At 40.7% G+C, this 72,089-nt stretch overlaps 1 protein-coding gene across 2 annotated transcripts; it reads right to left on the bottom strand.

Annotated features, from left to right (window-relative positions):
- Window positions 1-23,401: 23,401 nt before the first annotated feature.
- znf598 (zinc finger protein 598) lies at window positions 23,402-53,449 on the bottom strand. Of its 2 annotated transcripts, XM_063058862.1 has the most exons (12): window positions 53,184-53,449; window positions 49,377-49,489; window positions 48,689-48,818; window positions 45,123-45,334; window positions 44,235-44,452; window positions 40,073-40,169; window positions 37,565-37,749; window positions 36,134-36,203; window positions 34,952-35,685; window positions 32,107-32,257; window positions 30,126-30,270; window positions 23,402-28,049 (listed from the first exon to the last, which is right to left on the bottom strand). In XM_063058862.1, the coding sequence occupies exons 1-12, from the start codon at window positions 53,394-53,396 to the stop codon at window positions 27,702-27,704; spliced, it is 2,616 nt and encodes an 871-aa protein (XP_062914932.1). In that variant the 5' UTR covers window positions 53,397-53,449; the 3' UTR covers window positions 23,402-27,701. The 2 variants fall into 2 exon arrangements, 1 of the variants encoding a protein (XP_062914932.1); XR_010019293.1 differs by lacking the exon at window positions 32,107-32,257 and having other exon boundaries at window positions 27,913-28,049.
- Window positions 53,450-72,089: the final 18,640 nt, after the last annotated feature.

The following is a 72,089-nucleotide window of genomic DNA, read 5'->3' on the forward strand; positions in this document are numbered from 1 at the left end:
ACAATATTCTAAGTGTGGTCTAACCAGAGTTTTATAGAGTGACGTTACTCCTTGGCTCTTGAATTTAATCCCCTGACGAATGAAGGCCAACACACTATATGTCATCTTAACTAACCTATCAACTTGCATGGCAACTTTCTATGGACATGAACCATGAGATCTCTCTGTTCCTCCACAGTGTTAAGAATCCTACCATTAACCCTGTATTCTGCCTTCAAATTTGACCTTACAAAGTGAAGCTCTTCTTAATTTTCCAGGTTGAACTGCATCTGCCTCTTCTCAGCCCAACTCTGATTCCTTTCAATGTCCCATTGTAACCCTCAACAACCCTCTACACTATCCATAATTTCATGCAAGTACAAAGTTCAATATAATAGCAAAGCATTGTCAGAAGTGGGACCGATGTGCTTCATCACAATGGGTAGATCACGTACATAATTTAGTTCAGGAGAATCAAAATATAAACGTAAGTGTATATTTGATACGTCAATCATATTTGAGTAATCTTGTATATATATCATTTGATTAAGCACTCTTGTCCACTTAAATAATTAATTACAGGTTACATATAAAAATACATTATCTACATACGTCTCCATTCTGCTATTTGATACATGTGCATCTTACTTGAAATAAACTCAAACTACACCCGTGCTTTGGACTCACATGAATTTCTTTGTATTAGTTTAATGTTTAATGTTTAATGTTTTGAATTTACAAAACATAACAAAACAAGACTCTATTTTCTGTGTTAAATGGGTCCAACCACTTGGATAGCCCGGAGATGGGGTAGGAGGAACATTGCCCGTGGTGATATTAGTCATGCCAGTGATCACTGGCCACCAGGTGTAAAGACTGAAAACTCAGTCTTGCCTTGTCCAAACTTCCTTCCCGAACTAAATTGGTTTGTCTTTCAGTTCAGTGCTACACATTGAGACGACTGATGAAAAAAATGAGGGCCTATTTAATGGCAGACATTGCATTCTATTTTTTATGAACTACACTTATGTGTTTGTAAACAGCATTTTGAGGAAGTATTAGTGTGTGTATCAATTTTGGAATCATATATGCAAGCACATGCAGCTGCTGATTTATTGCAACAGGCTCTGAAAATAGCAATAACTTTATGACTAAATTATCTATTTCAATGATGTTAGTTTAAAAAGAATCATGGTTGAGAGTTCTCTTGTTAGATCTCGCACCAATCTTATGTGCTCAATTGTGATTCCACGGTTTATATTGGCTTTTGCCATTGGAGTATACAAAAACAAGAATGAAATATATGTGTTTTAACTTATTTCTATCGCCAGATCAAAGATGATTGAGATGAATTTGCCATGGCTACCAGAAGTCGACTAGTTGTGATATATGCTTGAGACTCTGACTTCAGTTCTTTGTGGGAATGGGACTCACTCTCGGGGCCTTACGACCGGCGCTTTTTGATATCCCAAGGAGACGGACTGGAAGACTAGCACGCCTTCAGGGTGCCGGTTTCTCGTGGCTCTGGAGACAGGCTGATTCGAAGCCGATGCCCTTGAACACGGAACATCGGGAGCAGTGAGCTAGTTGCCGGCTCTATGTCCAGAGACCTGAGCATTTCTAGGGCTGATTCTCTGGGTGCCGAGCTTGGAAAAAGCGATGCAACAGACTTCTAACATCATAAATCAGCGAGTCATTTGTTATGTCTCCCCTCTCACTGTGAAATGGGGACACCACTTTCCCCCTTATTAGGGAGAGGTTGATCCTGTGGTATGTCGAATTACTGGGTGAACGAGTAGCCTTTGGGGTACTGAAAGAGTCTTTATTGATGCTTTGCTGCACGCTTGAGTGCTCGGTGGAGGGTGCTAATGCTTTTTTGCTGGTGGGGGAGGCAGGGGGGTCATTGCTTTGCTGCTGCTTGTGTGTTGGAGGGGGAGCTGGGGGGGCTTTGGGGTTCTAAAGTTTAACTGTCATTCATTTTTTGGGGCAATCCTCTGTTTTCATGGATGTTTGCAAAGAAAAAGAATTTCAGGATGTATATTGTATACATTTCTCTGACATTAAATGTACCTATTGAACTTATTGAAATTAATATACTGTAACAATCATGATCCCATATAAACTACTGCATTTAATAAATAATTGGATTTTAATTCTTATCGATGCGCTTCGATAGAGAATCGTGATCACTTTAAAATACACTGTTACAAAATATCAATTAGCAGAAACCAAATGACAGCAACTATAATCAAAGTGCAGCCTCTATGGCAGAAACATTCACCACTCTTCAGCTGGAAAATGAATCTGTCAACGGAGCCATCAGGGAGCAATCAATGCTGGCTAGAGTGTTTCTCCCTGCAAAATCTCTAAACAATGTGGTATGGAATAATGGGAGAAGAGAAAATCAGCTTTAATTGAATAAAATGTTAGAAGAGTTCAAATGTTTTTCAAAAAGAGGAATCTTCTTATTTCATTATCCTACTCTAAAGAAGATTTTAAAAGTATAAAGCCAAGACAGGTAGCACTGTGTTTCCTAACTAGCTCTGGTTCTTAAGTATACAATGAGATCATATTCAAAAGTCGTTAGAGCTAGAATAAAAAAAATGGGATTTAATTTAGTTTATCTCTGTCCTTTCTACCATTTATAATTGGTTTCTTTCAGACTTCTCTAATGTTATGCGGAGATAGTGGAGCATTCTTCCACAAAACAGTTGTGTAAATTTTGTTTCATTTATGATACTCTACTGAACAAGTGTGAATTGACAAACCACTCAGCAGAAAATATGAATCGAAGTTGAGCAGAAATGTCATTGACTATTGTAACACCATGGTGTCAAGGTTGAATCCTGTGATTCACATTCTGAGTTTTTTCTTTTGCAGTAGTTTCTCTGCATTGCTGTAATTACTTCTTTGTTATCTTTATATTAATTCACAAAATAATTCACATTTTGTTCTACAAAGCAACTTAATACATCTTAATGCACAAAACAAAATAGAGCACAATGAGCGGCATTAATAAGTGTTACTCCACATCAGTGGTCTAGTCATGGCTGAAACTGTCTTATGAAAACATTGACTGGCAGAATGGTAGCCAATGAACAGGGTGACCATCTTGTGCTCTTTATGCAAGAAGAATATAGTCTTTAATACCTACTTGAACTCTAAGAATCATAGCTCAATATCTTATCTACAAAACACCACCTGTTGCAATAGTTATTAATATACAGGCAAAGACAAAAAGTGTTTTTACTCGGGCATTACCTCTTTAGGATTTGGATTGTTTAGTATGTTTTGGATCCAAAACACACAGTACACTAATCAAATCCCAATGAGGTAATGTTCAGGAAATTTCATCACCACAACAGCTTTTTGGAGAACAGAGTTAATAATTTGAAACAAAAACTTCCTAGCTTCCGCTTCTAAATATCCCATTTCTAATTCTGGGAGTCTTGATTGTCCCACCAGAGGAAATAATATCTCCACATACTCCCTTTTTTTTATTGCCAATAGTTCATCTACTGTACATCCCACCCAGATGCAAGGGATACAAGAAAGTTTAAGCAACCATTTCCCTTAAGACTGGCAATCATTGCAATTATTCCATGACTAGTGGCTCAGATTTACAATTCTCAGCATCAGTGACGTCATCTTCTTTTAAAATGAAAATTGTCATTCTTTGAAAAGTAACCTTTTTGATCATTAGCAAAGCTGGCCTTTCAAATGTCATACCCAATCACCATAATTTTCCAAGATAGTTAGACAAAGAGAAAAATACCATTAAAAGTACACATCCGATTGCTCAGTCTGTCTGCCTTCTGCTCCACCTTTAGGGAGGGGATTCTTTAATGGAGCTTTTGAGTCTTATATTTTGTTTAGGCTTGTGAGCAGGTATGACCTGAGGCACCTCAGAGCACCTTCAATGACTTGATGGTTCAACCATCCAGACGAATGATATGATTTTCTGCCAAGCTGCTGACGAATATAAGCTGGCATTGCTAATGGGAAACTTTCAATCAAAGATTCAGGCGGTGAAAAAGGCGAATGGTATGCTGGCATTTATAGCGAGAGGATTCGAGTACAGGAGCAGGGAGGTACTACTGCAGTTGTACAAGGCCTTGGTGAGACCACACCTGGAGTATTGTGTGCAGTTTTGGTCCCCTAATCTGAGGAAAGACATCCTTGCCATAGAGGGAGTACAAAGAAGGTTCACCAGATTGATTCCTGGGATGGCAGGACTTTCATATGAAGAAAGACTGGATGAACTGGGCTTGTACTCGTTGGAATTTAGGAGATTGAGGGGGGATCTGATTGAAACGTATAAGACCCTAAAGGGATTGGACAGGCTAGACGCAGGAAGATTGTTCCCGATGTTGGGGAAGTCCAGGACAAGGGGCCACAGTTTGAAGATAGAGGGGAAGCCTTTTAGGACCGAGATTAGGAAAAACTTCTTCACACAGAGAATGGTGAATCTGTGGAATACTCTGCCACAGGAAACAGTTGAGGCCAGTTCATTGGCTATATTTAAGAGGGAGTTAGATATGGCCCTTGTGGCTACGGGGGTCAGGGGGTATGGAGGGAAGGCTGGGGCGGAGTTCTGAGTTGGATGATCAGCCATGATCATAATAAATGGCAGTGCAGGCTCGAAGGGTCGAATGGCCTACTCCTGCACCTATTTTCTATGTTTCTATGTTTCTATATCAGCTATTTGGTTATGAAATTACCTCTTACATCACACAGCATATGTACTGTAGGTACAGAGTGTTCTCAAAGCTGTTTTCATCCATGTCCTGGTTACTTGTAGCTTCCAGCTTTCATTCCAAGCTGCTGCCACAGAGCACACAAACACAATCTTTACCACTCCCAGAGTGCCTTACATCAAGTAGTTTGAAGTGTAGGTAATGTTATAGAGGAACACTTAAAAATGCAGAATTCGTTCATTTGTGATCTATTATTTATGGGAAATCATTTTCATCAAATGAATACACAATCAAGTAACCAAGCCCACCACCTGTCTGGTATTTTGCAGCACCTTTACAATCTGAGTCTGAGTCAGGAAGAGATAGCGGTGCTATGGAAGACTTCCTGCTTGGTTCCTGTACCCAAGAAGGCGACTCCGTCTGAACTTAATGACTACAGACCAATTGCCCTCAGTCTCATGTGATGAAGGTGCCGGAGAGGCTGGTCCTCACATCTTCTTTGGACCCTCTACAATTTGCCTACCAACCTCATGTGTGACGTGGAGGATGCCATCATCTACCTGTTGCAGAGAGCTCTCTCTCACCTGGATGATGCTGGTGCCATCGTGAGAATCACATTTTTTGATTTCTCTAGTGCCTTCAATATAATCCAGTCACTTCTTCCGAGTGAGAGTCTGCAAAGGATGACCATAGACAAATCCACTATCTCCTGGATTACTGACTACCTGACAGATAGACCCCAGTTTGTACGGCTGGGTAGTCCTCAGTCTGAGATGGTGGTGAGTGACACTGGAGCCCCACAAGGGACTGCCCTGTCTCCGTTTCTGTTCACACTGTACACCTCAGACCTTCAGTACAACCCTGAGTCTAGCCACTTGCAGAAGTTCTCTGATGACTCTGTGGTGGTTGGGTGTATCAGAGGAGAAGGACAGAGGACTGGTGGACAAGTTTGTGGAGTGGTGCGGGAGGAATCACCTGACCTGAATGTGGCCAAAACCAGGGAGATGGTGATTGATTTTAGGAGGAAGAAGACTGTGACGAGTCCTGTGTACATTCTGGGAGAAGAAGTGGTGGAGGAGCGCAAATACTTGGGTTTTCACCTCGACAGCATACTTGAGTGGAAAACCAACACCAAGGCTGTTTACAAGAATGGGAAGAGCAGACTCTATTTCTGAGGAAGCTGAGACCTTTCAATATGAGCAGCAGGTTGCTGCAGATCTTTCACCAGTCTGTTATAGCGAGTGCGGTCTTCTTTGCTGCTTTATGTTGGGGGAGCAGCATCTGTGCTGGTGATGCAAAAAGACTAAATAAATTCAACAAAAAGGCTGGATCCATCCTTGGCTACAACCCAGACCCTCTTGAGTTAGTGGTGAAGAGAAGGGGTCACTAAACAAACTGTTATCTATTATGGACAATCAGGCACATCCTCTCCATGACCTACTGAATAAACAGCAGAGCATCCTTTCGAACAGACTCGCTCATCTCCACTGTCACAAGGATCGTTACAGAAAATTTTTCCTAGCAAATGCAATTAGCATATACAACAGTTCATCTCCGTGTGACAAATATACTGAAATATATTGTTACTTGCTGCATTTAATAACCACTTACATGTTTGATTTAGTTTGAAGAATTCATAATTGAAATACATCTTAATTTTAAAATAATGAGCTTATTGTAGTGAGTGATAATGCAGTAATGTAGAAAAAAATTGCATTAACATTACAGCATTCCTGACTGCAGGAATTCACAGCTTGTATTACAACTGATGAGGTAATTTTCTATTTAGATATTGCTGTAAACCAGGTAAGCATTTGTTTCTTAATTTAACATGGGAAGATTACAGAACATAGGACAGCACAGCACAGAAGCAAGTCCTTTAGCCACAATATCTGTGCAAAACATGATGATGAATTAAACTAAACTAATTCCCTTCTGCCTGTACACGATCCATATCCTTCCATTCCCTACGTTTATTCATATATCTAGTTAATTAATAACAGCCTCTTAAACACCACAATTATATCTGCTTCCACCCTCAGCTGCCCATTCAAAGCTCCTACAACTCTATGTGTGAAAAGAACTTACTCCACACGTCTCCTTTAAGCTTTCTCCCCTCACCTTCAGTGCGTCTCCTCCAGTGCATGACATTTCAGAAAAAAGGTTCTTTCACCATTTTATAATCTTCTGTCAGATCTTCCCTCAGACTTCAAAACTGCAGGGAAAACAACTCAAGTTTATCAAACCTTGCCTTATAGCTCGTACCCTCTAATCCATGCAGCATCTTGTAAAGCTCTTCTACATCTTTCGCTAAGTCTTCACATGCTTCCTGTAATGAACCAACTAGAACTGGATACAACAAAACAGAGGACATAGAACAGTACAGCACCGGACAGGTGATTCAGCCCATGGTGTGCTGATCTTGATGCCAATTTAAATTAAATATCCCCCTCCTGTATATAATCCATATCGTTCCATTCCCTTCATATTCATGTATCTATCTAAAAGCCTCTTAAACTCCAACAAACTGTCTGTTTCCACCATTAGCCTTGGTAACTCATTCCAGGCACCTACCATTGTCAGCGTTAAAAACTTGCTCGTCATGTTGTCTTTAAGTTTCCTCCCTGTAACATTAAAAGCATGCCCTCTGCATGTCCAGTTCATGGTCCTCATCATTTAAAAAAAAACCATCAGCATCTGACACTCTGTCATGAACAATTCAAGTCTGTCCAACCTTTCCTCAGAGCTCACACACTCAAATCAAAGCAGCATTCGGGTAAACCCCTCTGGACCCTCTCCACATCCTTCCTATAATTGGGTGCCCAGGACTGCACACAATGCTCCAAGAGTGGCGTAACTGAAGTTTTATATAAATGGAGCATGACTTCCTTACTCTTATTTTCATCATCCCTACCAATGAAGGCAAGCATGCCATTTGTGTCCTGACGAAGGGTCTCGGCCTGAAACGTCGACTGCACCTCTTCCTAGAGATGCTGCCTGGCCTGCTGCGTTCACCAGCAACTTTTATGTGTGAAGCATGCCATTTGCCTCTGTTTCCACCTTATCCACTTGCGAAGCAACTTCCAGTGAATTATGGACCTGGACTCCAAGATCCCTTTGAACCTCAATGCTGTTAGGGGCTAGCTATTAACTGCATCCTTCTCCTTTCGTTTGACCTCCTAATGTGCAACATCTCATACTTGAAGGGATTAGACTCCATCTACCACTTCTCTGCCTATATCCTGCTTTATTGTTTGAAAGTCCTTTACACAGTACACAACTCCACAATTTCAGTGTTACCCACCCGTCTACATTTTCATCAAAATCATTGATATATATCAATCAACAGGGGTCCCAGTGCCAAGCTTTGTGGAACACTTCTAGTGGCAGACCTCCAGCCAGAATAATAGCCTTTCATCCCTAATTCCCTGCCTTCTCTGGACAAGCCAGTTCTGAATCCAGACTTGCTATTCACCCTGGATCCCATGAATCTTCATTTTCTGAATTAACCTTCCATGAGTGACGTTATCAAATGCTTTACCAAAGGAAGTCCATGTAGATAATGTCCTGCCTTGCCCTCATCTAGTTCCTTTGTCGCCTCCTCAGCTAAGTTTGAAAGGCATGACCTGCCCTGCAGAAAACCATGCTGACTGTCTGTATGCTGCCTATGCCTTTCAAAATGGACATTAATCCTATCCTCTACAATAGCTTTCCTACCACTGGCCTTTTTCACATGTATTATTCCAATTTCCTTTCCTGAACAAAGGCAAAACATTTGCTACTCTCCAATCCTCTAGGATCTTGTCTGCTTCTAGTGAGGACACAAAGATCTTTGTCAAAGCCCTAGCTATCTCCTCACTTGCTTCTTTTAATATTGGGACATATGCCATCAGTACCTGAGGAATTATTCACCTAAATGCTTTCCAGAAGGTCCAGCACTACCTCCCCTTTCACCTCAAACCTGCACCACATTAGCATGCCCCGTTCCTCCTTCACTATACTCTAAATCCTTCTCCTTGGTAAATACCAACACATCTTCGTCCAAGTACCAAGAAATCTTCGAGGGAGCGGTGCCTCAGGAAGGCAGGGTCCATTATTAAGGACGCCCGTCACCCAGGCCATACCTTCTTCTCATTGTTACCGTCAGGAAAGAGGTACAGAAACCTGAAGGCACACACTCGGCGATTTAGGAACAGCTGCTTTCCCCTCTGCCGTCCAGTCTCGAAATGGACATTGAACCTATGAGTACTACCTCACAGTTTTTAAATTTATTTCTGTTTTTGCACTACTTTTAATCTGAGTATTTAATATACATACATATATATTTACTGTAATTGATTTGCTTATTCTTTCTATGTTATCATGTATTGCCTTTGACGGCTGCTGCTGAGTTAACAAATGTCATGACACATGCCAGTGTTAATAAACCTGAATCTGAAAGTACCCATTTAGTACCTCAGCCACTTGGTCTGCCTTCAAGCATGGCTTCCCTCTATCTTTGAGTGGACCTACCTTATCCCTAGTCCTCTTTTTCTTAATATAATTATAAAACGTCTTTGGATTCTCCAAAGACAATTCATGATCCCTTTTTCACCTTCCTGATCATTTTACTAATATCTTTATATTCAACAAGGGTTAAACCTTACATATGTTTCCTTTCTCTTCCTGACCAAACTTAGGGCCTATCACGTCACCCAAGGTTCCCTTTCCATCTGTGTTCTTACCTGTTAATGGAACATGCTGGTCCTGAACTCTGATCAGCTAGTCTTCAAAGAACTCCCACCTGTCAGACATGGACTTGTCTGACAGCAACTAGTCCCAATCAACACCCCTTAGCTCTTGTCTTATCCTGTCATAATTTTCTTTCCCTCAATTTAGTACCTTCCCACAAGATCCAATTTTATCCATACTCAATTATCTTAAAACATGAGCTGTGATCACTATTCCCGAAATGTTTACCCACTAACATGTCTGTAACCTAGCCTGGCTCATTTCCCAAAACCAGGTCCAATATGTTTTCTCCTCTAGGTGGACTCCCCATATAATGTTTTAAGAACACCCCTTAGATGCACTGAAGAAATTCTGCACCATCTAAGCCTCTTGCTTTAAGGAAGTTCCAATCAATACCGAGGAAATTAAAGTCCCCCACTATGACAACTCTGTTATTTCTGCACCTTTCCATAATCTGTCTACCTATCTTTTCCTCCACCTTTCAGTGGCTATTATGGGGGAGGGGGCTATAGTATAATCCCCTTAGTGTAATTGCAGCCTTTTATTTCAGAGTTCCACCCAAATTGCTTCTGTAGACGAGCCCTCCTGTGTGCCCTTCCTGAGTACCGCTGTAACTTTCTCCCTTATCAGTTGTGCAATCCCTCCACTTCCTTTTCCTCCCTCTTTATCACATTGAACATAATGGAACCCAGGAATGTTGAGCTGCCAGTCCTGTAGATGTACAACCAGGTCTCTGTAATAGCGACAACATAATTCCATGTACTGATCCTCCTTACCCATAATTATCCTAGCATAGAAATGAACACATTTCAGCCTATCAGTCTCACTATGTTTGTGACTCATAGTTTTTATAAAAAAGAAATTAGCACATCAAATCATTAACGGAAGATTTGCATTATATCACAAACTCAAGCTATTCAAAGTCCTTCAAAGCTAATTTTGAAAGCTGCCACCATTGTAAGAAATATGGAAGCTTACCTGTAACAGAAACTTGATAACAACCAGCTCCTTTTGCAAAATCGGCCAAGAGATAAATGTTGGAAAGGAGACCCGTATTTCGTTGAAAAGCACCATGACAATCTGTTGCTCCCAAGTAAAACAGAAGACAGGGTCTCAGTTTAACAGTCTGAGACTTTGGAGACAAAATTGCTGTTTGCTGAATCACAAATGAAACATGAAAGGAAGAAAAGTGATTTCAAGTCATAAAAATCTTTGAAAGAATTATAAAGTCTATGATCATATAAAATCAAATGCTGAATAAGAATCAAAATCACTACTAAATGTTTATTAAATGCTTTTGGTTATGAATCTCCAAGCTCATTGTATACAAAAAACATTTCAATTTTAACAAAATATATAATTTATAAGAACCGTCTATTGCCAGATCAATGGTAGAATTTAAACGGTTAATATTTTAAAATTTAAAAAAGTGGAAATAAGCTATCACCTCCCTGTGATGACATTCCAGTTTGTGCACTATTGAGACCTGAAACATTTAAGTTAGATTCCCCTTGTTTCTGTTCAAAATTAATAGAACTATTTAATTTTTTTTGCAGAACCATTGTTGGGATAAAATGTTGGCATTTTCACCAGCAACAGGAATCAGACCCAGTTTTTAACTATTGCTAAAATGCTGCCAAAGCTGATTAGCGCCATCTGATGGTCAGAAACGTAGTTACAGAAACCTTGAGGGCTGGAATGCGCTGAACTTACGGGGCCGGATTTAAAATGGCTACTGCAATAAAGGCAGTTTCAGACATTTTGGAGATCATTTTCTTAAAGGGGAATGCCAACATCAGTTACAGACTAGATCTCGCTGAAAAGTCCACTTGTTTTTTTTAATATGTTTTTTCCGGGATTAAATGACTTCCATATCCTAAATATGTTACATGCATCAAAGTTGCTGGTGAACGCAGCAGGCCAAGCAGCATCTATAGGAAGAGGCGCAGTCGACGTTTCAGGCCGAGACCCTTCGTCAGGACTAACTGAAGGAAGAGTGAGTAAGGGATTTGAAAGCTGGAGGGGGAGGGGGAGATGCAAAATGATAGGAGAAGACAGGAGGGGGAGGGATAGAGCCGAGAGCTGGACAGGTGATAGGCAAAAGGGGATACGAGAGGATCATGGGACAGGAGGTCCAGGAAGAAAGACGGGGGGGGGGTGTGACCCAGAGGATGGGCAAGAGGTATATTCAGAGGGACAGAGGGAGAAAAAGGAGAGTGAGAGAAAGAATGTGTGCATAAAAATGAGTAACAGATGGGGTACTAGGGGGAGGTGGGGCCTTAGCAGAAGTTAGAGAAGTCGATGTTCATGCCATCAGGTTGGAGGAACAACACCTTATATTCCGTCTGGGTAGCCTCCAACCTGATGGCATGAACATCGACTTCTCTAACTTCCGCTAAGGCCCCACCTTACTCAATCTGTTACTCATTTTTATGCACACATTCTTTCTCTCACTCTCCTTTTTCTCCCTCTGTCCCTCTGAATATACAGCTCTCGGCTCTATCCCTCCCCCTCCTGTCTTCTCCTATCATTTTGCATCTCCCCCTCCCCCTCCAGCTTTCAAATCCCTTACTCACTCTTCCTTCAGTTAGTCCTGACGAAGGTCTCGGCCTGAAATGTCGACTGCGCCTCTTCCTGTAGATGCTGCTTGGCCTGCTGCGTTCACCAGCAACTTTGATGTACGTTGCTTGAATTTCCAGCATCTGCAGAATTCCTGTTGTTTGCTCCTAAATATGCAAGGGTGTCCCACCTTAAAATTATTAATGCACAGGCTTTTCCCGCTCCTGAAATGAAATTAAGTCACCCACCACCACCAGGGTCTGCTTAAGAAGAAGAAGAAGCCCTTGCAACCCTTTGCAATTCGTTTATCACCACAATAGGTCAACGGCAGACACAATCTCAATGGCTCTCCACATGGCTTTAGACCACCTGGACAACACAAACACCTATGCCAGGATGCTGTTCATCGACTATAGCTCACCACTTAATACCATCATTCCCACTATCCTGATTGAGAAGTTGCAGAACCTGGGCCTCTGTACCTCCCTCTGCAGTTGGATACTCGACTACCGGAAGACCGCAATCTGTGCGGATTGGTGATAACATATCTTCCTCGCTGATGATCAACACTGGCGCACCTCAGGGGTGTGTGCTTAGCCCACTGCTCTACTCTCTATATACAGATGACTGTGTGGCTAGGCATAGCTCAAATACCATCTATAAATTTGCTGACGATACAGCCCATTGTTGGTAGAATCTCAGATGGTGATGAGATGTCATACAGGAGTGACATATGCAAACCAGAGGAGTGGTGTCGCAGCAACAACCTGGCACTCAACATCAGTAAGACAAAAGAGCTGATTAGAACTTCAGGAGGGTAAGACAAAGGAACACATACCTATCCTCATAGTGGGATCAGAAGTAGAGAGAGTGAGCAGTTTCATGTTCCTGGGTGTCAAGATCTCTGAGGATCTAACCTGGTCCCAACATATTGATGCAGTTATAAAGAAGGCAAGACAGAGGCTATACTTCATTAGGAGTTTGAAGAGATTTGGCACGTTAACAAATACACTCAAAAACTTCTACAGATATACTGTGGAGAGCATTCTGACAGTCTGCATCACTGTCTGGTATGGGGAGGGAGGGTGCTACTGCACAGGGCCAAAAGAAGCTGTAGAGGGTTGTAAATCTAGTCAGCTCCATCTTGGGTATTAGGTACGGAAGTCTGAAGGCACACACTCAGCGATTCAGGAACAGCTTCTTCCCCTCTGCCATCTGATTCCTAAATGAACATTGAAGCCTTGGACACTACCTCACTTTTTTAAATATACAGTATTTCTGTTTATTGCACATTTTAAAATCTATTCAATATATGTATACTGTAATTGATTTACTTATTTATTATTATTTCTATTTTATTTATTTTTTTCCTTCTATATTACGTATTGCATTGAACTGCTGCTGTTAAGTCAACAAATTTCACGTCACATGCCGGTGATAATAAACCTGATTCTGATTCTAATTCCTTTGTCTCTGGTACCAGTCTCCTTGGTATTTAAGCCAGCCATCAGCCTGGCCCTAAACCCTGCAAATCACTTTCTAAATATGCCTGCTCTCTTTCTACTCTTAAATCTGTTTCAAACTTACCTAACATCCTTAAATCTCTTTATGTTGCCCAATGTCAATTATTGTATGATGACTGTCCTTTGAATCATATTGAGATTTTTTTTATCAGGCTAAAAGCCTTTTATTAAATGCACTTCTCTTGCAACAGAAAAATATTATATTGTGATAACAGGGATGATGGATATGTTTCCTTCTCTTTATCTCTGAGAAAGCTGAAGATAAATTAAGTCTGGAGGTTCTGCTGATGTCACGTATATACAATAGCTTCATGATTTAGAATCATTGAATGGTTCAGACAAACTAAAAATGCTTAGCCTCACTAATTTCTAATCTCCTCCTCCAGCAAACTGCTTCTCCAAACCCTGTCCACTTCCACTTTCTACTCACGACTTGGATGTGCAGCTCACAGCATGCCTCTGTAAGCTGTAGAACTCTCCTTACATTACATTAATGGGAAAATTCACCCATGCACTCTCAATTCCAGGATGTTACAGGTGTAGAAGCTTGAAATTTACTATATGTTCTGCTTCCTTGTGGGTCTATCATTTCCTTCGCCCTACATTGACTCCCATGTGATATTATTTACTATTGAAAATTTGAAGAATGATGATGTCTCTGGATTATAATTGTCAAACAATAAATTTCTCTATACTGTAAGGTATATAACTTTGTATTATAATGTGGATTTCAGAAGCAAGGTCATAGCTTACTGCCTATCCCTTATCAGCCTTGAAATGGTTATGGCAGTCACCTAACTACCTATAATAGTCCTGGGAGTAAAGATACTTCCACAATGCTGTTAGTTTGGGAGTTCCAGGAATTTCCTTCAGTAACGATAATAGGACAGACATACATTTCTGTAACAGAACTAGTGTGGGCTTTGGAAGGAAAATTGGATTGTTAAAATTCTAGCATTCCTGCGTACCTGTGTCTATCAGTCCTCTGAGTTTAGAGGTGTTGTTGCCGAAGACCTGGCACTCCGTCTTCTGTAAAAGACACACAATCTATTTACGGTGGATAAAGTGCCAGTTAAGCAGGTAATTTTACCCTGGATTCCTAGATGGTGTCTAATTCTTGACCATTGCTGAAGCTGTGCTCAAGCACAATCTATTCTTTCACGCTCCTGACTCACTAATCAGGAGCGTGTCAATTAATGGAGAATACTCAGACTCTCAATGTTATTTTCAGCACTGCACAACTAAAGATCTGATTACTAGATTGTGGATAAATCAATGAAGAACAATTCACTGAAAGTCAAGGAGAGGTAGCAGGATTCTCATCACCATTTGTCACTGGTCACATTTCAAAAAAACCTTGTTCTGGACAGGTTCAGACTGCTTAGACTGAACAGTGTGCAATGATCGACATTCTCATTTCAGGCATTATGGTGGAGGGTTGTTGGTAAAGCTACCGAAAACGACCAGGCTTAGAACAATACTCCGCAACTGGGAACAATCCTTATTTAAAGTACGTCCAATCATGAGTGTTTTCACTTTGATGCTTGTTGGTGTTTTATCAGGGCTTCTTGATATCAACTGGTTTAGGTGGATTTTGATGGCAAAGGCAGTTGCTTAGCATTTTGCCTCTGGAATTTTGGTCTGTATTTTGTGCAGGGCAGAAATATCAGTTGCCTATGGTGTTGACAAAATTGAAACTGAGCTTTGGCAAATATGTAATTGATGAATGAGTAAATGACCCTGATAGCACTGCAGACTACTTTATGATGATTGAGAGTTGACTGATGTGGTAACATTCAAACAGGACTGGATTTGTAGTGCAGGTACAGTGCAAGATCATGAGTCTCTCTTATTGTCCTAGGAAAACTGTTCAATAGTCTTATAACAGTGGGATAGAAACAGTAATGAACTTGATGGTATGTGCTGTCAGGTTTTACTATCTTCCGCTTGGTTGTCGGGGCAAGCAAGAATGCCCGGATTGGGTGGGGTCTTTGCTTATGCCAGATGCTTTAGGCAGTGACAAGTGTTGACAGGGTGCACAGAGGGGAGGCTAGTTTCCATGACGTACTGAGTTGTATCCACAGCTCTCCGCAGTTTCTTGCAGTCAGTGGTAAAGCAATTTCCATACAAGCATTGGTGCATCCAGATAGGATGCTTTCTACTGTACATCTATAATTGGTGAGGGTCAAGGGGGGGGGTGGGGCAACACACCAGATTTCATTAGCTTCCTGAGTTTTCTTGACCGTGGTATCAACATGGTTGGGCAAAGATATTGGTGATGTTCTTACCTGGGAACTTGATTCTCAGTCCTCCCAACCTCAACACCATTAGGTAAACAGGAACATATGCATCACCATCCTCCTATCCCCACCTTCCAAAGTCAACAACCAGCTTTTGTTTTGCTAACATTGAGGGAGGATCGTTGACATGGCATCATGTCACTGGACTCTCTATCTCCTTGGTGTATTCCAACTCATTGTTACTTGAGGTACAACCCACTAACATGGCTTCATCTGCAAAATCTGTACATGGAGTTAGAGCAGAATCTGGCCACAGTCACAAATGTAAAAGGAGCTGCAGACACAGCATTGTAGGCACCAGTTTTGTGTTAATTGTGGCAGAGGTGGTGCTGCCTATCCTTACTGATTACAGTCTTACGGTGAAGTAAAGGATCCAGTTGCAATGGGAAATCTAGAGTCCCAGGTCTAGGAGCTTGGAGACAAGTTTGCTTAGAATTATAGTAACAAAAGCAGAGTATAGCAAATAAACAATTGTCTGATGCAGGTAGCTTTACTGTCTAGATGCTTGTAGAGCAATGGAGATGGAGTCTGTTAGAACCATAGAACACTACAGCACAGAAAACAGGCCATTCAGCCCTTCCAGTCTGTGCCAAAACTTTATTCCGCTAGTCCCATTGACCTGCACCCAGTCCATAACCCTCCAGACCTCTCCCATCCATGTATCTATCCAACTTATTCTTAAAACTTAAGAGTGAGCCCGCGTTTACCACGTCAGATGGCAGCTCATTACACACTCCCACCACTCTCCGAGTGAAGAAGATCCCCCTAATCCTTTTCCCTTTCACCCTAAAGCCATGTCCTCTATTTATTAACAACCTGGATGTGGGGTTAGAAGGGTGCGTTGGCAAGTTTGCAGACGACACAAAGGTTGGTGGTGTTGTAGAAAGTGTAGAGGATCGTCAAAGATTGCAGAGAGACATTGATAGGATGCAGAAGTGGGCTGAGAAGTGGCAGATGGAGTTCAACCCGGAGAAGTGTGAGCTGGTACACTTTGGAAGGACAAACTCCAAGGCAGAGCACAAAGTAAATGGCAGGATACTTGGTGGTGTAGAGGAGCAGAGGGATCTAGGGGTACATGTCCACAGATGCCTGAAAGTTGCCTCACAGGTGGATAGGGTAGTTAAGAAAGTTTATGGGGTGTGTTAGCTTTCATAAGTCAAGGGATAGAGTTTAAGGGTCATGAGGTAATGATGCAGCTCTATAAAACACTGGTTAGGCCACACTTGGAGTACTGTGTCCAGTTCTGGTCGCCTCACTATAGGAAGGATGTGGAAGCATTGGAAAGGGTACAGAGGAGATTTACCAGGATGCTGCCTGGTTTAGAGAGTATGCATTATGATCAGAGATTAAGGGAGCTAGGGCTTTACTCTTTGGAGAGAAGGAGGATGAAAGGAGACATGACGAAGGTATACAAGATATTAAGAGGAATAGATAGAGTGGATAGCCAGCACCTCTTCTCCAGGGCACCACTGCTCAATACAAGGGGACATGGTTTTAAGTAAGGGGTGGGAAGTTCAAGGGGGATATTAGAGGAAGGTTTTTTCACTCAGAGTGGCTGGTGCGTGGAAAACACAGAAACATAGAAAATAGGTGTATGAGTAGGTCATTTGGCCCTTCAAGCCTGCACCGCCATTCAGTACGATCATGGCTGATCATCCAACTCAGAACCCTATACCTGCCTTCTCTCCATACCCCCTGATCCCTTTAGCCACAAGGGCCTTATCTAACTCCCTCTTAAATATAGCCAATGTACTGGCCTCAACTGTTTCCTGTGGCAGAGAATTCCACAGATTCACCACTCTCTGTGTGAAGAAGTTTTTCCTCATCTTGGTCCTAAAAGGCTTCCCCTTTATCCTCAAACTGTGACCCCTCGATCTGGACTTCCCCAACATCGGGAACAATCTTCCTGCATCTAGCCTGTCCAATCCCTTTAGAATTTTATACGTTTCAATAAGATCCCCCCTCAATCTTCTAAATTGCAGAGAGTATAAGCCTAGTCGATCCAGTCTTTCATCATATGAAAGTCCTGCCATCCCAGGAATCAATCTGGTGAACCTTCTTTGTACCCCCGCTATGGCAAGAGTGTCTTTCCTCAGATTAGGGGACCAAAACTGCACACAATACTCTAGGTGTGGTCTCACCAAGGCCTTGTACAACTGCAGTAGTACCTCCCTGCTCCTGTACTCAAATCCTCTTGCTATGAATGCCAGCATACCATTCGCCTTTTTCACCGCCTGCTGTACCTGCATGCCCACTTTCAATGACTGGTGTATAATGACACCCAGGTCTCATTGCACCTCCCCTTTTCCTAATTGGCCACCATTCAGATAATAAACTGTTTTCCTGTTCTTGCCGCCAAAGTGGATGACCTCACATTTATCCACATTAAATTGCATCTGCCATGAATTTGCCCACTCACCCAACCTATCCAAGTCACCCTGCATCCTCTTAGCATCCTCCTCACAGCTAACACTGCCGCCCAGCTTTGTGTCATCCGCAAACTTGGAGATGCTGCATTTAATTCCCTCGTCTAAGTCATTAATATATATTGTAAACAACTGGGGTCCCAGCACTGAGCCTTGCAGTACCCCGCTAGTCACTGCCTGCCATTCTGAAAAGGTCCTGTTTATTCCCTGAGTCAGTGGTGGAGGCAGATACACTAGTGAAACTTAAGAGACTACTAGACAGGTATATGGAGGAATTTAAGGTGGGGAGTTATATGGGAGACAGGGTTTGAGGGTTGGCACAATGTGGGCCGAAGGGCCTGTACTGTGCTGTACTATTCTATGTTCTCTCATATTTATCCCTCCTAATCTAAGTGGAAAGAGCCTTTTCACATATACTCTGTCTATACCCCTCATAATTTTGTAAACCTCTTATCAAATCTCCCCTCATTCTTCTACACTCCAAGGAGTAAAGTCCTAACCTGTCAATCTTTCCCTGTAACTCAACTCCCAAAGACCCAGTAACATCCCAGTAATTCTTCTCTGCACTCTTTCAATCTTACTGCTATCCTTCCTATAGTTAGGTGACCAGAACTGCACACAATACGCCAAATTTGGCCTCACCAACGTCTTATACAGCCTCACCATAACATCCCAACTCCTATACTCAGTGCATTGATTTATGAATGCCAGGATGCCAAAAGCCTTCTTTACAACCCTATCTACCTGTGATGTCACTTTCAGGGAATTATGTATCTGAACTCCCAGATCCCTTTGTTCCTCCGCACTCCTCAGTGCCCTACCATTTACTGTGTATGTCCTATCTTGATTTGTCCTTCCAAAATGCAACACCTCACACTTGTCTGCATTAAGTTCCATCTGCCATTTTCTGGCCCATTTTTCCAGTTGGTCCAGATCCCTCTGCAAGCTTTGAAAGCCTTCCTCGCTGTCCACAATGCCTCCAATCTTAGTGTCATCAGCAAACTTGCTGATCCAATTTACCACATTATCATCCAGATCATTGATATAGACAACAAACAACAATGGTCCCAGCACAGATCCCTGAGGCACACCACTAGTCACAGGTCTCCAGTCTGATAGGCAATTATCCACTACCACTCTCTGTCTTCTCCCACACAGCCAATTTCGAACTCAGTTTACAACCTCTCCATGGATACCTAGTGTCTGAACCTTCTGAACTAACTTCCCATGTGGGACCTTGTCAAAGGCCCTACTAAAGTTCCATGTAGACAACATCCACATCCTTTCCTTCATCTACTTTCTTGGTAACCTCCTCGAAAAACTCTACAAGTTTCGTTAAACATGATCTACCACACACAAGGCTATGCTGACTATCCTTAATCAGCCCTTGGCTGTCCAAATACTCGTATATCCAATCCCTCAGAACACCTTCCAATAATTTATCTACTACTGATATCAGGCTCACCAGCCTGTAATTACCTGGTTTACTTTTGGAGCCTTTTTTAATCAATGGAACAACATGAGCTACCCTGCAATCCTCCGGCACTGCACCCGTGGCTAAGGACATTTTAAATATTTCTGCCAGGGCCCCTGCAATTTCTGCACTAGTCTCTCTCAAAGTCCGAGGAAATATCATGTCAGGCCTGGGGGATTTATCTACCTTTATTTGCTGTAAGGCAGCAAGCACCTCCTCCTCTTTAATCTCTATATGTTCCATAACACTACTGCTTGCTTCCCTTCCCTCCATATATGCTATGCCAGTTTGCTGAGTAAATACTGATGCAAAAAAAACTGTTTAAGATCTCCCCCATCTCATGATGAGGCTCCACACATAGACGACCACTCTGATCTTCTAAGGGACCAATTTTGTCTCTTACTATCCTTTTACTCTTAATATACTTGTAGAAACCCTTCGGGTTTACCTTCACATTACCTGCCAAAGCAATCTCGTGTCTTCTTTTTGCCTTCCTGATTTCCTCCTTTAGTATTTTCTTACATTTTCTATACTCTTCAAGTACCTCATTTGTCCCTTGTTGCCTATACCTGCTATACACCTCTCTTTTCTTAACCAGATCGCCAATATCCCTTGAAAACCAAGGTTCCCTATGGCTGTTAACCCTGGCAGGAACATGCAAACTCTGCACTCTCAAAATTTTGCCTTTGAAGGCCTTCCAGTTACTGAACACATCCTTGCCAGAAAACAACTTATCCCAATCCACTCTTCCTAGATCCTTTCTCATTTCCACAAAATTGGCCTTTCTCCAATTTAGAACCTCAACTCGAGGACAAGACCTATCCTTATCCATAATTAACTTGAAACTAATGACATTATGGTCACTGGACCCAAAATGTTGACCTACACATACTTCTGTCACCTGACCTGTCTGGATCCCTAATAGGAAATCAAGTATTGCATCCTCTCTTGTTGGTACCTCTATATATTGATTTAGAAAACTTTCCTGAACACATTTGACAAACTCCAAGCCATCTAGCCCTTTCACAGTGTAGGAGTCCCAGTTAAAATCCCCTACAACTTTGTTTCTTACATCGGTCTGCTATCTCTACAGATTTGCTCCTCCAATTCTCTCAGACTATTGGGTGGCCTATAATACAACCCTATTAGTGTGGTCACACCTTTCCCGTTCCTCAGCTCCACCCATATGGCCTCTGTAGACAAACCCTCCGGGCTGTCCTGTCTACGCACAGTTGTGATATTTTCCCTGACTAGTAATGCCACTCCTCCCACTTTCATCCCTTCCCCTCTGTCACATCTGAAACAGAACCCCAGAACATTAAGCTGCCAGTCCTGCCCCTCCTGCAACCAAGTCTCCCTAACAGCAATAATGTTGTAATCCCACGTGCCAATCCACACCCTATACTCATCTGCCTTACCTACAATACTCCTTACATTGAAATAGATGCACCTGAGAACATTTCTATCATGTACAAACCTTTGATTTTTGTCTATACATGCAGTTCTCGCATGACCTTTATCCTCCTCCACCTCACTATCTGCTCTAACATCCTGCTTCCCCTCCCCCTGCAAATCTAGTTTAAACCCCCGAGCAGAACCAGCAAACCTACCCATAAGGATGTTGGTCACCCTCCAGTTCAGGTGCAAACCGTCCCATTGGAACAGGTCCCACCTTCCCTGGAACAAAGCCCAATTGTCCAGAAACATGAAGCCCTCCCTCCTGCACCATCTCCTTAACCACGTATTTAGCTGCATTATCTTCCTATTTCTAGCCTCACTAGCACGTGGCATGGGTGGCAATCCTGAGATTGCAACCCTGGAGGTCCTGTCCTTCAACTTTGCACCCAACCCCCTAAACTCTCTTTGCAGGACCTCCTCCTCCTTCCTATCCACGTCATTGGTCCCTACACGGGCCACGACATCTGGCTGCTCATCCTCCCTCTTGAGAATATCAAGAACTCAATCCGAGATATCACGGACCCTGGCACCAGGGAGGCAAAAGACCATCCGGGATTCTCGATCTCTCCCATGGAACCTCTTATCTGTCCCCCTAATTATCAAATCCCCTATCACCATTGCTCTCCTCTTTTCCCTCTTCCTTTCTGAGCTAAGGGGCCAGTCTTGGTGCCAGAGACATGACCACTCCAACTTGTCCCTGGTAGGTCATCCCCACCAACAGTATCCACAACGGTATACTTATTGTTGATGGGAGCAGCCACAAGGGTGCTCTGCTCATTCTGTCTACTCCCCTTCCCTCTCCTGACAGTCACCCAGCTACCTGCCTCCTGACTTTCAGGGGTGACTATCTCCCTGAAACTCCTGTCTATTTCTGCCTCTGCCTCACGAATGATCCTAAGTTCATCCAGCTCCAGCTCCCTAACTCGGTTTGTCAGGAGCTGCAGCTGGATGCACCTTTTACAGGTGCAGTCATCAGGGACAATTGTGCTGTCCCTGACTTCCCACATACTGCATACAGAGCACTCGGCTGCCCTAACTGCTGCCTCCATTACCTACTCCTAAGTTAATTTAATTAAAGGAACATACCCGGCCTTTCCTCACTGGGAGCAAGCTCATCCTCAGCCTCTCAAGCCAAAGCCTCAAAGCTCCACTCCTACCCTGAGCTACTCACATGCTGGCCGCCCTTCAGTTTCCCCTCCTTTTACTTGTCCCTGACAGTAAGCGGGAAGAGAAGGTGGCAGCGCGACACAGCTCTCCGGTGAAATGATATCGTATTTGTTAAATAGAGGCCGTGGACAATTCTGATTTAATGGAGACAGACGTGAGAAGCACAGAGGAACATCTGGAGAAATTTCTGAAATACCTAGTTCGCTGCCGCTGCTACTGTGCAATCGAGAATCTCCGGAGGGAAGGCCCCAAAATCCCCCGCTTTGCCTACTGCTGGTGACCGAGGCGGAGGTCGAAGTGTTCAGATAGAGATGGTGCTCGGTACTCGGAGGGCTGATCAGAGCTCGAAGTTTTCGGACGATTCAGAGTCGGACTGTGGTTGGGCATGGCAGGGAGAATTTTCTTCCTTCTCCCGTCTGCGTGAGATGTGGGACTTTCGAGACTTTGAATTTTTTTTAACTGTGCCCATGGCCTGTTCTTCATCAAGTTATGGTATTGTTGCACTGTTGTAACTATATGTTATAATTATGTGGTTTTTGTTAGTTTTTCAGTCTTGGTCTGTCCTGTGTTTCTGTGATATCACATCGGAGGAATATTGTATCATTTCTTAATGGATGTATTACTAAATGACAATAAAAGAGGACTGCATGTCCTCATAATCTAATCTAATCTCAAGTACTCTCTAATCAATACTCTGTTTAACCCTTCAGTTGCCCTCCACGCTCCTTTTACAGCACACTCTCCTCAGCTGCTTCCCAGCACTCAGTTTCTCCTGAGCCCCTCGCTCCCCCTCCTGCCCTCCTGCCCTCCTGCTGCGACTGTCCCTCGATCACACTGCGGAAATGTTTTTGCAGTAAGCAAATTGCAGTGGGTCAAAATTATCCAAAGGGCTGAAGTTAGCTTGTGACATGACCAGTCTCTCGAAGCACTTCATGATGTTGGATCTTAGGATCACCAGGAGGTAGTCATCAACTTATGTTACCTTGTTTCTCTTAGGTACCAGAATGATAGATGGAAGCTTCAGAGTGAAACAGGAAGAGGTTAAAAATTCCATCATTTTATATTATTTAGAGATACAGCACAGTAACAAGCCCTTCCAGACTGCCCAATTACATCCATATAACCAATTATCCTACTAACCCCTAATGCAAGGAAATTAGAGCAGCTGGAGGAAACCCACACAGAGAACGTACAAATTCTTTGCAGATAGTGGCGAAATTAAACCCAGCTCACTGTTATTGTAATAGCATTTGGGTAACCGTTACACTTAAGAATGATCTCAAATCTTGTAAAGGATTTGGAATGACTCTTGATATCCCCAATAACTGCATGAAAATCTCAATATCTTGAGAAGGGCAGGGTCAGCCAATCTGAATGATGCAGTGCTAGACTTCTTGAGAGTGGATCTCCAGATTCATCCATTATTTCTGGCTTGGGAACGCCAGGATTGTCCTGAACCAGAATATGTTCCACTCAGAAATTAAAATAAATGAAGGAATAAACTCCCCACAGTCCAGTATCAGTGAATATTACAGATTATCCAAAAACCTTGTTTTGATACAAAAATGATTCATTGCTGCCAAAAAAATGTTTCCATTTATTACATGAGATTTGGACATAAAATACCTCATTAGGTGTACCATGCATTGAAAGATCTGTAGGCAAAGTGCAATGAATTATTCACTACTATACTGCAAGCCTAGCTGATCTTGCCTGGATGTTAACAAACTGAAATGCCAGTAAATATCCAAAGCATAAAATGTAGAGATTAAGAGAGGTCCTGTCCCAGCAAGATTCAATGGAATTCTTAAGCAACTAATTTGTTGCAAATTTGAGATTTTGAAAACCGATATATGCACCTTTAGCTCAATGCTCTGCCTATTACAATTCTTAATGCTCATGTTTCAGCATTATTCACACTCCTAAAGTTTGCGAAATAGCTATTTTTCTTCTGCATCATGACTTGCATACTTGATGCAAACATTTAAATAGAAATTTAAAAGGCAAATGGAAAACAAATACTTTGGCAATCACTTTCATTTCCAGAAGCAGATGTTAGAGGGAAGTGGAAAAATAATCAGGAGACATTTAATTTGTCAGAACTTTTTGTTCAAGCCACTTGGAATTAAGGAATGGAGACTAAAGATTGCCACCCATGGACTTGAATAATTAAGATTGTTCTCCTGATTGCTATCAGAACATGTTCTTTCTTGAAAATTTCTGGAGTTTAGGCTATGCCACCATGACTCATTTCTGTGGTCCTGATACATCTTCAAAAAAATCAAGAGTTCATCATATTATACACCCACGTTACATTTTCATGCCCCTTTATCTGTGCTACTCACCTCCCTCAGATGTTAAAATGCTCTGCTGCTGTGATTCTCTTTTTACATATTGCTCTCCAACTGTGCCACAATCATTCCTGAACACCAGTTACTACAGCAATTCTGAAATTGTTTTCAAATAGCTATTTATGGCAAGTACTGACAGGCCATTTCATTTCCCCAGTTTCTACACTTTGTGAATGAAGCATGTCCTCCCATGATAAGACCACACATCCAATGTAATTTTTAATTCACCATAAGCAACCCTTAACAACACTGCAGGTAACATCTCTATAAGTATGTGGTATACCCTTTGTAATTAAAAGTAGAACTAACACATGTCCATTCTTTGTAAAATGCAACACCAAGCAAATGGCATTAATATTGCATAAACAATCTTTATTGGCACCCTTCAGAAATTCCAGGATATATCGTTTATATCTTTTGAGCCAAACAGCCTTCAATCAAGAAACATTAATTAAATGCAGGAATTGCATGGATATATTTTCCATTCTGTTTCATGTCCAGATGTCTCACAATCTAATAACCGAAGCATAGTTTAGTTTCAAAGTTTACTAATGTTCAGGAATACATTTCCACACTATTGATCATTTACAGCACATTGTACATAACATGGTAGATGAATTCAAATATTGAAAGTTTTACAAACATTAGAACTTATGCCAAAATGTCTGTCAATGTATTAAACTATTAGTTGTCTAGAAGCAAACATTTACCAGAAATCTCAGCTTCAAGATGGTACAAATGCAAAAGTTCAAAAAGGAGAAAAGCAGCTAACTGCATCAATTTACTGCACTTCTATCTTCTCTTGCCACCTTCATATCTAAATTCCCAACTGTGTTTTTAAAATATTTATAACTTTCTTCTGTCAGTTTTAGAGTGTTGAGAATAAGATTCAAATTGAGTCTCGTCTTGTTCAGGAGACTGATGATTTCTTATCAAAAGCCACATATCATCAATATTGAACATTCACCCATTACTACTACTCTTCAATAGTACTCATTGCAGACACACTGATAATGACCAGTTCAGCAGAAACTATTATGGTGGCTGGTTCAGAGTTAGTTCACTAGACTTAGTGGTAGAGTTTCAGTGCTATGGGGCATCATCCTGGTAATTCACTGCATATGCAATAGCTAGTCACTGCAAGTTTCTACTCAAATACCTACTTAAAACTGCCAAATGCACTTAAGGACTACTAATAAAAGTACTTAAATCTGTTCCCATTCAGATTGTTGCAAATACTTCACTTGCATTGATCACTTTGTATTAATTTCTTTTAAATTACAGGTTAATCAAATTTATTAGAATAAAACTTATTTACTGCAGTTTATTATTTAGTTTTTGTTACTAAAACTTGGTACATCTTCCAAGGGAAATTACAAAACAATTCAACATAACTGGAGCACATTGCACCACCAACTGATATCAATGGTAAGACCGGGTGGCAGATTGTGGCCCACTGTACCAGTAAGAAAAAAAAAGGATCTATGCCCCAAAACATCAACCCATCTTTGATCCTTGGAGATTAAACAATAATCAATAAATATTCATCTACAATGAAAATAGGTGTGAGCAAGCTCTTTCAAAATTCAAAAATCAATTTTCCGTGTTACAAGGCCAGGAATTTCAGTGGGAGATCAACTGAAAATGCAGCAATAGATGAAAGTGAAACTCAGAAGAGTTGCTTTTAAAGAGTGTAGTAAATGAGATCAAACATATAGTAGTGGCACATAGTTAAATTATTTTCCATCAACTTTAATCTGTTAAAATAGCAGAATTAATTTTAAATGGAAGCACAGGTCAAAATTTTCAGGACAGTGGTACTGTATAATGAAATAGTAATAAAACTGACAATAAAGTGACTCCTGACAATAAGGTGTATACTACCTCGAGCTTTAATTTAGATTGCAGATGCATGCTATTTTAAAGCTTTAACTCAAAAAAGGCACTACAATATAGTTAATTGTGATACATAATGAATACAAGTACTGATCAAAGTACTTCCATAGCAATACAGACATGAACCACTACTAGCCAAAATATATTACAAGCAAAAAGCAAAGCCAATCCACCACCATGGATACCATGAATATACTAATCACCATAGATCAGGATGCTATTGCCTCTGTCAGTTATTCAAGGATAAACTGTCTTCAGCTATTGAAGTCTCAGCTTTTCAGCTGTTGATCATTACTTCCATTGTTCAGTTCACAGGACTCCACAATTTACTGAACAGTGATGAAATTTAATACCTGTGAGCCTGTTTCTATTGCAGTATGCAGTTTATGGAAATGCAATCAAAATTTAATTCATTGCACTGACAGCAAGGAGTGCTGCTTAAATACAGAATATAAAGTCTTAACTGTAGGACTGGCTTCTGAGCTACAAATTGATGCACTCAGAAGAAAAAAAAGATGCAGCAATGCAATATCCTGCATTTGATCCTAGTTTCAAAACCATTATATTATATCCTGAAATTTCAGTTGTCAAATGGGAAACTCAATGGAACAAATTTAGTGCATTAATATCTACAAACGATACAAAAAGATGCTGCACTAAGCTGCATGCAAACCCAATTCCAAAACATTGTTTTACATTAATAGACCGAATTCAAATGTTTTAGTACACTTTTGATCTGTCAAGAGTACATCAGTGAATGTTTATGCAAAGTATTCAGATTACCTGCTTTTAAACCAGCCAATTTCAACTCAATACCTTTGCACCAAAGTGACACTTTGTTATATTTCTTACTTCACTACTGCATTTTGCAATTGTATGAAGTAGTTTCCAACAACATTTAAGTGTATAATGATGCACCATTGCGTACTTTCTATGATAGTATAGCAACAGGTTTTGGTATTTTATCAAGGCTTCTAGAATGCAGAGATACTATTTCCTTCCTTTCACCCAGATACCATACTATCACATTCCCCAGGTTTTCCCTTAAAGCCCATAATTGTATCCAAATACCATCTATGTGCATCATTACAGGTCCATTAGGGTTTTCCTCCTGGGTCTTCAATACAAGAACTGATTTTTTTAACTGATGATTTTGCTCACGGATTGTAAGGTGGGAAATTCATCATCCTCAAAATGCGAAGTTTTATGGGTAACAAAGTCTTTCTGGGTCAGCACCTGATGACATGTTGGACACACCTGGCAGTCGAGCTCAAAAGTAACGGACGCTTGCCATCCATTTTTCTTGTTCTTTTTTGATTTGTTTGATATTGGTTTTTCCTGCATTCTCAAGTCCTTATGAGCAGATAGAAGCTCCTGCTGTTTGGCTGTATCTGGCAGCAAAACCAGCAGTTCATTAAATATTTTCAGGAAATTTTCTCCTAAAATTTCTCGGCAGCTCTTATAGTACTCTGTGGCAGAAATCAGACCCTTTGAAGCAAGAACAGGATAGTGTAAAAATGAAAGTTAACCAATTATCAGCATAATATACAGATTAATATTTCAAGATAAAACCCAGTAAATATAGCAATGTAGGCAGCAAACATTTAAACTATTTTTGCTGGAGGAACTGCAAGATACCACCATAATTCAAGACAACAACTTTAATTAGAGCTTAAAGAAAGCAAAGTTACACTAGTACAAATAAATAGGTTCTGAGATGGCATCCCTCCAAAGATTCTATACTCTGCAATGGCAGCTTCATGTTAGGAAGATGGTAACTCCACCCTTTAACATAAACAAACTGAACTACATGCCACTTAGCCCAAATGACTATAAAGAAAATGTAGCTCACTACAAAATGATTTGATAAAACTCAAAACACAACAGAAATCGATCAAATGAACATTGCAGTTTTGCAAGGGAGATCTAAGCCTATTGGATTTTTTTTTAAGGAAACTAGCAGAAAAAGGAAGAACAAATAATCTCACAGACAAGAGCATAATTAAAACATAGTTTGGTAATAATATGCTGCATATATTAAAGATTAGTTGAAACGAAACTTCAGGAATATTTCTGGCAGGCAGTAATAGCAAGAGTCCAAAGGCATCAGTGCTTGGTCTTCAACTATTAACAGTATGTATTTAATCTAAGTTTGCCAACAACAAAACTTAGCTGGAGGGTGGGGGTGACGGGGTGAAGAAGAAAGATTTGTTTGGTGGGGTTAGGATGAATTGAGAAGTTAAGGGCAGTGCAAAAAAGGGTTTCAAAATGAATTAGGCATGTAGAGCAAGCAGATAAAAGCATGGCAGATTCATTATAATCCAGATAAATAAAGTTATCTGCTTTTTTAAAGATAGCATATTATTAAAATATTGGCAGATTGGGAAACACTGATGTAATAAGGCTTCTGTGTTTCCATGTGCAGCAATCACAAAGCAAACCTGCAGATGAAGCTAGCAAGAAAGGCAGCAAATGGTATGTTGGCCTTCAATCCAATAAGTTGTACAGCTAAGTTCAAAAATGTTTAGTTACAGTTTTAAAAAATATAAACACAGGGGCTTGGCAAAGCCAAGTCGTGGAATACTGTATGCAATTTTGAGTATATATCATAAAACTCAGGTTCACTTGGACTTCCGAGCCACTGTACTACCATGTTTTTAATTAGCACTCAAAGGCTTTTCGTTCACTTCCTATTTTATTCAAAATTCCACATTAACATTCCAGTGAGAATTTCAGGAGTGTTGGGTAGGGTGGGTAGAAAGAATTAGAGCCCCACTGAGTGAATGAGGAGCTCAGGAACCAAACGCCAAACCACCAGGGGTTTGAATGGTCAGATAGCAGATTATCTGTGTTTTTCTGTACTTGCTATATGGAAGAAATGTCTTCACTCATGAAGATGAAATTTTCTACCTTAGAAGACCAAATCACTGAACATACTCAATAAGATTTCTAGATATAGAAAACATTAAGCAATACGGGGATAATGCAAGAATATGGTGTTGAGATAGATGATTACAGTGAGTGATAAAACTGGCTTTAACTTGCTCCTATCTGCCCTATTTTACTGTCCTGTCTTCATTTATGATAAAATCAGCATAATTCACAGCAGTAAATTTAAAGATTCACTAGGTCTAGATATCCATCTTAATGCTTTTTTAAAAATCAAAGTTATATCCAAAAAACAGAACTTTGAATTTGCCTTGTGAACACAAAGCTGATTGCTGATTTGATGCCATTTATAAAAATCTGCCCAATTTTTAACCTCCATTAAGTCCCATTACATGCTTTCCAATCTTACAGTCTTTTGTGCTTCCCACACCCATGCTTCCTACTCTACCCCAGTAAAATAAACAAATTAATAAATTAAATAAAAATCTTCTTTGGCCTGAAGAATTAACTGTTTCCCTTTTCACATACGCTGACTGGCCTGCTGAGCAATTTCAGCATCTTGTTTTTAATTGTAGTTTAGTTACTGATGGAAAAAATTATATGCTGTGTCTTCTTCTAAAGAACAGTATGAAGCCAAGGGATGTTCTGCCATTTCAACATTTTTCTGCAGCTTACCTGTCTGAACTGCCCAGACTGAGTCCTAAACTTGTTGAATTTTGTTTCATCATTGTGCAAAAATGTATTTATGGACTGGATTAACTCAACGTTCCTCTGCTGAAAGTTCTCCGGAATGAGGTAATTATTTGATGAAGGTGAAGACCTACATTAAAAAAAGTGGTTACTTTAAAAATCTGCTAAGAGTTAAGAAAAAGAAATCAGAGATCATTGCTTCTCTTATCAACCCATCTTCATTTCTTACTATTATCCCACCAGCACATTATATGCATTCCCGCCACCATAGGAACATCTCTGGACATTTATCGCATCACTGATAAGCAAGCAGTTACCTAGAATGTCCCAAAATTTTTAAACTGGAAATGGTGTTTTCTGTTGTTTCCTTTATGCTTAATGTAAACACCACTGAATATGAACTACACATCAAACCAGCCTACATGTCATAGAAATAGTCAATAAGGATGGTAAAACTACCTACATTTAATTTTACTCTAATAAAAACTAGAAATTAAATAGGCAATATTTCACAAATTTAGAAAAATGAAAAATTCTTGACAAGCTGCACTAAAATAATGCAAAAAAGAAATATTTTCATATACTTCAATGTATCCAAGCTGCATGTTTTCTCACATGGGCACAAAGCATTTATGAAATGCTCTAGCAATTTTAATTAAATATTTCCAGTTTGTATTTCAGTGAGCAGGGGGATTAACTTTTATACACCAAAGCTTCAGAATCTCCCATGCTTACCATTAAGTGGATGTGTTTTATTAAAATGCTTGCTAAGAGTTAATGAATTATAGAAATTTAAAGTTTATCCGATAGAACTTTAATTCAGAATTTCTGATGTCAGGTCAATTATTTTCTTCCTAGTTATTTCTCAAGGTCCTCGATCTGTTATTTTCCTAACAATTGCCCACAGTCCAGAAGCCACCATCAGCAGACGTTTTATTTTAAATTAAGTAGTGGATAGCAACATGTCCAACAGATCTCATCCCTCAAATGTGATTCCCTATTGCCTGGTAATCTGGGGCTAAATAGCAAAAATCTTAAATCCATTAGCATAGCAGAAATGAAATGGAAGAAAAAGCCTTTTATTTGACAAAAGGAACAAAAGTTGCACACACACACAGTACATCAACTGTATGTTAAATTTCACAGCTGAACTTTTGCTTTCATTATGGCACTGGACTCAGGATATAAAACTTGCTTCTCTATACCAAATGGTTGGAGAGCAGAGCACTGGTATGTGTACCAATTACAAATGGGCCAATCTATGTCTTCTTCAAGCAATGCATTCTGCTTCCACTCCGTTACTCCAAGCAACAAAGATTAAGAATGAAATCAGCAGTTAGAAAATTCATAGTGCAACAACCTGGACTACAAAATGTGAAGTGATGGTCAAAATGCAAATATTCACAAACTGCTGCTCTTTGTAAGACATGATCATTTCTTACTTAAGCTTAAATAATAGCAGAAAATTCTACTGCCCAAGCATTCTGCAAGTAATTGGTCACCTCAATTTGCCATTTCTAACTCACACTGTCTTCAATAGAATCAGAAGCAAATCACTTATTGAGGTCAAAGCAGTATTTTCAAAACATCACTGAGACAGAACATCGCAAAGCGACTACTTTCCACACAAATGCAGGCGTGTCAGCAAAATCTTCCCACAGTGGTAGTAGACTAGCTTTTATTGCAGAACAGCTCAGCACATGCAACAGGACTTTACTATTCAGGAGTTTTCAAAAAAAAAAATTACCAATCCTTTACTTTGTAACAAATGATTAATGTTCATACACTGCAAATACATTATTTGCAGTAGGGATTAGTTGTAAATTAAATTTAAACAAGTTAAAGCACCTCCAGAAATGAAAAGATTTGTGCTATTTTGGCAGGGAGATCCACCAGTACTGAACCCCTGATTTTTGTTTTGCAGTGATAACAAAAGAACTGCCTCAGTGGAAAGTATTTTACATACTGTTTTGGTGCTGGAATCATAGGCTCGCTGATGTTTGAATTCAGAGGGACACCAGTAAAGCCAGGAGGGGGTTTACTAACAGGGGCAGACAATCCTGGTGGAGGAGGAAGATTGGATGGTGGGCTCTTCACTGGTAATAACTTGTTAAAACCTGGATAAAAAATAAATTCAGAATTAAATGTCTGAAATTAGCTAAAGCTTTATTTTTGAAATCCTAATGTAAAAAGAAAATATTGTTGTTAGATATTTGTCATTACAGTAGTTTGGTACCAAAGCAAAGCATCATTGCATACTACACTGACCCACTAACATATTTACCTAGAGTTCAACTCCAGCTGCCTTTTCAGAAACTCACCCTATCCACATATACTGACTGCCAAATATCAATACAAGCACTTACCCTTCCTCCAGTATACAATCTTTAGAACATCTGCTTGATAAAGAGATGGCTCTAATTCTGACTAGGAGCATTTAGTTTTTACAAATAAAATTGTAGTGATCATGTTTTTAAAATGGCTGCAGTTTACATACAGCTTCAGGAATATCCACTTCAAACCTGAAACACATTTAAAACAATGCAGCACATTGTTCAAATGATGGCAGATTTGAGGCTTGGAGAACTTTCACGATAACATATCTGCACATTAACTATCAACAACAGCAAGGAGGACAGTAAACAACTTTTCCAATCATTTACAGTTAAATGATTTTTTAAAGTTCTTTAGCATCGCTGTGCAGTATCTGGATATTTTAAGCTCTATATTGATAAATGGTGATTTTCATTACCTGTTGAACATATGATGACCAAGTTTCATTTTAACTAGGTTACCCTTTCTCAATCTTATTTATTTAATGAATTACTCTGAAGCAGCAGCAGAAAAGTCCCTACAGCTATGAAATTAATGGTTCCCTAGCACTTCTGACTGGAACTACCAATATTCAACATTCTTAAACAGCTACAAGAACCACTGACTTGAACTATGTGCTGTGAATCCAGAAAGCCCAGGATTTGGTCACAAATATGCAGCATTAGCTCCAAGTTCACTCCAATGCTGGATAATGTGGAAATGAAACTTGTAGGGATTCTACAGCATCTACTGCGAGAGATGGGAATGGGTGTGAAAATTAATAGGGTCCAATTGGGATTCCTAACTTATGGATTAGGAGGCAAGGGGGAAAATATTAATTTAGCTACATTTTCAAAAATTATGTGTTTTAAATTGTCCTAATTATTTCTATTTCAATAACTTAAAATATGCATGAAATGTCAAAGGCATTAAAGCTTTTAAAATAAATTACAAGTTTCACATTCGGCTTTGCTGAAACTATCAAAGGCATTCCAGTGGCAAGACCTTCACATTCAGCCACCCAAAGCCTGGTCATTTTTCTAAAACATGTTCCTGAATCCTGCGATGTGGAGGGCCAATGAGATAGTCCCTTGCACATCCAGCCCAGATAACAGGCATGAGTAGACAGAAGGCAACAATTCCAAGCTGCATACCCGATCCAGCAATTTTCAAATGTTTCATTTGGTGCCAAGCAGGGGGGGAGATATAAAATGGCCCGTACTTAAATATTCCCAGTTTGGCTTGCTTAGTTACTTCAAAAAAAAAACACTTCTAGTACTTTCTTAATACTTCCACAGATTGGCAGTCTCTGCTATGAAAATCTTCCATGGAGCTTAAATACAACAGTCCAACTCAAGGCAAATTATTCAACTCAGCCAAACTGTTATCCAGTTAGCCCATCATGCCATTATATGATACATTAACTTTTTAAAAAGCAGTGTCTATAGTAGCAGAAAACCCCACGTTCAAAGGCTGGGTTGTGATCTTCAATCACTCATCCACAAAAAGCAATTACCAAAGTTCACTGAAATTCATCACAAAAAGCCATTCTTTAAAAAAAGGGAGCAAATCAATCAACTGATTTAAAGAAAAAAAAAGGGCGAGTTTCATCTGAATGAATAACGTATTTTATGAATGTAAAGACACTTTCTTGTACGAACTATATATGACTATGCAGCAATATGGTTGATTCAACCATGGTCGTCTTACTGGAATAATCTAACAAAACTTGATACAGATTAATCACAAATGAGCAATGATTTATTTTCTGTACCAACAATACTCACAAGAATGCATTTAGGAATCTAAAAAACTATGACAATAATGATCAAAAAAAAACTTAAGGACAATTGTTTAAGGTGTTCATATAAAGAACAGGTCTTATCAAGCAAGTTATCCCAAACCAAAGCTTGCAATGTCAGATTTTAAATATTTTGCTAGATTTATCTGCATAGAAACCCAATAGCAAGATACTTCATAGTTATGAATGAAGTAGAATAATGTTCAAGTTCCTAGACCATAGATCCTAAAGCCATGTATCTGACTTATAAATCTCCAGAAATGCTTCCCAATCTTGGCAGTGACTGATGATATTGATAAATGAAACAGCAAGTTCAAGAATGCTAGATTTTTTACACCAATTTACTCAAATTAAATAAGTGACTTTCCATACCCAGAATCAAAGATGTTTTCAACTCCAACACAAAATTTGCTTGCAACACACAAGAAGCTGGTTGAATTGGTGGGACAAGCAACATCAATGGAAGTAAATGGCAACTCAACATTTTGGGTGAGGCCTTTCATCTACACTATTCCAGTCCAGACAAAGGGACTTCAACCAAAATGTCGACTGATCATTTACCACCATGGCCTATTGAGCTCCTCCAGCTTTTTGTGTGTTGCTCCTGATTTCAGAATTTGCAGTCTCGCACTTACATAAACATACTTAGTGGGCAAAATATAATCTACTATACCATGATCACTCCTAAAATAGTTACCTGGAGGTGGATTCTTCGGTAAAACTGGGTTTCCCAGCACTGGAAAATCTTCTTCAGGTAAAGAACTTAAACTATCTTCAGGCTTCTTAAACCCTGGTGGTTCCTTTATTGTGCATGTGCTTGCATTTACAGTACATAGTTTGTCAGTGTGACCATTCAATACATGGGTGACTGGCAAGGTCTTCTGTTTAATTTCTGGAACATTCTCCTTTTGAACATTAGCTACATTTGGTTCAGTAATTGGAGCTGGTGATGAATTTTGCTTTTCTCCCCCAATCTTTTTCTTTTTACCAACTTTAGAGACAGTTTGTGTTGAATGAGTTAATAGAGAGGAAATATCTAACATTGTGGGTGCACTTCTGAACTCTTGGGCTGTCAAGCCAGTACCATCTTCCTCATCCTCCCCATCGGATTTTAAAGCAGCTTTATTTTTTGTTTTGGTACTGTGATTCGTTGAAGATTTTTTGACAGCTTGATTAGAATTGTTGCTACTGGAATGCACTGTTTTCAAAACACTTTTACTAGAAGCATTAGTCCACGCAGTTGCTGATGCTGTGGGTTTTTGCTGTTTAATTTTTGACACAAGAGCAGGAAAGTCCTCTTCCTGAAAAGTAGTATTTTTCTTAGCTGCAGATGTGTAAGTTGGAGTAAGACCTGTGCTACTAGCGCGTGTTGAGACAGACAAACTAGGAAACTCTTCTTCATTTAGGCGGACAGGAATCACATGATTAGAACTGCCAAAAGATAAAATGCCAATTAATCCTACTAGTTAAAAAATCCTGTAATTATTTAAAAACCATTAGACATTCCAAACTTCAGAGCCAATGAAGTATTTTTCTAAACATAATTGTTACTCTATAGAGGAATAAAAAGTGACTAATTTGTACAACACGGCCAGTTGTCTTAAACATTGTGATTATGCCCCAACACCCTTTCTCTAATCTATTAAATAAAAATTTATTCCCCCCTCCCCCAGGATTATGCCATATTCCAATGCTGCCCAACAAATCATTTCTTATTTCTTTCCTTCACCCTACCTTGTATCTTTTCATTTCAAATATGAAACAAATAGTACCACTAAAACATGCATTTGAATATTGCTGAAGAACATATGGAATTACCTAGAAATAATTTTAATTACACAACACGACTAGAAGAGAATTTTGAGCAGGTTGAATATACCTTGGATTAGGTGCAGCAGTCACTTGGAAATTCTCTTGCTTTGACAGACCTTTAGCAGACTCTTTAACACCTTTAAATAAAGGCAAATTGAAATTTATTCGTGGCTTCACAACTGTACAACAATCTTTGTTTTAAGTAACATACTTATGAATGACTTGGGCTTAATTAAGTGTTAGCTTAAATTTTAGGCAGTTTCACAGGTCATTCATTATCTGTTCCAAGGATATTTAGATTAATTAAATTGTTGAGTTTCTTTACTGCAATTTTAGATTGAACTTTATAATATTCTGCAAAACAGGCATGGTGTACATCAGAAACGCAGCAAACTTTCTTCCACAATACTACTAGTTACAGTACCTTTGTTGTGGTTGTAATCAGTTATGCTGGAGTACATGAGCAACCAGTTTAATATTGACCCAATACATTAACAGTAAGATTTAGACTTATAAACAACTCAAAACCTGCACCTAAGTATATGGCAAAGGAAAATGCTTTAATTTATATCAATGTCATGCAAGATGAGAATATTAGGCCACTTAGCCACAATAACACCAGTTTATCTAATTCGATATACTGCCTGGGATGCACCTTGCTTAAGACTAGGTTAGGGCGCTTGGTAGCATAGTGGTTAGCATAATACTGTACAACATCAGCAATTAGGGTTAATTCCTGCCACTGCCTACAAGGACCTTGTACGTTCTCCTTATGACTGCATGGGTTTCCTCCAGGTGCTCCAGTTGCCTTTCCCATTCTAAAGGTGTATTGATTAGTAAATTGTGGGCATGCTATGTTGGTACTGGAAGCATAGCAACACTTGACTCACTAGCAAAACCTTGGTTTGTGTTGGTTGCTGATGCAAACAACACACTGACTGTATGTTTTGATGTACATGTTACAAATAAAGCTAATCTCCAACTTTGAGTTTGTACCTTATACTCCCACACACCCTGATGTTCTGCAACAAAAGTAGAAAATGTTGTGAACACTCAGGCGAGGTATCAACTGTGGCATGGGAGATAGTGACATTTCAGGATGATGACTTTAATCTTGGTGACACCACAAGTTATGATGAAAAGTCATAAACTTGAAAACGTTAACTGTTTCTATAGCTATTTAGGTCGCTTGGCCTGTTGAGTATTTGTAGCCATTTAAAAAAAAAGATTGTATTGTTTATTCCTTTTCCTAGTTGAGATAAGTCTTTTAAACATTCCTTTGCTTAATTCATTATTTGTGCATGTCTGCTTTTATCTCTCATTGGTTTTAGAACCATAACTATTCATTTACCCTTTCATCTAACCCAATACCATACTGATTAGTTTGAAATCCCTGAGTATCTACTTATTCCTGCTATAGTCATCTGCAAGATATTCAAACAGCAGCAAGGCCTGTCAATTACCGAAAACCAGAAGTATATGCGGAGCTGAAACAAACCTGTAGTCTCACTAGTTGACTTAACTACACTTTTAGCATTACATGCGTCATCCTTTTCCTTTTCACCATGATTATTTTTGCCATTATCAGCTGCTTCCTTTGAAGCAGCTTGCTTCTTTTCCTCTTGCCTTCGTGCTGCTATAGATGCTCGAACAGCTGCAGCAACCTCACGATCTTCTTCCTCCCTGGAAAACCAAGGATTAATTAGTTACAAATTATGTCAATGGAGAACTAAACAGAAACTAGCGTTACAACATCCAAGCAACATACATCAAAGTTGCTGGTGAACGCAGCAGGCCAAGCAGCATCTATAGGAAGAGGCGCAGTCGACATTTCAGGCCGAGACCCTTCGTCAGTCCTGACGAAGGGTCTCGGCCTGAAACGTCGACTGTGCCTCTTCCTATAGATGCTGCTTGGCCTGCTGCGTTCACCAGCAACTTTGATGTATGTTGCTTGAATTTCCAGCATCTGCAGAATTCCTGTTGTTTACGTTATAACATCCAGTTCCTTTATTAGATGTTTTATTCAGATCAACTGCATACCATTTTATTTATCATCACTCTTGCCATTCTTCAATTTTTCCAATGCTGATATACTGTTTTGCCCTATTTTGTCACTTTTAGAACCTCCAGAATGTAATCTTCATAAGCAGAAATAAAAGCTCAAATAGATTTTCTACCACTGTATTTTCGATATCAATAGAACCCACCCCCACCAATGTCTCAGCAATGTGCACCTCAGAGTATTCACCCTTCAGAAAAAAAAAATTGCTACTGCTTGGGCCTTGGAAGATTGAACTCATGCCCCAATAAATGTACATTGATGAGGACGATGTAGAAAATAAATAATTTCTAATTAGCAAAGAATATTTCAAAACAAAAACAAAGGCAGAGCTGGACATTACTCTCCCTAATGTTTAATTAGTATGTGCTGATCATAATGAGTTTTTTGGTTGTACAAGTGGTGGCAGATCTTACCAAATGGGTATTTAAACATAGGACTATCCCAATAATCACACCAATAATTTATACTCTCAACATATGCAGCAAAAACAGAGTGCAGGCCCTTCTGCCTAGTCATTAGGATTTTAGTGCTGGTCTAGGGCAGCACAGGTATTTTAATTGGAGACAGAAAAAGTGTCAATGAAAGTGAAATAAAAGGAGAAAAATTTAGGTAAATGAATAGCATAGTTACAGAAAACCAGAAACTGAAGTAGTAATAGACGTAGCATTTAATAAGATTTTGTCTGATACCAATTCTTTACTGCATTAACTAAATATCCCCGGGTTCACTTAGTATCCAACTATCTATCAATCGGCTACAAAGCTTCCACAACCCTCTCAGACCACAAGATGTAGGAACAGAATTAGGCTATTTTGGCCATCGAGTCTGCTCTGCCATTCAATCATAGCTGATCCTTTTTCCCCTCCTCAGCCCTATTCCCTAGCCTTCTCCTTGTAACCTTTGATGCCATGTCCAATCAAGAAGCTGTCAAGCTCTGTCTTGAATACACTCAATAACCTGGCCTCCACAGCTGCCTGTGGTAATAAATTCCACAAATTCACCACCCTCTGACTTAAGAAATTTGTCCACATCTCTTTTTTTGAAATGGACGCCCCTCTATCCTGAGGTTGTGCTCTCATCCTACACTCCCCCACTCCCACATCCTTTCCACGTCTAAAATTCCAAAATTCACTGCCCTCTGAATGAAACCATGTCATGGTTATTAGGCAGATGCTGGATTTTTGGCATTTTCTCCAGCCACCATCTGTTCTTTAAAACACACTTTTTTTTGGTTGTCTAGAGAGAATTCAATCCAATATTATGTTGCAGTTTGGGTAACTGGTTCCTAGATCTGAACATTCTCAACAAAACCAATCCCTGCTGGTCACTGGTAGTTGATCCAAAAACCTTCACACAAGTACAAATTATGGTGGATTTACGTGTAATCCAGGCATTGAGGCTCAGGGAGTTAGGAGTCCCTAGAATGACTGAAGAAGAATTTGTTTGCAAGGCCAACAAGATCTTAACTTTTTTTTGCAGTAGCATTTCAGTTGTCAATGCTGTTTTGAGGCTGAGGAAAATGACAGAGTGAATTAAGCAGCAGTCAGCCCAGCAGTCATCTGTACTTGTTATAACAAAGAGAACACCATGTTTAAAATTGCTCAGTTGGACAATGACAAATTTAATAGGTGCCAATTCAGGACTGAGGGTTTTGCCAAGGGGTCTTCTACCTAAATCATGATGAGATAGTGTTGATAACATAAAAGGCCTTTTATCAGGAGGAAGATGCCAACAGAGTCTTGCTACCAAGTATTGCAGCCAGTTTTTTTGTTTTTTAACTCATAGCTTCAATAATGAAACACAGAAGGAAAAATAAACAGTGATGTAAAAGATTGTGAAGGTACACAGAGCAATACCAAGCAGATCCCAATATATTATATGGTTACAAAGATCTTCAGAAGGGACAAGATTTGAAATTACAAAACCTTGTTAATCACACATTACCTGTTATATTTCCATCTGCCTCGCCGGTTTTGTCCTCTATTTTGGCCTCTTCTATTAAATCGATCCACTTCTTCATAATCCTCTCCACCCAAAATACCTACAGAAAGTAACATTAGCTGTGAATGAGCACTGACCAAAACAAGAAAAAAATATTTATTATTTCAAAAAGACATCATTCTATTTCCTGAGCACAAAAAGTGACCTTGGGTTTACATAAATTGTTAAAGTCCATTATTAGAGTTGAGCATCCTTTGCCTTAGGTATCAGCTATCCATGCAAAAATCACTAGGAAATTTGCTGGAAATGCAGATTGACAGTGGCCCAAAACCCCAAAGTAAACTGCCAGCTTTCTACAATATGTGGTATGGTTTTAGACTTCCATGCTTCTGTGGTTACATGCAGTGAACCAAGACAAGCCAGATCAGGTGCCTCTGCATCTAACATCCTATTTTGACACTAACTTAAACACTGAATTGAACTATCGATGTTATGAAGACAATAAAGCCAATGTTTTAAATTACATGTTCTTTTAAAGCATTTTTTTTTGAAATTGCAAACATTTATATTTAAGTTGTTCAAATAAATGAACATCTTACTCCTAGATATTTAAAATGGCAAAGGCCTTTGACTGTGCTGAGATGAGAACTTTCAGCCCTGCTGGCTTTCTGCATCTGGCATATGTAGCACAGGCAATTGTGTCACTGCTATCAAGCTGAATCCAGGATGATTCAGGCAATATGCCTCATTTTTAACCTGTTTATGAGCATCAAATTCAAGGGACTTCTTTAATCAATTACATTTTTAGCAGTAATGGATGAAGTAGTAAAATAAAATACAACAATCATACCAATGAATAAAGACAATAAAAAGTAGCAAAAGAAAAATATGATCCCATTTCTAAAACCCTAAGGTGAAATTTAATGTAAAAGAGGTAAATGATGAGTCTACACAAGATACTATTTAATCAACAGATGGAGTACTTTTAGACAAACTAACTACATGCAGGAATAAGCCAACTGTTTCAATGTACCCTTTAAATAATCTAAGATCAAAGAGTATAAATCAAATCAGAAAGACCCTTATGGTTTAAATTACCAACAATAAACTACCAAGATAACAACAGTGCAGCTCCAGAAATTTCACAAGAGGACTGTAATTTAGTTAGTTCTGGAGAGGCTAATGCAAATGTAACACAAAATGGAACTCCAGGTATATTCTTAGTTAATCACAAACTATTGTTTCTATGCAAAAATAGAAAGCATTTCAATTTAAAAAAAATATGTGGAGCAATTTCTGGACCTACACTGGAGCACACCCATTAGGCAATGGATAGTCAGAAAGAGCAACAGTTTAGAAAACACCTGTGAAGCACAACGTAATTTACATTACATTTAAAATAATGATGTGTAAACATAATCCACTCAAAAATGCAGCACTGAATTCTTGAATCCAACTTGCACACGGTCAAAACAAAAAGTTATATGCATTTTAGCTCCAATAAAGTGGCATTTAATGTAAAAATGAGGTAAATGATGAGATATTGTTTAATCTGCAGATGGGAGTACTTTGTACTTTTGGACACTGCAATTATTGAAGATCAACAGGCAAGGAAAGAGGTAATGCAGATTCACTTAGATAACTAGGAATGAAAAAAAAGAGAGACTTATAATAAAATTAACTTATTAAACAGAAATTCAGAAAGGGGCCCCAAGTGCATTGTGAAAGATTATTTCATAAAACCAGTTTGGTATTACAAGCAAAAATGAGGTTAGGATTTGAAAACAAGGATTAAATCAGTGTTTAATAGCTTGTGGGTAGTTTTCAGATTCAATAAGCAGTACTTAGAATATTCTGGGGGAAGAAAAGCAGGATTGGGTAACATTTAGCAAAGCTACATGGGTAGTGCTTAGAAATAATAAAATGGAAGATAACTTTGAAGGGATTATACAAGTCTCCCTAATAGCAGAAATTCAAGCAGCCATATGCAAGGAAATCATAGAATAAGAGCTGGTAATTTCAATTTCCCTAATAATCACTGGGATTGACCATGCTAAGGGATTAGATGGAGCTGAATTTGTTAAGTGTACAGGAAAGTTTTCTGAAACAATATGTAGATGGCTCTGTTAAAGAAAAGCATTTGTCAGCTTCATCTTAAGAAAAGAGGCTGGCTGAGTGGCTACTGTTAGTGGGGGGGGGAGGGAGGAGGGGGCAGAGTATTTTGTACCATAATTCTATTGGTTTCAAGACAGTTTTAGAAGATAGCGCTAGTTCAAAAGTTAAAGCCCTAAATTGGGGCAAGATTAATTTTGATGGCATTAGAAAAAGAACTAGCAAAAATTGATTGGGACAGGCTATTAAAGATATAAGGATGTCTGGCAAGTGGGAAGCTTTTGAAAATGAGATACTTCAGGGCCAGCATGTTCTTGTTAGAGTGAAGGACAAGGCTTGCAGGATTAGGGAATCACAGTAAGGGTGATATTAAGGCTGTGGTCAAGAAAAAGGAGGCATACGCAAGGTATAGGCTGCTGGGATCAAACAAGACCCTTGAGGAATGCAAGGGATGTAAGTTAGGACAAAGGGAACATGGGATTTCCTTGGCAGATAAAGGTGAAGGAGAATCTTATCCAATTCTACAAGTATATTTAGAGCAACTGGGCAATTACAAGACAGTAGGTCCTTTGAAGGATCAGTGTAGCAATGTGTGGTGGCACGGTAGTGTAGTGGTTAGCACAACACAAGTGACCCAATTTCAAATCCTGCTATCTGTAAGGAGTTTGTATGTTCTCCCCCTGAATGCTTAGGTTTCCTCCAGGTGCTCCAGTTTCCTCCCACAGTCCAAAGAAATACCAGTTGGTAGGCTAATTGGTCATTGTAAATTGTCCCATGATTAGACTAGGATTAAATCGGGGAGGGGGGGTTGCTGAGCAGCACAACTCAAAGAGTCTGAAGGGCCTATTCCACGATCTATCTCAATAAATAAATAAATAAAGATGTGCAGGATCTAAATGAATACTTCAATTGTGTTGTCCGGAAAAGTTCATGGAACCTAGCAAGTTCAAGGAAAGTGATACCCTGAAGCAATATTTTTGAGGTGGTGGTGTGAAGCAAGGGAGAAGCTTGCCCTTAGCCAACAGTGTTATACCAGAAGACTGAAGGAAAGCTTTTTTTTTAAAAAAAAAGGGTTTCAAGGTCAAGTCAGGGAATTACAGGCCAATGGGCCACTTATCAGTGGTGCAAAGTTACTGGAATGGATTCTGAGGGAGGAGATTTGGTTGCATATGTGAAGGCAAATTAGCAATACTCAATGTAGCTTTGTTCATGGCAGATCAAATTAGATTGAAGATTGACAAGGGTAGGGTGATGGATACTGTCTCCATGGACTTTAGCAAGGCCTCCGATAAATCCCAGCTGGCCCAAGAAGTTAGAATACTAGTGGGACATAGGTCGGTTAGTAAAGTAGTGAAGTTTGTTTTCAATGGCTGAGGAATAAATAAGTTGGGACATCACGTTACTGTCATACAACTTGTTGGTTATGCTGCTGATGGAGGATTGTTTGCAATTCTGGTCATGGGTGCTATTAAGCTTGAGGCAGTGCATAAAAGACTCATAGGAATACTGGCTGGACTGGAGGGTTTGAGTTATAAGGAGAGGAGTTTCTAACCACTCCTCCCACCCAACCCCACAAGACAGAAGGTGATGAGGTATGTGAAACAAGCTGCCAGAGGAAGTGGTAGGGGCAGGTACAATTACAACATTCAAGAGATATTTGGACAAGTCTATGAATAGGAAAGGTTAAGAGGATATGGGATTAGTGTGGACAGGCATCTTAGTCAGCATGTTATGAGTAGGGCCAAAAGGCATGTTTCTATACTGTGCAATTCTATGATTCTATTGTCACTTGTGGAAATACAAACAGAGCTATTGATGGATACAGAAAAAAAAGGGAGAATTTTGTGATTAGAAAAGATGCTCCCATGGCAAATCCAGATTCAGCAGAGAAATAATGCTCAGATGGCATCTGTTTACTTCAACAGATTTACAAGTATGTGTATTTTTGGGATTCTTCAGCTCCTTTCTTAATGGCAACTTGAAATCATGAGGAAAATCATAATAATTGAACCACAATTTGCAATTGTACTGGTCAACTACCACACACTGTTACCTTCATTTCGCCTTTGATGTCGAGGAGCATAATTGAACTGCAGGTCAATCTGTCTATTTTGTCTGGCCTCTGCTCTGTTTTTGCTGTGGGAAGCAGCTTTATGTGCTTTGTAATCAATTTCAGAACGAAAAGCATGAGTAAACTGCTCAGTATTACAACGTCCTTCTTCACATAGATAGTGCTTCTCCCGAAAATGATCACGAAGATAATCATAATCACTGCAAGAAAATTAAATGTAAATTTTTTGGGCTTGTTCATGAAATAATATAGACCAGTAAGGGCACTACAGAATAGAAAACTGTTTATCTAGCACACTGCTTTTAATTGTATACATTATTGGAGATTAATTGAAGAAACAGCAAAAACAATTAGCTAAGGTTTTACTGCTAATGGTCAACAACAGAACCCCTCTGGAAAACAAGGGCAAGATAGAGTTCAGTGATAACCCCAAAACATTCAACATCTAGGTCCATTTGAATTAAGTGGGCACTTTCAGGAAAAAGATGGTTAAATTTAGGTTTCTGCTCAAGTGGGATGTTGAGAATTCTGCAGCTGAAGGAAGCAAACCAAAACTCCAGTTCATATTGTATGATATTAAACACACAGACTTCAACAATATTAACACTGAGCATGATCATATTCTGCGTAAAAGGTTCTTTCCATACAGGTCCTCTACAGTAACTGCAATCTACATGGTATTTCTACCCCTTATTGCTCATCTTTTTAGTCTATAATAAAAGTCATTATGTTGCAAATACCTACCCTGTATAACTGGATGAAAAGATCAAGTTTCTGCTGGGATAAACCATGTTGAACTGTGCATCAGCAAGTTTGTTGATGTCTCTAACAGTTCATTTTGTAGTTTGCCCACAGTTTTATCCAACTTACCTGTAATATTCCTGAGCACCGTCAGAGTCACAGAAATGGCAGAAATAGTGATCCCGCCTCAAATGTTTAAGTAATTCATCATTATCTAGATAACGATCATCACAGAATTTGCACAAAGGATGGCCACGATGTGAAGTATCATCTGGGTCACCATGTATTCGATGACGAGCAAGATCCTTCCGGTTATACCATTTTCGTTCATAGGTGAAAATCTGAAAGGCATTTAATTAAAATGAAATAATTTATTTTACCTAGTAGCAATTTCATGGAAAGGCATCAGTTTTGCTTTGCAAACTAATATGATAAATGCATTAAATAATACTAATCAGAAATTAATTTCTTACTGAAGATCTCTTAAACATGCCATGTAATTTTTGTCTTCTAATTTAGGAAGTAATTAACATTTGATTTTTGTTAAATGACTAGTTATTGTACATTAATAAATTGTATATAGTTGAAAGGCCCTATACAACAAGTTAAAAACATCTAAAACAAAGCACTGAATTAATAACATTTAATTGCAAACAATTTTATAATAAGACCACTTACATCCAAGTTAAACCTTAAAAAGGTGTTTGTAACTTTGATCAAAAGCAGATTAGTTAAAACAGTGATAAACAGTTTTGGTAATATTTCAGCATTGTTAATCAGTTAATTCTTCTGAAGACTGAACATAAAAGCCTTGAAACTGATTTCCATTTCCAGATTCAAGCACTTCTTACATTTTCAATGTGAAACTAGATAAGAAATACAGTTAAGTTGAATTGATCACATAACACTAAACCATACCTGATAACTAAGAAGCTTTCAACGCTGAAAGTAAAAATTTAAGGTTGAAAGTTACAAAACATGGGTCAACTGCAAAATAATTCATTGTTTGGCAATATTAATTCTATCCATCAGACTCAATTGATTAGTTTCACAAGGGGAAATTAAATTCAGCAATTTAACTAAATATTCATTAAAACAAACTACTCAGTGTCCACGAAGCCAACTGATGGCACAAAACCCATCTGGTTCACTATAGTTCAGGGATGAAAATTTGCCATCATTTATCCAACTCGCCACTGTAAATCCAAACTCACCAACTTAAATGACTCTCAACCCAGAGATTACCACTCATGTAGTAAACCATCAAAACATTTTTTTTTTGTAAATCACAAGAGTCGAATCAGACTGACCACTTAGCATTGGACATAGCTGGGACAGTCAACTGCAAATTGAGGGTTAGATGTCAAAATTGAAAGCAACAAAAATGCATCTCCTGGCCAATTTCTTGAACTTGTCAGACCCATTTCCATTTTGGGTTTCTTCTGTCTATTATACAAGACACAAGAAACAACAAAAAAAAAGAGAAATAGACCATTTTATCTGTTATGCTTGTATCGGCAATCAAGACCATGTTTCTCTTCAAAGAAACTTGTGCCACTTTCTTATACTCACCACATATCCCTTAACATTCTATTCGATCCATTGCCAACTTGCATATATGCAGCAACTGGGCCTCCACAGTGCTCTTAGAGAATTCCAAAAATTTATTAGCCTTTAGATGAAGAAATTTCTTCTCACATCTGTCCTGAATGGCTAATCTTCAACATTGAGACTGTGATCCCTGGTTCTGGACACCCTAACCACAGGAAACAAAATCTCCACATATACCTTTTCAAGCCTCATTGGAATTTTAATGCTTCAGCAGAAAAGAGTAGCCTTTAGCATCTCCAAGTTCCCTAGTTTCAAGTCATAAATAAGTAGGATAACAAATCATTGCCCTCTCTAAAGTGCTAAATCAATGGGAAGCAGTATAACAAGGACACAGAATATACTCTTGGGAATTTCATATGCCATCAGGAAAATATTGACAAAAGTAGCTTACACAAAATTCAGAGAAACTCAGGTCAGGCAGTATCTATAGAAAGGAATAAAAAGTCCATGTTTCAGGATGAGACCCTTCATTTGTTCACTCTTCAACAAAAGTAGCTATTGACTTATCCAGACAGCAAGATCTGGCTGAACAAATGTAATCCAACAGTCAAGTTACCAATAACAGAAGGTGGAGCTTAGGAGGGTTAATGGTGCCTAACGGCGACTCATTTGCTTGCATCTTCAGAAACAGCTCCATTTCCATCTTTAAATCTCTATTTTTCTCTTTCAGGGTTCTTTTGAAGACCCTGACCTGGAGTGACACACTGACTTTGGTTCTTTGCAGGAATGGGACCCACTCTCGGGGTTCCATAACTGGCTGTTGTTTAGCACATCAAAGGCTCGGCCTACGAGTTCAGCTCAAATTCAGAAGCCTAGGATCTTGGGGCTCTGGAGACGGGTAGATCGAGGGTCGTGTCACGACAGGAGACTCATATGTCGTCAAGGGTGTCAGAATATCTGCTGTGTGCATGGAGACCCGGAATCTTCGCGATCTTCAGACACAGAGCTCGAAAAAAGCGACGTTATGGACTTTTAACATTGTAAATCAGCGAGTTGTTTGTTATGTCTCCCTGCTCACTGGGAAAATGGAGACACCTCTTTCTCCCTTATTAGGGAGAGAGAGAACCTGTGGTATGTCGAATACCAGGTGAAACTCGAAGTCTTCGGGGTAACTGCAAGTCTGTGTCTTTGCTACTGCTTTGCTCACACTTGAGTGCTTGGTGGCGGTGCCAATGGTTGCTTTCTTTCTTGCAGGTGGGGGGGGAGAAGGGAGGGGAAATTGTTGCTCGATGCCACTTATGGGGGGGGGAGAACTTTGGGGTTCTAACATTTAAATGTCCTTCATTCTTTGGGGCACTCCTATTTTCGTGGATGGTTGTGAAGAAAAAGCATTTAAGGATGTATAGTGTATACATTTCTGACATTAAATTGTACCTTTGAACTTCAGAACCATCATGCACAGAGAGTGAGATGTTACAAGTTCTTGTGAAGAACAGACGTTTGAACTTCACTGTGAGGAAAACGTGTTCAACAACAGCATTGCCACAAACAGAACCAGGTGTATCTAAAAGTGTGGCACCTAGTTAATCAATTCTATAACTAAATCACTATGATCCTGCCAAACACAATTGTAAATACTGGTGACTTGTTAAATAAACACGAGATGAAATGGCTACTTAAACACTTTTGAACATCCCAAGAAACCCCAAACAATCTAAGGGAAAGTAGAATGCATAACTGGCAGAGAATATTCTAATTTTTCAATGAGCGATGAACTATAGTCTTCCACAGGATACAATTAAAACAAGTTTTATTTGATAATAGCTTACAAACCAGCATTCTCTGGCACTTAAAAGGTCAAAGGCAGCAGGTCCATGGAAACATTACAACTGCACAATCCCAATTTGACCATTTATTCATCTTCACCTGTTTAAGCATCCCAAGTTTATCTTCAGCAAAAACTGTAATAATTCAAGTCAGCACATCACCATAATTAAAGGGCAATCAGGATGGACGGATACTTGTTTGGCAGAAAATTCTACACCCCAGACATAAATATTAAAAATAAAAATGCACAAAAGCAATTTTTAAAAAAAAAGGCTGACAGGAAACCAGTATCTCAAAATTCCGATCAAATAACTCACCTGGAGATGTCTTACACACAGTTTACAACTGAACATTTCGTGTTGTTTCCTCATGTGATGTTCTAGTTCTTCAAAAGTATTGAAGGGTCTTGACTCAAGACACACTGAGCAGTCATGCTGCAGGAGTTTCCTATTAGGAATAAATTAATAAAACAGAAAACATTGAACATAAAGTAAACAACAGGAATTCTGCAGATGCTTGAAATTCAAGCAACACACATCAAAGTTGCTGGTGAACACAGCAGGCCAGGTAGCATCTCTAGGAAGAGGTACAGTTGACATTTCAGGCCGAGACCCTTCATCAGGAAGTACTTATGTTTTAATATGTAATATCTGACTAATCCAAATGAGCAACTGATAAAGGCAAGTTGCAAGTACACACAATGTACTTTCTTTTTCTGAACCATGTAGACTGCCTGGGCACCATGCTGAAAGGTCCAAACACCATAAAATTAACGTTCAATTTTCAGCTTATTTTTATTAAATTAACAATATTTATGGTTATGTGCTGCTCATTTTCTCCTCCATGAGATCCAATATGCTAGGAGAAAGTGTCTGAAGTGAATTAACAAAAATTGGCATGTCCCACTTAAAAATGCCATGAAAAATCTTAATAAAAGACCAACATTAGAAACTGCTGGAGAGTCACTAGTATACTAGTTTTTAAAAAAAAAGAAAATTGAAGTACCTGAACTGGGTATGAATCTTTCCATCAGCAATATAAATGCCATATTTCTTTTCATGGTGGAATTGATGAGTTACTATTGTTGAAAATGGAGCAATTTTATTCACGAATACAACCTGCAAAGAACATGATTAATATTAGTATTTTTACTATAAATATAAATACAATGACTGGGTTTGCAGAATTTTTTTTAAAATGAGCTCATCTCTACTGAGCACTGTTACTGTAAATTGGTTCAGAAGTATCCAGATATACTACATTTAATCTATTTCCAAAAGAATATCAAACATCAAGTAGCTTCACAGCCTATGTTGGGGTCACTCCCTTTGCTGCATGGGTGATCAACATCCCTTGTTTGGCGTCAATAAACTTTGAAACTCTAGTTATGTTTGTACCCAAACACAGAGCCCAATTAAAATTGAGGCAAAATAGTACTAATCTCCGTAATATTTCTGGATACTGCTGTATTTTTCTTTTAAACGAAATCTCAGAACTTCTGTGGTTTACCATATAGGTTATCTAGGAGAGTAGTACTGGAGAGGCTCATAACAAAAATTACAACTATCTAGAAAAATACTTAGTTTTGGACATCATACATTAAGAAAGAAATGCTAGACTTTAAGCAAAAATGATACAGTACATGTCTATCAGTTATTCTAGGGTTTGAAGTAAATTTATGAGACATCTTTCAAGCCCACCTGAAAAAAAAAGATTAGGAGATTACAACACCAGGATCCATGATTTGTCTCGTTTTGCCAGGCATATGGTGCTTACTTTAGATTTATAAACCCCTACCCCCAAACCTTTTCCAGCCACCCCAAAACTTGCTTGGTCAGAATAGAGTTTCGGCCATAAATGGATGTCAATGACAGAAAAAAAATCCACCATTCTGCATTATTCTGTATTCTAGAAAATACCATGGCAAATATTTCCAAATTAACATCCAAATGCTTTCTACAATTAACTGGGAGGTTACTCTCTTACAGAAAAGCAACAGTAGCTTTTACATTCTGTACCTGCCAACTAAAAATTTCAAATTCAATACAGAACTGAAATTCATATACTGGTAAAGAGCATCTACTTGCTGATACATCTGTAACTGGATAATGGGAAACAATGAAAGAAGAAATAGCAAGAGTTCAAGGCCAATGTGTTCCTGTAATAGTAATAGCCATGGGATAACAAGTGCATGGAACATTGGATGTTGAGAGATGGAGAAAGAAAAAGCAAACATGAGATAGAGGGAATGAATGACAGGACAGCCCAGAGTACAAAAGTATAGGAAGGTTCTTAAAAAATTAGGAAGGCAAATACAAGTAACAAAAAAAAAATCAGCAGACAGTATTAAAGTAAATGTGAAAGTGTCCTATGATTATGTTAAAGGCAAAAGAATACCTAGTGCAAAAATAGGAACCATTAGAGACAAATGTTCAATCTCTGCACGGAGCCAGAAGGTTAAGGCAAGATCCTAAGCACTACTTTTTAAAAAAATGCCTTAGCAGGCTTAATAGTGGATAAATCCCCAGGACTGGATGTAATTTATCCCAGGCTGCTACAAGAGGAAGAAGTTAGAAGAGCTGGGACTCCAGCTGAGACTTATACATCTTCACTGAACACAAATATGGAGATTACTGGAGAACAGCAAATTGATCCCCTTTTCAAGAAAGGGAGCAGAAAAAGGTGGTAGGCACCATCAACAAGTTTACAGATGACACAAAGATCAGCAGAGTTGCTGTCAGAGTGGAAGGTCATTTTATGCTGCAGAGAGATCAGCTTATTGGCAAAATGGGCCAGAAAATGACAGATAAGAGTTTAATTCAGACAAATGCAAAGTGATATATTTTAGGAACACTGAATGAATAGCAAATTCTTGGAAAGTATCAAGGAATAGAGACCTTGGAGTAAATGTCAATAGTTCCTTGAAAAAGAGCAAATTACGTACAGAACATAGGTTAGAAAGGCATATGGAATACTGGCTTTCATTTGACAGGGAATCAAAGAGGGAAACCACACTGGTCAGACCTCAGCTGAAGTATGGCATGCAGTTCTGATATCCATGCTATCAAAAGGATGAGATAGCATTGGAGAGGACCCAGAAGATAATCCACAGGATGTTGCCCATGATAGAACAGTTCAGAAAAACTGAAGAAACTTGACTGTTTTCATTGGAACTGAGTTAGTTAAAGGTGACATGACTAAGCTACGTAAAAGTGAGCAGTATAGATATGGCAGACTGCAGGAAACCTCCTATATCAGAGGCAAATAAAATTAGAGAATATAGCTACACTCACAACACACTGGAGGAACTCAGCAGGTTGGGCAGCATCCGTGGCAACCATCAGTCAACGTTTTGGGCTGGAACCCTTCGTCAGGACTGAAGAGGGAAGGGGTCTCTTAAGAAGGTGGGGGGAGGGTGGGAAGGAGAAGGCTGGTAGGTCAAAGGGGAAAGAGATTTATAAGGGATATGAGGAAGATCTTCACTACACTTGAAACCACTGCTTGAAGATGATAAATGGGGGGGGGGGGCACTGACAGCATTTAAGGTGTCTAGATGAGCACTTGAATCACTCAGGCAAAGAAGGTTGTGAACCAGGTGCTGGGAGAAGGATTTAATGCCCACTAGTCTGCATGGACACATTGGGCTGAATGGCCCATTTACATGCTACACGATGTTATAACTCCAACTACTTGGCTATTGCACTCAATCTTCCAGTGCGGAATATGAGGTAGCTTTAAGTCAGCAGATAAACTGATATTTGGATATTTCAAGCTGTAAAAAAAGCACCATACGTCCCACTAGGAACTATATAGCGTGAACTTTGAGCACTGTTATGGTGTCTGCATCAGTCCAAATGGGGATAGGTGCAAAAAAAAGCATGAAGTTCACAGCATCAAAAAATGAAATTTAAAAATAAACACACCATTGCGATAGATTGCCCTTCTATATGATCAGCCGATTTAAAGTTGTAATGCAAAACTTAACATTAAGAGCCTACCTTTTGGTTTTCAATAACTGTTACTCTAGCTGGGAAAACGAAAAACTCAAAATCCGTCAATCTTCAAGGTTCAAAAGTTCAAAGTAAATTTATTATCAAAGTACATATACGTCACCATACACAACCCTAAGATTCGTTTTCTTGCGGGAGATACTCAATAAACTCAATATAGAATCAACGAAAAGCCCAAAAATTACAAACATTTGACTATGCACTTGGGCATGTTGCAATGCTTGGGCAATATGACACTGCGCTTGGACACGTTACACAACGCAAGTTAATTTCAAAAAGTTGCGGGTCACAAGGAGACAAGCTTAAGAGAACATAAACGAGCTCAGAATCCAGAGATTACCAGTAATAACCAACTAATTCCAGAGCGAAATAGGCTTAATCATCCTGAGCACCAGAGAACTTTAACATCGTTTTAAATTTACACCTCCACTTCCCATATTCGAGAAGCCGCCAAATGACAGCATAGAAAGGGAGTGACCTCGGTGCAGGACAACGCATTGATCGCGGTGCGGGAGACTTGAAAGAAAGACAACTTAGTACCCAATAATGTAAAAACAAAAGGCATTCAGCAGACTCTCTCTCTCTCTCTCCCAGATTCGTATATTCACCCGCCCAGGATCACAAGTAGACGGGCCCCACACCAGGGTTTGGGGTGCATGCGCACACCCACCAGCGAGGCCCTTCTGTGGGCTCGCCGGGTTCTGCCCCGATGCTGAGCCGGTGGGGGCCGGGGGTGCCTAAACTCCCCCTAAGGTCCAACTCCCCCTGCTTCCCTCCGCGAAGCTACGTTCCCTCCCATTACCTTGTCGAGCTCCAAGCGGCAGACGGCGCAGTACTTCTGCCCACACAGGGCCCTCATTTTGGTGGAGCAGCGGTAACAGACCGGGTGATCGCACTTGCCCACGGCGTAAATATCCAGCTCCTGGCAGCACAGGACACAGGTCTTGTCGGCCCCGGGCCCTGCCAAGGCTGGGGCGGCACGATCCTTCGAAGCACCCTGACTGTTGGAAGCCATACTCGCTGCCGCCCGCTCTCTCTCTCAAGGCCTCCTTACCGGCTCACCCTTCCCCGGTCACTGACGTCACCTCCACCGGCACGCATAGGAACTGACGTCGCGCGACACGTGACGCGAGCCGGCACGCGTGCGCTCTGCGGGGAATGTGGCAGGCGGCTGTGTCGCGGGGCAGGGGGGCCGCCGGTGGTCTGTTGCTCCGGGACGGAGGGAGCCGGGGACCGGGGTTAATGGATGCGGCACATGGCGCAAAGGAAAAGTAGAACGGGATGAGGCAATGGCTCCCAATTGCAGGGAGCAATGACTGTCAACCCATTCATACTGCATGTTAACAGTCGTAATGTGTCGCACAATCAGCAAAATCTATTCTTTCCCTTCTGCACTCTGTGAACAACGTTATTTATGTTTTTCTTGTGAATGTCGTGCCTGATACCATGCGCACGTGATGCTTCTGCAAGTAACTTTTTCGATGCAATTTGACCATGGCTGACTTTCCCTACGTTTAGTCGCACTTTGGACAAATATCTTCTCGCCTCTTAAACTTGCACCCAGCTAAAAATAAGCAATTTCTCACTTTCTGACCTTCACGTTTGTTTGATGCTGTGAATCACAACAATAATAATAATAGTAGCGGTAGTAATAAGTACTTTATTTATCCGGAATGGGAGATTCTTTTGTTAGAGCAGCAACATTTAAAAACACTTAGCAGTGTGCAAATTAACTAATAAAGTACAGAATATTAATATAAGTAACAATAATGTTCAAAATAATAAAGTAGAGACTATCTGTGTCCTCCTGTTGCACACATCATAATACTATACTCTGCTTTTTTCCTATCCTTCAAAAAGATCCCAATATAGTGAAGCATTCATATTGCTGCTTTACAAAACAGACTCGAGGGTGGAATAAGCTTGAAAACCATGTACTTAATCTTTTGTGTCAAGGCTCTGCACCAGGACTGAATGAAGAGGAAAGATAATAGATATATAGCAGTATGAGGAGGATTGGGGCTGGGATAGAGGCTGGTAGGTGAGGGGATGATGGGCTGATGGAATCAGGTGGCAGAAGAAGTGGGCAGGGTGATACATATTAATTGAGTGTAGAGACAGATTATAAGATTCTGTTGAGAGGATTCACAAGAAGAGGATTTGGGGAAGTTAATTGATATTTGAGGGTAATGTGATGACAAGATTTATAGGACCATCAGACATAGGAGCAGAATTAGGCCATCTGGCCCATTGAGTCTGCTCCGCAATTTAATCATGGCTGATCCTTTTTTTTTCTCCTCCTCAACCCAGTTCCCAGCCTTCTCCCTGTAACCTTTGATGCCATGTTCAATCAGGAACCTATAAATCTCTGCCTTAAATACACTCAATGATCTGGCCTTCACAGCTGCATGTGGCAACAAATTCCACAAATTCACCACCCTTTGGCTAAAGAAATTTCTCTGCATCTCTGTTTTGACATGGCGCCCACCCCCCATCCTGAAGCTGTCCCCTCTTGTCGTAGACTCTACCACCATGGGAAACATCGTTCCCATATCTACTCTATCTGGGCCTTTCAACATTCAAAAGGTTTCAATGAGATTCCCCCAATCATCCTTCTGAATTCCAACGAGTACAGACCCAGAGCTATCAAACATTCCTCATATGACATCCCTTTCATTCCTGGAATCATCCTTCTGAACCTCCTCTGGACCCTCTCCAATGCCAGCATACCTTTTCTAAGATGAGGGGCACAAAGCTGTTCACAATACTCAAGATGAGGCCTCACCAGTGCCCTATAAAGCCTCAGCATCACATCCTTGCTCTTGTATTCCAGACCTCGTGAAATGAATGCTAACATGGCATTTGCTTTCCTCACCACCGACTCAATCTGCAAGTTAACCTTTTGGATGTTCTGCACAAGGACTCCCAAGTCCCTTTGCATCTCAGATATTTGCATTTTCTCCCAGTTTAGAAATTAGTCCGCACATTCATTTGTACTACCAAAGTGCATGACCATGCATTTTCCAACATTGTATTTCATTTGCCACTTTCTTGACATTCCCCTAATCTGTCTAAGTCCTTCTGCATCCTACCTGTTTCCTCAACACTACCTGCCCCTCCACCAATCTTCATATCATCTGCAAACCTGGCAACAAAGCCATCCATTCTATCATCTAAATCACTTATACAGTATAAAAAGAAATGGTCCCAATGCCGAGCCCTGCAGAACACCACTAGTCACTGGCAGCCAACCAGCAAAGGATCCTTTTATTCCCACTCGCTGCCTCCTACCAATCAGCCAATACTCTAACCATGTTAGTAACTTTCCTGTAATACCATGGCCTCTTAACTTGGTAAGCAGCCTCATGTTTGGCCCCTTCTCAAAGGCCTTCTGAAAGTCCAAATGTACAACATCCACTGCATCCCTTTTACGTATCTGATTTGTGATCTCCTCAAAGGATTCCAACAGGATCGTAGGGCAGGATTTTCCCTGAAGGAAATCATGCTGACTTTGTACTATCTTGTCCTGTGTCACCAAGTATTCCATCACTCCATCCTTAACAATTGACTCTATCATCTTCCCAACTACTGAGGTTAGGCTAGCTGGTCTATAATTTCCTTTCTGCTGCCTTCCTCCTTTTTTAAAGAGTGGATTAAATCTTTCTTAAAGATTTAAATGCATAGATGTGTTTGTTTTGTTCTGGGCAATTGTGAAGCAATATAGGATGGGGGGACATGTGTGAGTAGGATTTGGTGTGACATGAATACTTGGATATATTGGAATCTTTTTTGACGGATAGGAAAATGATTGTAGTCTTTGCAGCTAGAGGTGACCAGGATATTGATAAAGGTGTACAACTTTATATGGATGATCTGAGTATTTTGTATAGATGATTCAGAACCGGGGCTGCAGGTAAAATTGAAACACATGGCCTGAGGCCCCCACTCCATACCATCCTCGTGGCTAAAATATAGTCTGGAAAATGGAATTGAAGAACTCAGAGCAAGAGTGCAGTGCCAAAGGGACATCATGGACTGCTGTGTAATTTGCTTTACAGAGACGTGGCTCACACCCAGCACCCTGGACACAACACTTCAGCTCAAGGATTTCACCTTCCACCACATGGACTGGACAGCGGTGTCAGGTAAAGGCAGAGGCAGTGGCATTTGCTTCATGATTAACTCATTGTGGTGCACAGATGTTGCGGTTCTTTCTTTTTCAATCTTTTTATTAATTTCAAAACATAGAAACAAAACATAGCAATAATACAAATAGTAGGAGATATATTGTTACACTTAAAAAAGTAATTGCAAAACCAAATAGTGTAAAGTAACAAAGCTCCCAATCATATAGAACTAACAACGGATAATACAAAGCAAAAAAAAACTGGAAAAAAAAACATGAAAAAGAGAAAAAAGCAAAACAAAAAAAAACAAACCCCATCCCCAAAGAAAAGCAGAATTCATCAACTAAACTAAAAGACTTGGGCAATACTAACAACTTAAAAATGGGAAAGAAGAAAACCTTAGTGTCGACGACTCCATTCCTCTCCACCAACAGTACAGAAAGATAAAACAAGTTTGGAAATGATCAAATTACATCAAATGAAGATGCTGAATGAATGGCCTCCAAGTTTTTTCAAACTTAATGGAAGGGTCATAAACCGCACTTCTAATTTTCTCCAAATTCAAACACACCATAGTTTGTGAAAACCAATAAAATACAGTAGGAGGGTTAATCTCTTTCCAATTCAACAAAATGGATCTTCTATCCATTAAAGTAAGAAATGCAATCATCCTTCGTGATGAAGAGGTTAAATTATTTAAATATATCATTGAGATGTTGTGGTTCTGTCTCAGTCCTGCTCCCCTGACGTTCAACTTCAAAGTTCAAAGTAAATTTATTATCAAAGTACATAAACAGCATGTCAACATATACAACTCTGAGATTCATTTTCTTGCAGGCATTACACAGTAAATACAAGAAATACAATCAAATCAATGAAAGGCCCGCACCCAACACGATGGACAATGTACAAAAGGCAAAAAACAGTGAAAATACAAAAGAGAAACTAATAATAATAAATAAATAAGCAATAAATGTTGAGAAGATGAGATGGAGAATTCTTGACAGTGAATCCACAGCTTGTGGGAACACTTCAGTGATGGGGTGAGTGAGGATGAGTGAAGTTATCCCCTCTGGTTCAAGAGCCTGATGGTTGAGAGGTAATAACTGTCCCTGAATCTGGTGGTGTGGGTTCTGAGGCTCCTGTTCCTTCTTCCTGATGGCAGCAGTGAGAAGAGAGCATGGCCAGGACGATGGGGGTCCTTCATGATAGATGATGCTTTCCTGCAATATCGCTCCATGTAGATGTGTTCAATGGTAGGGAGGGCTTTGATCATGATAGTCTCTGCCTGTATGCAGGTAGGAGGAGGATGGACAAGTGATCGGATTTCCTGGAGTGGGATCTGGGCATGGAACAGTAGGCATTCCTAATCACAGTGGTTGAGTGTAAAGGAGAAAATGGAGACAGGAAAACCGAGGATTCATCAGATGATGTTGTGGATGAGGAAATCAAGGGGAGAGATCAGATCATAAAAGGAGCAATAGAAGGCTTCATAAGAAAAAACTAAATGATCCTTTCCAAGATCAAGATGCACATCCTAGAAAGAAGAAAAGGAAAAGAAAGAGGAGGATGACATGGTGCCATGGACATGGGTAAACGAAACCTAATTTCTTGAGAAATCAGCAAATTCAGAGATACAAGAAGCTAGAAGAAAAAGGAAGAGGAGAAAATAAACTAAGTTGAAAAGGAGAGAAGGGATAGAGAGAAAGAACGTGAGCGAGAAAGAGAAAGGTGTGAAAGAGAGAAGAAACATGAAAAAGAAAAAGAGTGGGATAAAGAGAGAAAAGAGCCAGGGCCAGGAGAAAAGCAGGGATTGAAGCAGACCCAGAGAGAGAAGAAGAAGAAAAGTATCTGGAGCTGTCAGAACCACTTCCTGCAGTCTCAGAGTCAACTCCTACAACCACCACGGAGAATCCCCCAGAACCTGAGATTGTTCTCACAGCCGCAAGTCTCACCTGCCAAGCAGAGTGACCTCCCTTGTCAGGAAACCTGTTATCCCATAAGAGTAAGAAATCCTCCATAGTGATTAAATCTATTGGCCAGAATAGGACAACTTAAAATCTACTAAACTGTGGATGTCTGTATATAGCACAGTAGTTGTATTATACAGTGTACTGTATATAGTTGAGATGCATTTTATATTGAGTTAGAGTTCAGAGCTAAGCAGGGAGGAGTGTTATATATTTAATATTTCAGTAATATTAGAGTAATATTGTAAATATGTTGTTGATTAAACATTCTTTGTTTGTTTATGCAGCCCTCTCACTGGGGCTCGTATACCAGCTTGGTTCGTTAGCTAACTCTGCCAACAGCCATGTGAGTCAGTGGTGAGAAGGCCACCTTCCATAAGCAAAATACGTCTAGGGTCGGTATGATTTGGGGTTCAACCAAACTAGAGGGTTGGGATTTTCCAATTAAGGAATGTTGATTGCAGCAAATGTTGTGTAAATACTGCCCATACATAATTATTGTTCACCAAGAAATGACATTGTACAACAGTATAAAATTACACAGAAAGTAAATTTACCAGTTTTCATCTTAATCAAACAATTAACAGGAAAAGAAAATAAATAAAAGGGCCCATTACAGTTAACCAGTCTAAATGCACACATAAACATTGGAGCTCGTTTCTGCGGCAGTTGGGTGTATCACTTTACTCACGGCACTGAATTCCCATCATTAACCATAGGTAGAATGTCCCTTCTTGGAACCCTTCATCAGACAAAGCAGTCCTTGCATTGGGGTCTCCCCTTCAGATGGGACCCTCCAGATGTCTTCCCTTGTGCTCTTCTCTCCGCACCTCCCGCCAAAAGACCCCAAACCTGACTCCAGAAATCTCATCCTGCCCAGCTCTCTGAAATCTTTTCTCACATCCCACTGGACAGAAAGTACCAACACATATCCAGCCAGTTCTGACTGGCTGACAAAACATTCCTGAGGTGGGCAACATGGGTCTTTAGCTGAAGCCAAGACACTTCTTCTGGCAGGACACAATGCTTTTACAGAAAACTGCTAAAATAAAAATACCTCACAGCATAGCAGTAAAAATCTTACCCAGGGCATTACATTTAAATAATTCATTATGGGTTATATGTAAAAGTATGTAACTGACATACGTCATCACACCACCAGGTCATATGTGTAAAAACATGAAGTTAGAATCACATTTCAGACTTCTATATTTTCCTTCTAATTAGTTTAATGTTTTGGAGTTAACACCTGACATTGATTTGAAAGATGTTGAGGTAAGCTGCTTCTTGCTTGCTGATGGGAGCCCTCAATGCATTGAATGCCTGCTTAACATTGGCCTTTGATAGTAAGTAAACTGCGGTCAGGATCATAGAGGAGAGCTCTCTTGGTAAGTAGAATGATCAGCACTTGATCATTAAATACTCCAGATGGGGGAACAAGAGTGTGACAAGACCTCTGTGTCCGAGCACCACAAAGAGTTAATTATGAAATACAGATGCCCCCCCCCCCCCCACTAACCACCATCTTTGCTTTTCCAAATCAGCAGTCTGGTCCAAATGTGTATCGCGAAGCCCTTAGGTTTTACCGATGTATCCACGTGCCCTGAGTGAACCATATCTCCATGAAACAGAGAATGCAGCAATTCCTCATTTCCTACGATACAGTGATCTTAATCTTCGGTCCTCAATCCTGTTCTCCAGTGATTGTGCATTTGCTAACAAGATGCTGGGTAAAGGAAGTTTCATGCCCCTTTGATTTAGTCTGCCTTGGAGTCCTCCCCTCCTTCCTCTCTTTCAGACATGGCGATGTATCTTCGTCCGTTTAAAGTGTGCCAGAGAATTAAGTCTGCCGAATCCTTCAGAAGATTGTGAAGTCGCTAGTTCATTAAGACGGTTTAAAAGTACATTACTTAAAGGGAGATTACATGCTGCAGGTTGACGTGAAAGTAGTTCAAAAGAGGTATGTTTAGAAGTTTTGTAAGAAGCCAACAACATGTCACCATGGTTCACCAGTGCCATCTTGCCTGCGTATCACTGTGTACCAGGCAGTCAAGTGTCATCCATTCTACCTGGCGAGGGAGACTTCCGCCATCATCCTGGTTGAGGTGTACTTTCCACCCATGGCTATTGTCAGGCTCGCACTGAAGGAACTGAGTACCGTGATCAGCAGGCACAAATCATTCCCAACCATTGTGGAGTCTTCAACCTGGCCAGCTTGAGGAAGTCTCTGACGAACTTCCACCAACATATCACCTGTTCAACCAGAGGAGCCAACACAATTGATCACTGTTACACCACCATCTAGAACACTTGCCATGCTATCCCACACCCACACTTTGGCAAGTCCAGTCACCTAGCTGTACTTCTACTCTCGGCGTACAGCTAGAGACTGAGGACCTCAGCACCAGAGATGAGTACCTCATATCAAGCGAAGTGCTTATAGGACTCCTTTGAATCAGTGAACTAGACCACATATGGGGATTTGTCTTTGGATCTGAATGAATATGCCACAGTTGCCACTGACTTCATCAAGACCTGTGTGAATGAAAGTGTGCCTTTGAGAATGTCCTAGACATACCCAAACCAGAAGCCATAGATGAACCCGAAGGTTTGCAATCTGCTAGGAATAAATCTGTGGTGTTAAATACTGGTGATCCCGAACTGTACAAGAAGCCCATGTGTGACCTTTGGAAGGCTATTTTAAGAGTAAAAAAAGCAATTCCCTGTGAAGTTAGAGATGAAATTGGATACATGTCAGCCAAGGCAGAATTTGCAGCCATTACTTCCTATAAGATGAAACCTAACATCATAAGTATCCATGATGCTTCAGTCCCTGATGAGCTGAATGCTTTTTATGCAGGCTTTGAAGGAGAGAATAAAACTATTCCTGTGCAAATCCCTGCAGCATTAGGCAACCCTGTGATATCTGTCTCAAAGTTTGATATAAGAACATGTTTCAAGAGGGTAAACCCTCATAAGGCATCAGGCCCGATGGGGTACCTGGCAATGCACGGAAAACATTTTGCAACCAGCTGGCTGGAGTGTTCAAGGACATCTTCAAACTCTTACTGCTGAAATTGGAGGATCCCACCTGCTTCAAAAGGGCATCGATTAGACCAGTACCCAAGAAAATCAGAGTGAGCTGCCTCAATGACTATTGCCCAGAAGCAGTCACATCTACTGTGATAAAGTGCTTTGAGAGTGTGGTCATAGTTAGGATTAACTCCTGCTTACACAAGGACCTGTACCCGCTGCAGTTTGCTGATGCAATCTCACTGGCTGTCCACTTGGCCTTGAACCACCTGGACAACAGAGATACCCGCATCAGGCTGCTGTTTATTGATTACAGCTCTGAGTTCAATACCGTCATCTCCTCAATACTAATCAACAGGCTTCAAATCCTGGGTGTCTGTACTTCTGTCTGCAACTGGATCCTTGACATCCTCATCTGGCGACTACAGTCAGTGCAGATCAGAAATAACATCTCTTTCTCATTGACGATCAATAAAAGCACACGTCAAGGATGTGTGCTTAGTCCTCTGCTCTATTCTGTATACAGTCATGACAGCTCAATCACTATCTATAAATTTGCTGATGACACAACTATTGTTGACAGAATCTTAGATGGTGATGAGGAAGCATACAACAGTGAGATAGATCAGTTGGTTGAATGGTGTTGCAATAATCAAAGTCAGTAAGACTAAGAAATCGATTCTGGACTTCAGGAAAGGGAAATCGGGAGAGTACACAACAGTTCTTATTGAGGGATCAGCAGTGGAAAGTTAAGCAGCTTCAAGTTCCTGAGTGTCAGCATCTCGAAAGGTCTATCCTGGGCCCAACCTGTGAATGCAATTATGAAGCAGGCATGCTAGGGGCTATATTCCATTTGGAGTGTGAAGATCAGCCAATTTGTAGATAACACCATTACTGGAGTGACAAAGGCTGTCATAGCTTGTTAAGTGATTTGGACCAGCTGGAAAAAATAGGCTGAGAAATGGCAAATGGAATTTTATGTGAACAGGTGTGAGGTGTTGCACTTCGGAAGGACAAACCAGGGTTACACAGTGAATGGTAGGGCACTAAGGTGTGCAGTAGAGGAAACAGACTCGGGAATACAGATCTACAATTCTTTGAAAGTAGGATCACAGATAGAGAGGTTCGTAAAGAGAAAATTTGGCACATTGGCCTTCATAAATCAGGGCCTTGAGTACAGGAGTTGGGATGTTATACTGAAGCTATACAAGATGCTGGTGAGGCCCAATTTAGATAATTGTTTGCAGAGCTGGTCACCTATGTACAGGGAAGATATCAATAAGCTTAAATGAGTGCAGAGAAAATTTACTTGGTTGCAGCCAGGTCTTGAGGAATTGAACCTGGATATTTGTTTTGTTAGAGGAATACAAATATTATGAGGGATATAGATAGGGTGAATGCATATACAGGCTTTTTCCCCTCGGGTTGAGTGAGATCTGAACCAGAGATCAGGGTGAAAGGTGAAATATTTAAGGAAAATCTGAGGAGTAACTATTTTACTCAGAGGGTGGTGTGAGTGTGGAATGAGCTGCCGCCACGTGGTGTTTGAGGGTTTGATTGTGATATTTAAGATAAATTTGGACAGGTGGTCGTTGTCGTGGCTATCCCTCGAGGTTGAGGATGATGTTCTTCAACCTGCTGATCAAGTGGCCCACAGAGCGAAGACGACTGTGAGTGTATTTGTTTGACGTGTACTTGATGTTGCACTCCAAGAAGCACACGATACTTCACAAATCAACCAACTGATTCCAATGGCATGGAAACCACGACGATTGGAGCTGATGGATTTGTTGCAGCCTTCATCCGCCTTCACAGCCGTTCAGTTTGAAGTAACTTTGTCCGCCTGTTCCACCATTGAGGTCTTGGCTGGATTGTTCATTGTCAGGGACCTCAACCTTGACCTTACCGCCATGGTTGACCCTACCAGGAGCATAGCTCCAGACGGCATCGCTCTCGGGATCACAGGATCACACAAGCTTCTCCACCATGACAAGGTGACAATCCACGGAGAAGATTTGGACAGGTACATAAATGAGAAAGGAGTGGAGGGCTATGCCGCAGGTACAGGTCAATGGGACTAACCAGTGTTTTATAGAGCTGCATCATTACATCTCGACTCTTAAACTCTATCCCTCGACTTATGAAAGCTAACACCCCATAAGCGTTCTTAACTACCCTATCTACCTGTGAGGCAACTTTCAGGGATCTGTGGACATGTACCCCCAAATCCCTCTGCTCCTCCACACTACCAAGTATCCTGCCATTTACTTTGTACTCTGCCTTGGAGTTTGTCCTTCCAAAGTGTACCACCTCACACTTCTCCGGGTTGAACTCCATCTGCCACTTCTCAGCCCACTTCTGCATCCTATCAATGTCTCCCTGCAATCTTCGACAATCCTGTACACTATCCACAACACCACCAACCTTTGTGTCATCTGCAAACTTGCCAACCCACCCTTCTACCCCCACATCCAGGTCATTAATAAAAATCACGAAAAGTAGAGGTCCCAGAACAGATCCTTGTGGGACACCACTAGTCACAATCCTCCAATCTGAATGTACTCCCTCCACCACGACTCTCTGCCTTCTGCAGGCAAGCCAATTCTGAATCCACCTGGCCAAACTTCCCTGGATCCCATGCCTTCTGACTTTCTGAATAAGCCTACCATGTGGAACCTTGTCAAATGCCTTACTAAAATCCATATAGATCACATCCACCGCGCTACCTTCATCTATATGCCTGGTCACCTCCTCAAAGAACTCTATCAGGCTTGTTAGACACCATCTGCCCTTCACAAAGCCATGCTGACTGCCCCTGATCAGACCATGATTCTCTAAATGCCCATAGATCCTATCTCTAAGAATCTTTTCCAACAGCTTTCCCACCACAGACGTAAGGCTCACTGGTCTATAATTACCCGGACTATCCCTACTACCTATTTTGAACAAGGGGACAACATTCGCCTCCCTCCAATCCTCCGGTACCATTCCCGTGGACAACGAGGACATAAAATCCTAGCCAGAGGCTCAGCAATCTCTTTACTCACCTCGTGGAGCAGCCTGGGGAATATTCCGTCAGGCCCCGGGGACTTATCCGTCTTAATGTATTTTAAGAACTTCAACACCTCCTCTCCCTTAATATCAACATGGTCCAGAACACCAGCCTCACTCATATTGTCCTCACCATCATCAAGTTCCTTCTCATTGGTGAATACCAAAGAGAAGTATTCATTGAGGACCTTGCTCACTTTCACAGCCTCCAGGCACATGCCCACCTTTGTCTTTAATCGGTCCTACTTTCACTCCTGTCATCCTTTTTTTTCTTCACATAATTGAAGAATGCCTTGGGGTTTTCCTTTACCCTACTCACCAAGGCCTTCTCATGCCCCCTTCTTGCTCTTCTCAGCCCCTTCTTAAGCTCCTTTCTTACTTCCCTATATTCCTCAATAGACCCATCTGATCCTTGCTTCCTAAACCTCATGTATGCTGCCTTCTTCCACCTGACTAGATTTTCCACCTCACTTGTCACCCATGGTTCCTTCACCCTACCATTCTTTATCTTCCTCACTGGGACAAATTTATCCCTAACATCCTGCAAGAGATCTCTAAACATCAACCACATGTCCATAGTACATTTCCCTGCAAAAACATCATCCCAATTCACACCCGCAAGTTCTAGCCTTATAGCCTCATAATTTGCCCTTCCCCAATTAAAAATTTTCCTGTCCTCTCTGATTCTATCCTTTCCCATGATAATGCTGAAGGAAAGGGAGCAGTGGTCACTGTCCCCCAGATGCTCACCCACTGAGAGATCTGTGACCTGACCCAGTTCATTACCTAGTACTAGATCTAGTATGGCATTCCCCCAAGTCAGCCTGTTCACATACTGTGACAGGAATCCGTCCTGGACACACTTAACAAAATCTGCCCCATCTAAACCCTTGGAACTAATCAGGTGCCAATCAATATTAGGGAAGTTAGAGTCACCCATGATAACAACCCTGTTATTTTTGCACCTTTCCAAAATCTGCTTCCCAATCTGCTCCTCTGTATCTCTGCTGCTACCAGGGGGCCTATAGAATACCCCCAATAGAGTAACTGCTCCCTTCCTGTTCCTGACTTCCACCCATACTGACTCAAAAGAGGATCCTGCTACATTACCCACCCTTTCTGTCGTCGTAAAACTTTTGTAGTATCCCTGACCAGTAATGCCACCCCTCCTCCCCCTTTACCTCCCTCTCTATCCCTTTTAAAGCACTGAAATCCAGGAATATTGAGAACCCATTCCTGCCCTGGTGCCAACCAAGTCTCTGTAATGGCCACTACGTCATAATTCCATGTATGTATCCAAGCTCTCAGTTCATCACCTTTGTTCCTGATGCTTCTTGCATTGAGGTACCTTCTACCTTACTACCTTTACACCATTTATTCTGTTTCTCTTTCCTCAAAGCCTCTCTATATGTTAGATCTGGCACTTCTTTCACTGCTCTATCGCGCCGTGTCCTCAGCAATATCAGCAAAATCAGGCAATGAAGTTGGATAAATGCCACCAGGCAAAGATATTATTGGCATGTTTCAACTTGCAAACAAAGCAACATACAGATTTAAGCAATATTTGTATATCAGGGAGCTCCTGTGGCCTCTCTATATGTGAACCTAGTAAAATGTTTCAGAATCCAGCCGTGGAAGGAGATGTTGAGGCAGATCATCAAAAGCTTGGTCAAAGACACAGATTTTAATGAGAGCCTTGAAGTGGAAAAAAGGCAGAAAAATATAAGGACATATTCCAGAATTCGGGGTCTCTGTAACTAAAGGCCTGAGTAGTATAGAATATGTGAGACAGGAAATGAGTATCAGAGTTTTATTTTTCGGAAAGTGGAAGGGAGAAGCCAATTAGTGAATCACTGGCATAAACACATGTCAAATGCATTGTGTAGTGTATGCACCTAGAACATAAAAATAAAATATTAGTGATAGTGCATAAGTAATATCTTAATCTACCAGAGCCCTATAATGAGCTTAAAAAATAGAAATAAGGAGATTACAAGAATGAAAATATCTGATGCAGTTGCTTGTGTAAATCTGCCTGTTCCTTTTGCCTGATGTTTGAGAGCCAAATTTAACAGATTATGTCATGCCAGGTTACACTGGAGTGAGACATCTCATTAGCTGCTGCATTAGGTTTCTGGAAAGGCAAACTGGGGGAGTGTAGCAAGAAAAACAATGCATCTGGAAATTAGACCATTGTAAACAAGCGATGAACAGGTCAGGGCTTAAATATAGGAGTTGAAAGTTAGGTAGCTAGTGGAAAGGACATAGGGGTGAGGAGGAGATCAGGTCTGTGTGTTGCAGGGACAAGGTTCAAGGAAAAGAGTATGCGCAAAATCACATTCCTGTGTTTGTCCGTGTCATTGTTTGCTCAAGGCATGTTTCTGCTGAAGTCTGACCAACAGAACTTGGGTCCAATTTGCTTGGACCTTCTAGCTGTTGGACCAAGAACTCACTTTGTCAAGAACCAGCTGGTAGCTACTCCATGTTAAAAAGTTCACATGCAGGGATATTCTACTTCTCAAAAGGAGCCTGGGGAAAAAACAATCATCCTTGATCCTAAGGGACAGCCTAACAAGTCTTCTCAGAACTTTTTTAAAAAAAAAGATTACTTGTTCTCATCCTGTAATCCAAGGACTATAAATCAGCGGTGCACAACTGTGAACTTTATCCAGTTGTTCAATTTGGCCCTGGTGCATAAGAAAGTGCATTTTTGGATTTTTTATTCAGCTACTTCAAGTATGGTTTTGCATGCACGAGGATCCTTGAGAACCCTCTTTTCCAAGTTGGACTGTCGGTTTATCACTTTATTTCTCATTTATTTTTTGGTAATGATCTTATATTAGTCATGAAAATATTGCTGCAGTCACTAAATACTATTGTTAATCGGCTGCAGTACCAGTCATTTGCCATGAAGGGGCAGTGGTGTATTTTTTTAAGGAACATTCTCAAAATGCTGGAGGAACTCAGTAAGTCAGGCAGCTTCTATGGAGGGAAATAAACATCTGACGTTTCTAGCTGAGACCCTTCATCAGGACTAGGAAGGAAGGGGGCAGAAAGCAGAAAAAGAAGGTGGGGAAAAACTGTTAACTTTTTGGGCTGGAGAGAAAAAGAAGGGCAGCAGAAGCCAGAATAAGAAGGAGAGGGATGGGGACGGGTAATGGGTGATTCCAGGTAAGGAGGACAGTGGGTGGGTACAGAAGAGGGTTGAAAGGGAATGATGTGTGAAAGCTGGGAGGGAATAGGGCTGAGGTAAAGGCCTGAAGAAAAAATAATCTGATAGGAGAGGACAGTGGATCATAAAATAAAGGGAAGAAGGTGAGGGAACCAAAGTGAGGTGATGGTCAAGTAATGAGCATGAGGGAGCAGAAGAGAAGGGGGTCAGAGAGCTATCAGAATGCCCTATCAGAAGAGAAAGCAAAGGGGTGGGGTGCGAAGGAGGAAGAAGGGAGTGGTTACCAGAAATTGATGTTCGTGCCATCAGGTGGAGACTGTGAAGTGTTGCTCCTCCAGTCTGCATTTGGCCTCATTGTGGCAGCAGAAGAGGCCATTAGCAGACATGTTGGTATGGGAATGGGAAGTCAAATTGAAATGGGTACCTATTAGCAGATCCTGGCTCCTGCAGCAGGTAGAATGAAGAATCTCGACCATAGTGGTCCCCCAAACTGCATCAAAGCTGATGGCATGAACATCAGTTTCTCCAACTTTTGGTAACTGCTTCACTCTATTCTCCCCACTCCCACCCTTTTGTTTTCCTTCCTTCTAGTGGTCCTCTCACCATTCTCTTCACCCCCCCCCATGACTTGTTCATCACTTCCCTATGGTTCTCCACTTCCCTCTTTTTATTCCATGGTCTACTGTTCTCTCCTGTTAGATTCCCTCTTCAGCCTTTCACCTCTTCCACCTATCACCTCCCAGCTTCTTACACCATTTCATTCATTCCCACCTCCCCCCCACCCCCACCTGGAGACACCTATCACATACCTGCTTGGATTCCTGTCCTCCCCCACCCCACCCCACCCCACCTTAGTGTGCTCTTCCCCCTTCACTTCTAGTCCTGATGAAGGGTGTCAGCGCAAGATAGTGACTGTTTATTCCTCTCCATAGATGCTGCCTGACCTGCTGAGTTCCACTAGCACTTTGTGTGTGTTGCTCAAGATTTGCAGCATCTGTAGAATCTCTTGTGTCTCCCATGTATTTTTTAAATGTTGAGACTCAACTCATCAAACTTATGCTATCTATCCAGAAAATACTCTGCTATAATTTTTTAACAACTCCCAGTCTCTTAACTAAGTAATTTCAAAAACCGCATTGAGAACTTGCACTGTACTTTCTGTGTATCTGTTACACTTTATTCTATATTGTTATTGTTTTACCTTGTTCTACTTCAATGCGCTGTGTAATGAATTGATCTGTATGAGCAGTATGCAAGACGAGATTTTCACTGTATCTCACATCGTGTGACAATAAATCAAATTCTTAATTCCAAATCTTCTATTCAGAAATCTCCCCTGAATTCTTAGATTAGTTTTTGAGGTGGTATGTTAGCTTTCAAAGTAGATTTATCTTTTACTTTGAGTTTGACCTCCTGGAATAGACCTGCTGGTGTTTCCATTTCATTAATGACATGCATCTGTTACTTCCTGAGTCTGTGATTCAGTGCCTATTTACAGATAGACTGGTGCATTCCACCTGGCCATCGCTCTGAAACATCTACCCTTCCAGTGGTTTTCCTGCATCCTGCTTCACTCTTGGAAGCTGGCTACCTCCACAATGGTCAGATCTTTGATTATAACAGGACCATAAGCAGAATTAGGCCAAAGAGTCTGCTCTGCCATTCCATTATGGATGATTTATTATGCCTCTCAACCCACATTCTTCTGTCTTCTCCTCGTAACCTTTGATATCCTGATTTATCAAGAACTTATCAATCACCGCCTTAAATATACCCAATGGTGTGCTTACGCAGACATATGTGGCAAAGAATTTCACAGATTCACCAACCTTTCACAAAAGAAAATTTTCTTTTCTCCATTCTAAATGGACATACCTCAGTTCTGAGGCTGTGACCTCTGGTCCTAGACTCCTCCACTATAGGAAACATCCTCTCCACATTCACTCCACCCAGATCTTTCAATAATCATTAGGTTTCAATGAGATTCCACCTGGCCCCCGCCCCCCCATCCACCTTCCTCTCAGCTTGAACCAGTCCGGCCATTCTTCCCTGACTCTCTCATTACCAAAGTGTTTTTGCCCACAGAACTGCAGCTCACTGGATGTGTTTTTGTTTTTCACACCAATCTCTGTAAATTCTACAGACTGTTGTGCCTGAAAACCCCAGGAAATCAGTAGTTTCTGAGGTTTCTGAGATACTTAAATCACCCTCACTGGCACCAACAATCACTCTATGGTCACTTAGATCACATTTAACTCCAGCAGAACAACATGAGAGAGGTCTGGAGTGGGATGAGGACCATCACTGGGTTCTGGCAAACTAGCAACAGAGGAGCGGAAGGCAATGTGGACAGGGCCAACGAACTTAACCTGTTCTTTAACAGATTTGACATTGTGGCCCCTGCCCATCCCCCACATGAGTCATCTGTTGTCGGCCCCCAACCAGCACATATTCCACTCTCCCCTCCTACCCCTCCTCACAGCCCCCCACCCTGATCTCATGACTATACCCCTCCCCCACACGAAACCACCATGGTGGGCTTCACAGCTGAACAGGTGAGAAAACAGCTGAAACGTCTCAACCCAAGCAAGGCTGCAGGACCAGATGGTGTCAGTACCAGGGTGCTCAAAGCCTGTGCCCCTCAGCTATGTGGAGTACTTCGCCATGTCTTCAACCTGAGCCTGAGGCTCCGGAGGGTTCCTGTGCTGTGGAAGACGTCCTGCCTCGTCCCTGTGCCGAAGACGCCGCGCCCCAGCGGCCTCAATGACTACAGACCGGTGGCATTGACCTCCCACATCATGAAGACCCTGGAGAGACTTGTTCTGGAGCTGCTCCAGCCTATGGTCAGGCCACACTTAGATCCCCTCCAGTTCGCCTACCAGACCCGACTAGGAGTTGAGGATGCCATCGGTTACCTGCTGAACCGTGTCTACGCCCACCTGGACAAGGCAGCGAGCACTGTGAGGTCATGTTTTTTGACTTCTCCAGTGCGTTCAACACCATCCGCCCTGCTCTGCTGGGGGAGAAGCTGACAGCGATGCAGGTGGATGCTTTCCTGGTGTCATGGATTCTTGATTACCTGACTGGCAGACCACAGTACGTGTGCTTGCAACACTGTGTGTCCGACAGAGTGATCAGCAGCACTGGGGCTCCACAGGGGACTGTCTTGTCTCCCTTTCTCTTCACCATTTACACCTCAGACTTCAACTACTGCACAGAGTCTTGTCATCTTCAGAAGTTTTCTGATGACTCTGCCATTGTTGGATGCATCAGCAAGGGAGATGAGGCTGAGTACAGGGCTATGGTAGGAAACTTTGTCACATGGTGTGAGCAGAATTATCTGCTGCCTAATGTGAAAAAGACTAAGGAGCTGGTGGTAGACCTGAGGAGAGCTAAGGCACCGGTGACCCCTGTTTCCATCCAGGGGGTCAGTGTGGACATGGTGGAGGATTACAAATACCTGGGGATATGAATTGACAATAAACTGGACTGGTCAAAGAACACTGAGGCTGTCTACAAGAAGGGTCAGAGCCGTCTCTATTTCCTGAGGAGACTGAGGTCCTTTAACATCTGCCGGACGATGCTGAGGATGTTCTATGAATCTGTGGTGGCCAGCGTGATCATGTTTGCTGTTGTGTGCTGGGGCAGCAGGCTGAGGGTAGCAGACACCAACAGAATCAACAAACTCATTCGTAAGGCCAGTGATGTTGTGGGGATGGAACTGGACTCTCTGACGGTGGTGTCTGAAAAGAGGATACTGTCCAAGTTGCATGCCATCTTGGACAATGTCTCCCATCCACTACATAATGTACTGGTTGGGCACAGGAGTACATTCAGCCAGAGACTCATTCCATCGAGATGCAACACAGAGTGTCATAGGAAGTCATTCCTGCCTGTGGCCATCAAACTTTACAACTCTTCCCTTGGAGGGTCAGACACGCTGAGCCAATAGGCTGGTCCTGGACTTATTTCCTGGCATAATTTACATATTACTATTTAACTATTTATGGTGCAACTGTAACGAAAACCAATTTCTCCCGGGATCAATAAAGTATGACTATGACTATTTCTTCCCCATTCTAATGTTTGGTCTAACAACAACTGAAACTTTTGAACATGTCTGCATGCTTTAATGCATTGAGGTGCTGCCATATGATTGGCTGTTGGGATATTTGCATTAATGAGCAGGTGTACAGGTGTATCTAATAGAGTGGCCTCTGAGTGTTCTTCACAGAAGTAGGTCATTCTACCCTGCATTTCTATGCTAGTGTTTATGCACCATTTGAATCTTCTTCCATCCTTCCCATCAGACCCAGTGGCAAATAACACCTTTGCAGAGGGGACCAGACTGACAA

The sequence above is a fragment of the Mobula hypostoma genome, chromosome 9 (genome assembly GCF_963921235.1).
Source record: "Mobula hypostoma chromosome 9, sMobHyp1.1, whole genome shotgun sequence".
NCBI lineage: Eukaryota > Metazoa > Chordata > Chondrichthyes > Myliobatiformes > Myliobatidae > Mobula > Mobula hypostoma.

Coding starts and splice junctions, on each gene's coding strand:
- znf598 (XM_063058862.1), bottom strand. CDS start 53,396: ATGGCTTCCAACAGTCAGGGTGCTTCGAAGGATCGTGCCGCCCCAGCC. Junction 49,490..53,183: donor GCCGCTTGGAGCTCGACAAG/GTAATGGGAGGG, acceptor TGTTCTTTGCAG/GTTGTATTCGTGAATAAAAT. Junction 28,050..30,125: donor AGTCTGGGCAGTTCAGACAG/GTAAGCTGCAGA, acceptor CTTGCTTCAAAG/GGTCTGATTTCTGCCACAGA.